Source organism: Nuphar pumila, chromosome 3 (assembly GCF_984573655.1).
Source record: "Nuphar pumila chromosome 3, dmNupPumi1.hap1.1, whole genome shotgun sequence".
NCBI lineage: Eukaryota > Viridiplantae > Streptophyta > Magnoliopsida > Nymphaeales > Nymphaeaceae > Nuphar > Nuphar pumila.
This window is the reverse complement of record NC_143251.1, coordinates 52,124,606-52,185,392: the sequence shown is the minus strand read 5'-3', so window position 1 is coordinate 52,185,392 and position 60,787 is coordinate 52,124,606. Positions and strand designations below refer to the sequence as shown.

Sequence of the window (60,787 nt, the reverse complement as noted above, 5' to 3'; positions counted from 1 at the left end):
CTTACAAACCTTGGTTGGATCCGGTAAAACTTTCTAGACCCAGTTATTATTTGGTTTATATCTCTACTCTGATATTTTTGGATCCATGAATATTGTATTTGCATATGGTTTTATTATATGCATTAATATTATGTTCATGTTAATATCTGGATCCAGTATGATTGATCCATTTTTTAGATCAAGTTTAATTGAAAGATCTATTAAATATAATTGTTTGGGTCAAGATTTGATCTGGTTGGTATTAGATTAGATGTTTGGATCTAGTAAGGTAACATAGACTTAGTTGAATCCAATAAAGCAATATTGGATGGATCTAGATAGTTTAAATTTATTGGGTATAGATCCAATTGAATTAGTTTTGGATCCAGACATTGTTATTGGTTTTTGTTAAACTTGAGCAGATCTAGTATTGGGTTCGGATACCTGGATGCAGGATGTGGATCTAGTTTGATCCAGATTAGATTTGGTTAAGTGATATGCTCAAATATGGGATATGGATCCAGTTTTGTATTTAGATCCGGATGAGGGTTATAACCGAATATGGGATATAGATCCAGTTTAATCCAGTTTTATGATTGGTCTGGATAGGTGTTATGCCCGAATATGGGTATGGATCCATAATTGATATAGACACACACACACACACACACATATATTGTGTCAGATATTTTTTATATGGATCTAGATTTGATCAATGTTGAATCTGGATAGTATCAGGCTAGATATTTGGATCTAATAATGATATATATGGATCCGGGATTCACACGGTTAAATCTAGATAAGTAGAATACAAGATGTGCAATATGGATCTATTGGCATTTGATATATATGGATTTGGATTATAGTCAAATCATGTAAGATTCATGGTTTTAGTTAAACTTGTATGGAGATCCATTTTAATATGGATTGTGTTGTCGGATTCGGATATAGAATCCTTCAAACCAATAAAATTGGATATATATGGATCCGGTAATGGATTTGAACTTAAATGTTCAAACTTGTGGTTTGATTAAAGCCTGGTAATTGGCTTATCATAATTTGGCATATCCAAATGATAATGAGAGAACTCTCATTGGATATGGATCTGGTATATATCTAAATTAGATTTGGATATAGATTCATGATGAAAAATAATCTAGTTTGCGAATAACCTCATGATATGGATATATCATGAAGGAAAAATCCAACTAGTGTATGAAAAATCACATGATGTCATGGCTTAATGCAAATATTGCTTAAATGCAATGCAGTGAGGATATTTACTTGTAATAATGATAAATAATCATAATGCTCCCTATAGTATGATATAAATACATGAAAAAATAACTTTTATGTTTTAAAGTTTTGCATGAAATGTTAAATGATGTTTATCTATTTAAATCTGGATACACTGATCTGAAATGATCAGGCAGTGATCAACATATGTGTTAATGCACATGAAAAGTGAAAGTATTTGCTATGTTTGGCAAATCATGAATTTATAGTACTTCACTAGAGTGCATGCCTATGGTAAAGTCATATAAGAGCAAAAGAACCCCATGACTATGTGAGACCCACATTATGATGTATTCGTGGACTGCATGACTTAATATGCAGTGAATGGTGAATACTTGAAAGTTATGACATGAAAAAATAACCTAGTTTGTGAATAACCACATGATAGGGATATATCATGAAGGAAAAATCCAACTAGCGTATGTAAACCTCATAATGTCATGAGTGTAATACATAGTACACTAGTTATGATAAATATGGATGTTCGCCCCATATGCTCAAGTGAAAGATGTTGGATCCTGGTATAGATTCAGTGTGACCAAATGGGTCTCACATGTAATCTAATGACCCACTTAATGGGCTATTAAGATATACACCACCATGATCATGGTGGGCCCAATCTACATTTGATTCCCAGCACATTTAGAAATTCAATGAGACAGTTAGGCTGAATAACGGCTACTCAAGAGAGATTAAAATCTCCAGTCCTCTGTCTCCGCAAGACAATATGAAGAGGATCAAGGATCTCCCCTCAGGCCGTAAAACACGTCCCCTGAGGCCGTAAATCACTTCCCTAAATCCTCCTCCTCGAGTCCTTCAATGCACACCCCGATCCTAATAAACCTACACCTACCTATGTTGTCGTGCCGCACACTCCTCTTACGACGACCCCAATGCCCCCCGTGTTGTCGTCCTCCCCAGCATTATCTTCGTCACCACCGAGGAGGAGGAGAGACCTGGTGCCCCCAGACTTGATCCTGTCGTGATCGCGTCGTACAAAAAATTCACCTTCTCAGCGATGAAAGACCTGAAAATGGGCGTCATCAATGGTGTCTGCTCCATCTGTTTGTGCGATTATAAGGAGGGGGAGATGGTCAGGATGCTGTCGGACTACAGGCACTTCTTTCGTGTCAGGTGCGTGGACTCGTGGTTGGGGCTCAACGCTTCGTGGGGATCCTGGTGTCTCTGTGGTTTGATGGTATCCATTAATTTTTTTTTCGGTTTTCTGATCCCTTTTTTCATCTTCTTACCCTCTTGATTTCTCGGGTTCTACTTATGCTTCTTGTTTCTTGGTCTATGCCTTCATTGGATTTCTCATCGTGGGGTTGTTAAATTTCTAGGGGGTGAATTGGGCGTGCTTTTGATTGAGTGGAAGGTTTATTATTTTTTTGCGAGTTTCAATGTGCGACCCCTATGTTGTTTTAGGTGGGGAGAGGCCAAGAAAGTTATCGATTCGTTTTTATGACCTATGTTAGTGTTTTTGTGATTTTGTTCGATAGCTTGATCAAATTTTGTGTTTTTAATTGTGTTCTCAAGAGTTTGAATAATTTCTTTTTTGTTGTTTATTACAACAACAACAACTACGCCTTCATCCCAAAACAATTGGGGTCGGCGATATGAACCAACAAAGAAAATCATTATGGGTCTTCCACATGAATCCTTCTCCTCCATTCATTTTTATCCAATGCCATGTCCTCGGTGAGGTTCAAAGCATTCATATCCTTTCTTATCACCTCCATCCATGTCTTCCTAGGCCTACCCCGACCTCTTTTAACTAATATATTTTCTCATTTCTCCATCCTTCTAACTGGAGCATCATTAGGCCTTCGTCGAATATGTCCAAACCACCGTAAACGATTCTCTCTCATCTTATTTTCAATGGGTGCAACGCCTACCTTCTTACGTATCTCCTCGTTCCGAATCTTATCTTTTATTGTATTTCCACACATCCATCTCAGCATACGCAACTCAGCTACACTCATTTTTTGAATATGATGTCTCTTGGCAGCCCAACATTTCGTACTATATAGTAAAGCGGGCCTAATAGTCGCCCTATAAAACTTTCCCTTCAACCACAAAGGCATTCTACGATCGCACAACACTCCAGTTGCACTCTTCCATTTCATCCACACAACCTTTATCCTATGATTTACATCTCCATCAATTTCTCCATACTTTTGAATGATAGATCCCAAATATTTGAAAGAATCATCTACCGATATTTCGTGCTCACCAAGCTTCACTACACTCCCATCACTACTTCGTTGCTTACTAAATCGACATTCCATGTATTCTGTCTTACTCTTACTCAACTTAAAACCTCTTGCTTCCAATGTCTGTCTCCATAATTCTAACTTAGCATTAACCCCAGCTCTAGACTCATCAATCAAAACAATATCATCAACAAACAACATACACCACAACACATTTTCTTGAATTGATCTCGTAAGCTCATCCATCACTATAGCAAATAGGAAAGGGCTTAAAGCAGATCATTGATGTAACCCAACCGTCACATTTTCTGCTGTTTATTGTTGCAGGATATTTTGTTTTTGAGGTTGCAGAGATTTACTGATTTGAGTTCTGAGATGAGCGAAATTTTGGAAAATTTGTAACTTCTTTTGGTGTCTGTAATTCATTTTCTGGCGTTGTGCTTGAAGGGAAAAGGGAGTTTCACTTTGTTTCATGTTGCAGTATGTATTTGGCTTAGTTAATGCATGTTGGGAGGGGGGGCTATTGTGACTGATTTGGATTGATGATTTTGGTCTGTAATTTATGCATTCTTATAGTGTTCATTCTGATGGATTCCTGTACCCTATATGTTAATGATGGTTGTAATGCAAACTGTGTACATATGAGTAATATGATTGATGGGCTCAATAGTTGTTGAACATTAACCTGAAATTCTGGACAGAGGCTCTTACAAGAAGAAAATCTTATGGTTGAGTCATTTTTCACTTCATTGAGGTATATATTTTTCATAGCTCTCAGGGAGACTTTGATGGTGCTCTCTCATTAGAGGGAGGGACAAGTAGACTAATGCACATATCCCACCCTCACCCACACTCCTAGACGTGCATGTGCACACACATGACATATGCACTTTTCACACGTGTTAAAGCTTTGGGGAATAATCACGTTCTCAATTCTCTCAGAACTATGCCACAAGAAGGTGCTCATTGCACCAGTTTTAGCAAGCATATTCAAAAGTAATATGAAAGTGACTAATTAACCACAGTGTGGGCCTACCAGCTAATGAGAAAGATTTGTTCTTCCACATACAAGCCTTACAGTAAATTTGAGCACAATCAGTGAGCCATGGAAGAACTTTGCAGCAGTCCTGAACCAGAGCTTTCATTTTCCACAAGACAGCTCTTCCTGTTCTACTGTTTCAAACATTGTCTTTTTTCTCTTTTTCCTTTTCTTGGATGGAGAGCTTTATTTAAGGTAAGCAAAGCAGAGGTAGGACAAGGTCCATAAACAAAGCAAAAAAAACAGAAATGAATAGAAAAAAAAACATTTCTCTTAAGAACAAATGAAGATAATTCAAGCCGTGTTGGCAACCGCATTCCTTCGCTGTTCAAAAGGTTGATTTGGCTGGATACATGCAATCAATTTTGCAGTCCTCTCTTCTGCTTTTAACCAGAATGAACACCATAAGCCATCTTTAGCTATGGCAGTATGCTCTTGGTTTGTATAGATAATCAGCGGTAGCTATATCTGGCCCCTTTCAGATATCATTAAAATAGGTTTCATTATTAGCCATCTTTAGCTATTTTTTTCAAGAAAAGACTATTTACTTGATTATTTGTGAGATATTTTTTTTTTGGACACAAGTCTGAAGGGCATTAGGAAGTGTTTCTCCTCAGGGTCATTAATGCATTTTGTATGGTCTATTAAACATTGGCAGTATTTTGATAGTGCCTGTGAAGCTCTTTTATTGTTAAGAGTAAAGATGGAGACTAGAAACAAATTTAGTGTTGAAACTATAATGTGAGAACTGTCACATAGGTGCGGGTGCAGGTGAGGATGCGAATGCGGTGATGCAGCACTTTAAAAAAACTTGAGTGTGGGGGTGCGGGGAGTATATATATATATATATAAATTTTTTAACAAATTCTAAGTTAACATTAGGTGTTTTTGTGTGCATTTATGTATATATATATAAAATATAGATAAATGAACTTGATTAAGGTTAATTGAATATACTTTTTGGATAAAAATGGACCTCAGTGACGTTGAGGTCACCTAACATAAAGGAAGCTGTGCCTAAGTGTCGCAGCCACTTGGGTGCGGGTGCGACGAGGGTGCGGTGTCCTGTTAGAAGAGTCCGTGTGACATAGTATGAGAATTAGTGTTGAAAATGAATTAGGTGTGCAAAATTTGTACCTTTTTGAGCATATCTAAAGATGGTGTTTGATGTTGTTCATGGCATTTTATGGTACTCTTTTGAAGGAGCATGTGGGTATCTTCACTTTCTTTCTTTTTTGTGTGAATTTGTTATACTGGCTTAAAAAGAAAAAATTATAATTTTGTATCATGTTTCAATTATGTTGATTTTTTTGGATACCATCCACCGTACTCATCAAGGAAGCGAAAAATGTATGTTTTGGGAACGTGAGTACGTGCCTTTTGAATTTATAAATGCTATATTTGAAAATTAAAGTTGTTATTATGCTTCTGCTTTGAAATGTTATATTTGAAAATCAAAGTTACCATTGTGTTTCTTTGAAGCAACCTTCATTTTTCATGAACGTTCAAAAGGAGAAAATTCAGGATTTTAGACATAATTTTGTAATTGAATCCACATCCAAGCAAAAAACCATAATAAACTTGTTAAAACATTTAAAATGACAGACGGATTGGGTCTTAGGATAAAAGAACAAAGTAATTCAAACTCATTATCCATAATTGTCCAAGTTGTCAGCACATCATCATCAAACAACAGACATTTAGAATATATAATTTAAGTACGGTTCAAACAAATGTTGAACTTGAAACAATTATTGTTCCATCTTTTTTGTTCATTTCCTCAAACCTTGAACAAGCCATCCTCCATACTTTGGAGGAAGCAGATCAAGTCATGCTGAGCGTTTTTGCTCATGCTGACATCGTGGCCATCCCAGTTGCATTTTAAAAAGCTTAAAAGCCAAACAAAACCAAGTGGCACTCATCCAAAATGCAAACAGACGGCCACGATGTCGGCATGAGCAAAAACGCTCATGTTCAGCATGACCTGATCTGCCAGCGGCAGAGGCCAAATAAGCTCTCTGCAGGATGCACGAAATCATCGCCCGCATTTGCGTTGGTGCACGGATGCACGTGGGGCCCACCCTGGGTGTGTTCTGCCAACGGGGATTCAAACGCCCCTCATAGTTTGCCTTATTCAGCGAATGATTTGGAGCTGGTAGTGCAGCTTATGGTGACTTGTCCGGTTGGTCATACGATTCTAAGTTCAACCAATTCTTCTCACCCTTTAAAAAACTAACCCCTTGTTTGGATCACTTTAAATATATAAATTTAAAGAAAAAAAAAAACTATTAAAATCGTGATATATAAAAAAAAATACGATGTTCCCGATAAATTAAAAATACTAGAACGCTTGTGTCGTGTCTCAAGTGACATGGTAGGACACGATGACACGATACATGCATAGGCTGCTTTAATATTTTCAATAGTATTTTATTATTTTAATAAAATATTTTTTTTTACAGTTAAAATACGAAAGTAGTTCTATTGATTAAATAGTTAAGAAAATCCATGCCCTTGCGTCCTATTTCCCGAAAAAAGTTTTGAACTTAAGAGTTGAACTCCAGTCACGTGTCCTCGTATCAACGTTTCTACCCTACCGGAATCGGATAAAGACTCCGAAGTCCGAACCCTACAACACGAATCTGATCCGGGCAGACCCATTTGCCTCATCATAAAACCCCTCCGCTTCCGTTTTTTTTGGCGTCTCTCTCTCTCGCCGGAATCGATGGCCACCGCCACCGCCACCGACGCTTCGCCGGTATGCTTCTCCGACCGGGCGAGGAAGAAGCCGGCGCCAGGCCGCGGCGGCGTCGTTGCGTCGTCGGCCGCGCTGACGGAGGAAGAGGCGCGCGTCCGCGCCATCGCGGAGATCGTGAACGGCATGGTGGAGGGCTGCCGGAGAGGCGAGAGCGTCGACCTCAACGCCCTCAAGTCGTCCGCTTGCCGCCGCTACGGCCTCGCCCGCGCTCCCAAGCTCGTCGAGATGATCGCGGCTCTGCCCGACGCCGAGCGGGAGGCGCTCCTGCCCAAGCTCCGCGCCAAGCCCGTCCGCACTGCCTCCGGCATCGCCGTTGTCGCCGTGATGTCGAAGCCCCACCGCTGCCCGCACATCGCCACCACGGGGAACATCTGCGTCTACTGCCCCGGCGGCCCCGACTCCGACTTCGAGTACAGCACGCAGTCGTACACCGGGTATGAGCCCACCAGCATGAGAGCGATTCGGGCAAGGTGAGGGAAATCTATCCTTCTTTTCGCTGGATTCCTTGAAAATTTCCTTTTCTTTTGAAGGTTTTGCATTACCATCATCATGAATTTCATTCTTTTGCTTCAATGTTTTCTTTTCCTTTTTTTATTTTTCGTCGGTTGGTGATGAAATGGTTGGTAATTTTTTTTTGGGGGGGAGGTCAATTGGTGTGAGCTATATAAGATCTTTTTTTAATGCCAATTTAGTTACTTCTATGATTATGGTTTACGTTATCGTGGAGGTTTATATGGACTTTCTGTAGTAACACAGGTCCAAGGTGATGGTTTTATCTCTTTTTTATTGGTTTGTGTTATGGTGGAGGTTTAATTGAGTTCCAAGTGCCAAGGGAGTATGAACTGGTCTACAATTGACGGTATGCATATCTGTGTTGCGTTAAAAGTAGTTTAAATATTGTCAATCAACATCCTTATAACCACAAAAATATTAAAACAAATTACTTGTGACACATAGACTGCATGCTTTTCAGTAAATTGAGGATCTCGCACATAAGAGAATGATTGTGAGGCTGTGGTTCAATAGGAATAAACGTTGAGCAATATATAAGTAGAGTGTAAATGGAAGAAAAATAGAACATGCAGACACACGCAGCATGTCTGCCAGTAAAGGATAGGGTGCGCACGCTGCTGATGGGCTGTCTGATGGAAAGGGCGTCCACTGTTAAATCAAGTACGTAGACCACATATGTATGATCAAAATTTAAAAGCAAAACAAGAACACCAGAAAAACACACTTAGCACATTTAATTTAGCATATTTCATTAATATATATATATATATATATATATATATATATATATATATATATATATATATATATATATATATATATATATATATACTCACAAAAAATTGCAAGTTATGCAATAAATTCTAATTCATCATTCATTAACAAGTAATAACTAACAATATGATTTAAACTTCAAAGTAACTAGGCAATAATCATACTATAAGGTTCAATCTATAAGCAATAAAATAATTGAATAACAAGAATGTCTTTTCAAATGTATTATAATCAAATAGAACATATTCAAAATGCAGATTCTTCAATCTTCAACTGCAATTTCTTCATTTCCACCATCAGCTTCTCCTTGGCATCCTACATTCAAAGTCTTCCATTTGCTGCTCGTACTTACAAAAACAATTTTCACCTCACAAACCCGCAGTTCACAGGCAGAGCTTCAACCCACTGCAAAATTTTTGATTATAAGTAGCAAAAGGAATGAATATAAACACAATAAACGTCATTAGCAAATATTCACAAAGCCCCATCACCCCAAATGACCAAACCAGAGAGCCTGATGCCAAAATAAAAAAGTTGAAAGCCTAAAAGTAGAAAAAAAAATGAAAACATCTGTTTAATGATTCAATTTCTACCCATTTAAGATTTTGGCAGAGAAAATTAAATGAAAAAAACCCTGAAAGATCCATATAGTGGCTAGGGTTAGTTTCAAAAGTTTAATCTGCCCCCTTTGAGAGAGAGAGAGAGAGAGAGAGAGAGAGAGAGAGAGAGAGAGAGAGAGAGAGAGAGAGAGAGAGAGATGTCCATTGCCAAACTGCTGTCGCTGACTGGAGCTTGCTGTCAACAAATGTGTAGGCATGTAGTGAGAAGTGTTTGCTGTCTCTCTCTCTCTCTCTCCCATGTGTTTGTGCTTTTTGTTTGTTTATGCAGTTTGGATGCCTTTATATGGGGGTTTCTTGAGTGTCTTTGTTCCCATATTTGTTCTATATGTTTGTGTGACTTCATCATTGCAGGTACAATCCATATGTCCAGGCTAGAAGTCGAATAGATCAACTGAAGCGCTTAGGTCATAGTGTGGACAAGGTTAGCTTATAAATTATAACAAGATTCATCTTCTCAATGAGCTCACAATTTGATGCTTGCTTTTCTCGACTGGTTTGTTAATGGCTCAAGAATTGCTCATTCAGGTTGAATTTATATTGATGGGAGGTACTTTCATGTCCTTGCCAAGTGATTATCGTGATTATTTCATAAGAAACCTTCATGATGCATTATCTGGACATACATCCTCAAATGTTGAAGAGGCAGTACATTATTCAGAGCACAGTGCAACAAAATGTATTGGGATGACAATTGAAACGTGAGTCACTTTAGGGATTGCCAATTATTGCTGGTTTGTTAATTTGTTTTTCTTTGGTGAAGATGCAGAAGTGTCTTAATATGATTTCCTTTATCATTTATACTAGTCCCTTGTCATAAGTTATTCACTAAAAGATCATTGCACTCCCTGCTTCCTGATGCCCTTTTTTTATGCCTCAGGAGGCCTGATTATTGTCTTGCTCCACATCTGCGACAAATGCTATCTTATGGTTGTACACGTTTGGAGATCGGAGTTCAAAGCACTTATGAAGATGTTGCTCGTGACACTAACAGAGGTCATACTGTAGCGGCAGTAGCTGACTGTTTCTGCTTGGCGAAAGATGCTGGATTTAAGGTCTGTAAGTAAACTTTGGATTTAATTGACAATGCTTCTACTTGAATATGCTCTCTGATTTGTACTTGAATATTCTCTCTGATTTGTTGATGAGCTATTAATGTTGCACTTGATAGGTTTTCTTTTTTACTCCATTGCATAGGGAGCAGAGAAAAGAAAACATCATCCTTTGACCTTTTCATCCTCTTACATGACTTTTGGATATTCCCATCGAGCATTTTTGCATCATAATTGAATTTTCATCAGAAAATCGTTAGTGTTCCTGTGGTTTCCTATGTTAATTTTGGGTGCCCTTTTTGTAGGTTGTTGCGCATATGATGCCTGATCTCCCTAATGTCGGTGTTGAGCGAGATATGGAGAGTTTCCGGGAGTTCTTTGAGAGTCCGTCATTTAGAGCAGATGGGCTAAAAATTTACCCCACACTCGTTATTCGTGGAACTGGGCTTTATGAGCTCTGGAAAACTGGCAGGTTATTTATGAATTCCAATAAGAAAATTCATATTACCAAGGCTTCTCCCATTTCCTTTTTGGTATCTGCAAAAGATATTTTCATTGAGTAGGATCTTTCTTTTGTACATCAGGGGTGGATGTCATTATATGTTTGACTTAGTTTTCTCTGATCCGTCTTTTAGCCATGGTGAAAAATTATATGGAAATCATGGAATTCACAAAAAAGGGATTACATCAAAGAACTGAATGAACGAACAAAAGAAGTCAAGTGAAAAATGAAAGAGAGGGGAATGTTTTTAAATTAGAGGTGTTAAACATCCCGACTTTCTCGAGGCATGGTTTTCTAATAGGTCAAGACTGGAGACACATTATAGTCACAAAGTGTTTGTATAGGCATAATCTTTTAAGCCTATCAAATAGTCTTCAAATAGTCTAGAATCTCATCTGATCTGCTTAGGTGAAATCCCTAGCAAGCCTTTTGAAACCATTATACTTATTTAATTCATGATGGCATAAATTAGGGTTGATCGTGTGGGCCCAAATGTGGCATAAGTTCAATGCATGAAACCTCTGTCATGCATGGTGGTGGGCTCACTCGATGCACAGTGAGACTCTTTAACATTTGAGTGGGTAGCCTCCTTTTGCAAGTATTTTAGTCAAAATTTGTAAAATTTGCACATTTTCAAAACATACTTCTCCAAAATTAGCAATCTTTTTTATTTTTTATAACAGTTGAAAATTGTAGAGTGTCCTCGTTTCAAGGGGTTGTTCTACCAGAAATTAGCATCTAGACCATTACATGTTTATAAATAGTCCACTGGTGCAAGGGAGTGAAAAATCAAGCAATATATAAGAAAATCTCCTCTTCATCTCTTTATATGTATTTGTTGATCTAAAACAGAAGCGTTACTCTGTCCTAGAGAGTTTTGCAAGTAAAAAGTATCTGCTACTTATGAGAAATTTATTTGTATGAACCTCTCGCTGACAAGAAACTATGTTCCATGATTCTGTTCGGACGTTGAACTCAAGCAGATGTTAGTTCTGTTTATAATCATCTATTTTAAGCATTGAATCTATGAAATATATTTTTTGATCCTTATTGTTACTCATTACATTTTGTAGATATAGGAATTATTCACCAGAGTTACTCGTGGACATAGTCGCAAGGATATTAGCTATGGTACCACCTTGGACACGGGTATATAGAGTGCAAAGGGACATTCCTATGCCTCTTGTTACATCTGGAGTTGAAAAAGGAAATCTTCGTGAGTTAGCCCTGGCTCGGATGGATGACCTAGGCCTGAAATGCCGTGATGTTAGAACTCGGGAAGCTGGAATTCAGGTATAATATGTTGTTCGGTCTTTCTGTTATTGCCTACTACTAGGCTAAAAAGTTAAGCTCACATTTATGACTACCATTTTCAGGATATTCACCACAAAATTAAGCCAGAAGAAGTAGAGCTTGTTCGCCGTGATTATGCAGCTAATGAGGGCTGGGAAACCTTCCTTTCATATGAAGATATAAAGCAGGTTTTATTCTAATCCTTGCTTAGAAATTGTGCATGTATGGTATCTTGTTGCAAGCTCTTTTTTGTGTTTTTTTTTTCTCAGTGGGGAGTTGGGAACTTATTTACTAGCAGTGACAAATAGCGGTGTTTTTTGAAAAAAAAAACATGAGAAAATGCTTTGCCATTTAAAACTGCTATTTCTCGTGTATTTTTCAAAATATCATGTTATTATTGCTTACAAGTAAAAAATGTGATATTCTCACAAGAAATTGAATAAAAAAACACGAGAAATCAGCATAGCGGGTTTTGTCTTGACTGTCACACCCAAACCTAACATTATTTATTACTTTAGAAAAAATAACTAGACATGTGGCTCAATGCTATCAAAGTTTTTTTTTTACATTTACTCTAGCTTATAGGAGGGGATACACAAAAGAAGTTTTATGCTGCATTTATTGCAGTCTGGAATCATTGGACATGTTGCGACCCTTTTGAAATGTGGGCATGATATACATTAATACATTTTTCAAAAAGAAGTTAATGTTTACCATTTTCCAACGTATATTTTCTGAAATATTAAAGATCTGTTGGATTCATATATAAAACCCTATGTCACACAAACTCTTCTAACAAGGCACCGCACCCACGTCGTGTTAAATATGTATATGTAAATGGATATATTTCATGTACTGTATTGTACCACTTGTACAACATACTGTACTGTATTGTACCACTGTACTATATTGTACCACTTGTACAGCATACTGTACTGTATTGTACCACTGTACTGTATTGTACCACTTGTACAACATATAAATATCAATGGAAAGGGGAGAAGATCCCATTGCCGCCCAATATTTTTTCTCTCTTCCCTCTTACCTCTCTCTCTATCTCTTGCTACGATAGTAAGGTGACTCCCATATCTGATTTCTCACATGGTATCAGAGCGAAGGGCGTGGTAATCACGATCATCTGGAAGGCCCCTAAGGACCTTGACGTGCGTTTTTGGGGGTTCTCAAGGAAAGTGTTTTTTTTTTTCCATCTTTTCTCTGTTGTTTCTCCGTTGAATCACTATATTTCGACGTCGTTTCTTCATTTCCTCATATCGTGCATCTTTTCCTTCTTACATATTCTGTTATCCCCAATTTTATCAACCCTAATTTCTGTTTTCAATTTTATCAAACCTAATTTCTGTTTTCCCCAAATTTGGGAACCCTCATTTCTCAAAAGTGCCTCTTTTCTCAAACTTCTTGTGATTTCTTATCTATTTCTTGCAATATAGTTGATAAATCGTACATTCTGCATGATTAACTGAAAAATCGTGATTTCCAAAACTCAAAATTTTTTGTCCGTACGGTTCTGTCCGTACAACCTACGATTTTCTGTCGTACTGTTTGATTCATCCTTGATCTTCTTCCTTATGGATTCTAAAATCAGCCCCGGATTTCTTTCTCAACTTGTTTCTCACAAATTAACTCATGATAACTACTTACTTTGGAAACGCCAAATTCTGCCGTTTATCCGAAGTCATGGTCTTTCCGGGCATCTGGATGGGGGATCACCCGCCCCACCTATGACTATTACGCAAGAGGTAAACTGGTAATGATGGGAAGGTGAGTTGCATTGCTATTCCAAATCCTGCGTATGATGTTTGGTTTCAAAAGGACCAATCTGTGGTTGCCTATTTGACTGCCACGTTATCTGATCGTATATTACAAACTATCTCTGACCATTTTACTGCTGCAGAACTATGGAGACATCTTGCTCACTCTTATTCACAGGTTTCTGAATCACGTGCACTTCAACTGAAATGGCAGTTCCAATCTATGCGAAAGGGAACTAAGACCATTACTGAATTTCTAGGGGATATCAAAATTATCATTGATCAGTTGGCCGCTATTGGATATCCTGTTTCTGACAGAGATGTTGTTCAGCAGGTATTGGGAAGCCTTGGGCCCCAATATCGTATGTTTTGCACTGCATTACAGGTTGCCTCTACACTTCCATGCTTTGAGGATTTACAGGCCAAACTCCTACAGTATGAAGTTAGTTTGACTCAAGATCATCTTATTGATGATCCTCACCCTGTCATGTTTACATCTGGGTCTACCTCATTTCGTCCACCTGCTGCTCATATGGGCCGTGGAGGACTCCTTCCTACTCCTACTGCTCCACCTGCCACTAGAGGTACCCGTGTCCCTACTTGCTTCCATTGCAACAAGCGTGGCCATGTGAAAGCAGATTGTTGGCACAACCCACAGAATCGCAACAAGGCAGGGAGGCCAGGACCAAGAGCTGGACAGATGAATGTTAGACAGTTTCAGGGGCAGCCGCAGGGAAATTTTCGAGCACATCAGGGTACTGATCAGGGACAGAGTGCAGGGTTGCCACATGATGTGCAACAAATTCTGATGACTGCATTTAACAACATGAATTTGCGTCAGAATGATGATGGAGTTTGGTATATTGATTCTGGAGCAGCCGCACATGTTACTTCTGATGTAGGTAAACTTTCCAACATGGTTCCTTATATTGGCACTGGCACTATTGTCACGGGAGATGGTTCCCACCACCCTATTTCTCATACTGGAAATGCATCTCTCTCTTTGTCACAATCTACACTACCATTGAAAAATGTCTTACTCACTCCTGCCATTGAGAAAAACATTTTATCTGTTTCTAAATTGGTTGATGAAACAAATTCATCCATGGAATTTACTCCGTCTTCTGTTTGTCTTAAGGACCTTCGAACCAAGAAGATGCTCGCTAAGGGTGAACGACGCGGAAACATGTACGTCTTCGAAGCAGCCCCCGGGACTTTGAAGACGTCATCTACCGTGACTCCATCTTTTCCTGCTTATTTGAGTCAGTCTTCTTCTGTTATGCAATGTAATAAGCCAGTTTCTTGGCATCGTCGGTTAGGTCATTGTAGTCAAGGGTTCCTTGACAAATTGTCTTCTCAGGGTTTTATTCCCAAAGTCAAATTAGATCATAAGTGTCTTAGTTGTAATGTCTGCAAGAGTCATGTACTTCCTTTTCAAAGTATCAATAAAAGAGCTTCCAAGCCATTTGAAATTATTCACTCTGATGTTTGGGGCCCAGCTCCTGTTTCATCTCTATCTGGCTCTCGTTATTATGTGTTATTTCTTGACTCTTTCACTCGTTACACTTGGATTTACTTTATGAAATCTAAATCTGAAGTGTTCAAACTTTTCAAACAATTCCATGCTCTTGTTCAGAACCTTTTCAATTCAAATATCACTTATTACCAGTGTGATGGTGGTGGAGAATACATATCTCATGATTTTAGTGAATATTTAAAGGACCATGGCATCACACGTAACTCCTCTTGTCTTTACACTCCACAACAGAATGGAGTAGCAGAACGTAAGCATCGACATATTGTTGAAACCGCGTTAAGTATGATGCACAATATTGATATTTCTTTCTCTCTTTGGACTGAGGCCTTTCACACTGCAGTGCATATCATTAACAGGTTGCCTATGGAATTATTAGGAGATCAGTCTCTTTATTATTTGCTTCACGGTTCTCACCCTTCTTATGATGATTTGCATGCTTTCGGATGCATTTGTTATGTCCATGTGGATCATTCTTTACGTAACAAGTTTCAGGACAGAGCAGTTCAGTGCAGATTTTTGGGATATGCCGATGGGTATAAAGGATATAGATGTTATGATCCTATTTTGGGTAAGATTAAGGTGTCTAGAAATGTTGTTTTTGATGATGACCATTTCAGCACTTGTGATACTTCTCAGGTATATGAGCAAACTACTTATGATCCATGGCTTTGTGATACTTTGCTATATGACTCTATCAGAGATCCTGTTGTTGATGAACCAATTCAGTTTGAAGCAGACAACTCCATCATCCTGGATGCACCTTCACGGTTTTCAGGTTTGGTTTATGCCCGTCGAGGAGCCCCTCCAACTCCATCTCACGAGGCTCCCCCTCTTCGACGATCCACACGTGAAAGGCATCCTATCCATCGTTGGGTTAGTTACAACAATTTTTCTCTTGACTTTCAGTTGTTTCTAACCAATGTGGCCAAAGAGAAAGAGCCGTCTACTTTCCATCAGGCAGCCCATTCTCGAGCTTGGGTTGAAGCTATGAACGAAGAAATGACAGCACTTCATGAATGTCATACATGGGATATTGTTCCTCGACCTGTTGATAGAAATGTTGTTGGTTCCAAATGGGTTTACAAGATCAAGCGTAAACCAGATGGTAGCATTGAAAGATATAAAGCTCGCCTTGTTGCACGCGGATTCACACAACAATATGGGCAAGATTATGAGGAAACTTTTAGCCCTGTTGTCAAAATTGGCACCATTCGTGTGATCCTCACTTTGGCACTTCATCATGGTTGGTCTCTTAGCCGGGACTTGAAGGAAGAGGTGTATATGGAGCAACCTCCTGGATATAGTGAACATGATGCGGCTACATGGGTTTGTAAATTGAGAAGGTCTCTTTATGGTTTAAAACAGGCATCTCGGTCTTGGTTTGAGAGTTTCTCCATGGAAATTCAGCAGCATGGCTTTTCTAAGAGTATACTTGATCATTCTTTATTTATGTATAAGAATGATCATGTTACTACTTGGGTTCTTATATATGTTGATGACATCATTATCACTGGGAGTGATGATGCACATATTGCCTTGGTCAAGTCTTTACTCATGGCCAAATTTAAGATGAAGGACTTAGGCCCATTGCGATACTTCTTGGGAGTTGAAGTCGATAGGCAAGATGATCGACTCACTCTAAGTCAACACAAGTATACTCTTGACATTCTTCACACCACTGGTATGATTAATTGTAAACCTCTCAGCACCCCATCTGTCTTAAATCATAAGTTTAGTGCAAAAGAAGGCCAATTATATCATGATTCCACTTTATATCGCCGCATTGTTGGTATGTTGCAATATCTTACATTTACAAGACCTGACATTGCTTATGCTGTAAATCAAGCATCTCAGTTTATGCATGCTCCCACTGATTGTCATATGGAATGTATTAAGCGTATTCTCAGATATCTGAAAGGGACTATTGGAGATGGATTGCTCTATCACAAAGATGAAAGCTTCACTACAGGACACCGTTTACTTACATATTGTGATGCAGATTGGGGTGGGGATCCTGATGAGCGTAGGTCGGTTTCAGGATATTGTGTTTTCATTGGCCCAAATATTGTCACTTGGAGTAGTAAGAAACAAAAGGCCATTGCTAAATCCAGCACTGAGGCAGAGTACAGGGCAATGGCAGCAGGGACAGCTGATGTCACTTGGGTACGACATCTTCTTCAAGAGTTGAATGAACCCATCTCTTCCTCTCTGCTTTTATGTGATAATCAAAGTGCCATTAATATTTCTTTTAACCCTATTCATCATTGTCGCACGAAGCACATTGAGATTGATCAGCATTTTGTTAGACAAAAGATTGAAACAGAAGAAATTGAGGCTTCGTATGTCAGATCAGAAGACCAAGTGGCAGACATCTTCACCAAAGGATTGGTTAGTCATCAATTTTGGTTACTTAAGAGCAAGTTGAGCATGATTGAAGATCATCCTCAACTTGAGGGAGGCTGTTAAATATGTATATGTAAATGGATATATTTCATGTACTGTATTGTACCACTTGTACAACATACTGTACTGTATTGTACCACTGTACTGTATTGTACCACTTGTACATCATATAAATATCAATGGAAAGGGGAGAAGATCCCATTGCCGCCCAACATTTTTTCTCTCTTCCCTCTTACCTCTCTCTCTATCTCTTGCTACGATAGTAAGGTGACTCCCATATCTGATTTTTCACACGTCGCACCCGCACCCAGGCGGGTGCGACACTTGGACACAATTTCCTTTGTGTTAGGTAAAGTCAACCACACTGAAGTCCATTTCTATCCAAAAGTAGATTCAGTTAACCCTAATTAAGTTCATTTTTTATCTATATTATATATATAAATACATAAATGCACACAAATACATGTAGTGTTAACTTAAAACTGTTAAAAATTGTATCTCTATCTCTCTCTATATATACACACTCCCCGCACACCCGCACCCAAATTTTTTTAAAGTGCTGCATCACGGCATCCGCATCCGCATCCGCATCCGCACCCACACCCGCACCTATGTGATATAGATAAAACCAAATGAGAAGCTGAATCAGATCAGATTTGGTTATGCTATAATTTTTACCAGTAAGCAGATTCAGGTCTATCAGATATCCGACCCAAACCTGTACTGTCGATATCCTACTTGAATGGAAAATTTAGTTGTGTAGATATAGCATTTTTATGAATAATTTTATTTACAAAGTTCACGATGGCCCAACAGAAATAGGCTTTCAAAGATTGGTCTAAAGTTCAATGTTTGGTATCTTCCATCTTTAAGAAATAATTAATTTTATTTGATTTTTAATATTGCCAAAATTTGGCCGATAAAAAACTAGATACAAAAATTTTAAAAATTTCACGAGAAATTCACAGCCAATTTTTTTTTGTTTTAAGCATCTGTTACTATGTTTGCTAGTGTCTCTGGTGTCAGATATGAAGGAAATTGTGCAATTCATGAGATCTTTGCATGTAGTTAGTTTTTTCTTACTTATTGTGATGCTCTAGTGTTAGTAAGGTTAGTTTCTCTTCATAAATATTTATGTGGTTGGGTTTGAAGATCAGGGCTTTTGGAACGAACAGATTATTGTTTCTCCAATACAAAAGTTAATTTTTTTTGTTTCCAGATTCTTGCTAGTAATCTGTTTGTGATGTAAACAGTCTGCTTTGAGTGAAAAGTCTACAAAGGCATGGAAAAGGTATAGGGATGAGCCAAGAAGAATTTTGATCACAATAGTGAAGGATCTCAAATGAGGGCCTGATTTGAAATCATGAAAGCCTCCCAACCCCTGGAATTTTGTTCATAGGGATCATTATCTTCAACGAATTCATATCAAAGTAAACCCTAAAATATATTTTATTGATGGAGGCTGACCAATTACCAGGAAGCCATGGCAGTTTAAACTCAAAGAGTATGTTTGATGGACACAAATCACTTAATGAATAACAGAATCATACATGGAGGTATCTGCTCTTCTGTATGTTGGTTGTATTCGTGCTGTTTTATATTCAACAGTCAACTTCCTTGGTTCTCCTGGAATGTTGCTTCCTTTTGGTTGCCATGCCTTTATGGACTAAGATTTTTAGCTACATAAATATATAATCACATCCTTTTTCCTTCAGTTGGAAACATAAGTTCATCGACTTCAAATCATAGCTACCAGAAGTTTCTTGCTATACATGGGGAAGCTCGTTTCCCCAGAACTGTGCTTCGGAAGTAGGAAACTCCTTGCTGCCCCTAAACTAGAGGAAGATACGGGAAGTCCACTTCTGAAATATGGGAGAAATGCACTTCCCTTTAGTGGGAAACACACTTCCTCGCTTCCTTCATGTTTCCCTCTCTCTTCTTGTCACTTCGCCCTCACTTCCTATGTTTTTCATTTAAATGATATATGTTTTATAACAAGCTTGTATATTGATTCTGTTTCACTTCCTGCTTGTTTTCATGTCATTTCCTATTTGCTTTCTCTCCCGCTTCATATTGTTTCTTATTTATTTTCTTCTTCGTTCTCATGCACTTCCATAATCGTTTCACAACCATATCCCGCTTCCTGCTTCATCTATCACTTTTTAATGCTTGTTTTGGCACTTAAGCTTCATGCATCACCTCTCGTACCCATTATGTTTCTTGTAACTATGCTTCAGGTAAAGGATAACATGAAGTCAAAAGATTCCTCATGTCTTTTGATAAACTTTTTAGCTGTATTGATAATGTTTTTCATTTCATTTAAAAATAAAGAAAAAATTGCCTTGGGAGTAATTAGACATGCTGTCCATGTATCAAGCCATTACTAGACCAGGTTACATAAACAATTTCGAGGGCATTTTTCCTATTTGAGAGCAGCTGATTATGTGATACAATGGCAACATCTCATACATACATATGTATGTGCATGTATACACATAGATACATACATCCATATCTCTCTCTCTCTCTCTCTCTCTCTCACACACACACACACATATATATATATATATATACATAGTAGACTGTATCATCAAACACGGTAAGTGTTTGATGATGGTCGGATGACTGTCCGCCGCTGATCTGTGTGATCAGTGGTGGAAAAAATGTCATTTTTTTATCAAAAAAGGTCTTTAGCGATAGGTGGAAGGAATCACTGTTAAAGGCCAATAAATAAATAAATAAATAAAATAAAATAAAATAAAATAAAATAAATAAAATAACCAAAAAATGCAAAATCGGATGCGCAACACGCGTTCGATGATACATGTTTTTGTAATGAAGTATGCGGAAATAAAACCCAAGAATATAAAAGCATTAACAAAGTCTAATAATAGACAATCACGATGGCACATGAGGAATATAAGTAAGAAGTCCACAATAGGACAATACAAAAAGCCTTAAAAGGGCAACATAAGCAAGTAAAAAATAATATCTTTATTGAAGAAGGCTTGAGAACACGTGAGAAATACAAGGGGAGAGGTCCCCTATTTATACACAAAAGAGGAGGGAGTGAGAGACCATTGGGGGCTCTCACATAGAGTCGTTGGCAGCCCTCAACGGTCATATTTATGACCGTTGGGGGGCCCAACGACTCTATGGTGGGACCTCAGTGTAATTTAAATAAAAAATAAAAATAAAAATAAAAATAAAAATAAAAGTTACATTTAATTAAAACAAGAAAAGTCTAACCTAATAAAATAGTTGTTTCTAGAAACAACTATGTGAAAAGACTAAAATACCCCTATCGGGTATTCTAGACAAGCTAGATAAGACATATATATATATATATATTGACGTACATATATTTTAACACCTCCCCTCAAACTTTACGGGGAGATAACCGAAAGTTTGTTAAAGAGAAAAATAAAACGAGTAGAAAGAGCTTTGGTGAAGAAATCCGTCAACTGATACTCTGATGTAACATATGGCAAAGTAATAGTTCCTCTTAGGTATTCGTCACGTACATAGTAACAATTCATCTCAGTATGCTTAGTACGCTCATGAAAGGTGTGGTTGCTTGCAATGTAAATTGCATTTTTATTGTCGCAACACATCTTCGAAGGTGTGGAGATGACTATGCCCATATCACTGAGAAGACTAAGCTTTATGGTCGTAGTGGTCATTGCACGATATTCGACTTTGGTTGAGGATAGAGATACTTTGTGCTGCGTCTTGCATCTCCATGCGATCATAGTCACCTAAAAACACACAGAAACCTATAGTTAAGACTCTATCATTGGGATTTTCACCCCAATCAGCATCAGTATAGGCATATAAATCAAATGAAGAGGATGCAGAAAGAAAACCCCCTTTGGTTATAGTATTCTTGATATATCTGATAATTCTTAAGACAACACTCATGTGCATGATGGTAGGATGACTGAATGAACTGTGTGAGTTATGTTTGGCCGAGTGATGAACAAGTATGTGAGTGACGAAGGTGGTACAAAAAAAGTTGGACTCGGTAATGGGGGCAAATGTTTCTTCGTAGTCAATACCATACTGATGCAATAACTCGATGTGGACTCGGTACACACTGATCCACGATCCAAGATCCAAATGGATCTCGTCAGGCGTAGAAGCTTTTACGAAGATGAGTCCGAACAAGACTCGGGAAAATAGATTTTCAGGACCCGTGCACTTTGTTTAGACAGAGGCGGTCCAAAAAAAGTTGTGCGCGACTCACACAACTTTCCAACGAATTCGAAAACACTGGATTCGGGTCAGCGGTTTCCGTTCTACGAACTCGAAACGGGGACTGACAAACAAGGTTATGACAGACTTCCGAATTCTGCAGACAGTCTGTTCGACATGGTTTTCGACCCTACAAACAATAGAGTTTGCAAAAACTCCGAATTGAGAAGTCAAAGGTCAGATCCAGACCTTTCCAACGAACTAAAGTTCGGAATTTTTTGAGTTTTCTATAAGGCTCTACGAATTTTTGAATTCTGGAAAATGGTGTGAGTTTTTAATAACAGATCTAAATTTTCTGCTATTTGACAACAGAAAAGATTGATATTTTTGAGGTACTTAAACGAAGATTCAATTAAAACTCAAAACATGAAAATTGTAGATCTAAGTTCTAGCTTTCCACATAATCAAACAAATTGGATTTTCATGTAGGGAATCTCCAGATAACGAAAAAATACCGAACACCACTAGGAGTGTTCTGAACCAAACCGGTAACAGTGGGTTTCTGTTAGTCCGAGACTTTGACAACAATTTTCAGGAACTCAGAAGGCCGATTCACGAAATGATTTCAACTACAAAGTTGTAGGAAAATGTTTTAGCTTTTCGGGAAGCTAAAAACGCAAGAATCCGACCAGTATCGAAGCCGATACATGTGATTCTTCAGAGTCGTTCCAAACAACTCAGGATTCGGGAATCCGGTTTTGACAGGAAACCGAGTTATGTAATATCTAAGATAAAACAAGATATTTCTTGTGAGCAACAACACCACTTCGTAACATGAAAGACTTCTATTCATTCATCCGAAAAACCACACATAACCTATTGCAACTCACAAGCAATATACTTTGATAGAAACAACAAAAAAAAAACACATGATAAAATAACGACAATGTAAGAACCAATGAACCCGAAAATATGATATCCGGATGAAGAAGACAATGGATGTCGTTGGGAAACAACAGACATTGGAACGCCGATTCACGAACAGCCACTTGAATCAGCCACCAACTCGAACCACGAACATTTGTATCAACTCGCAAGGTCGATCTTGACAAGATCACCTTCACACCAAAAATGACTTTCGGTTCCACCTTCACCAAAGGAGTTTTTTTTTCCTCAAAACCAGCTACCAAACAATTTTTTTTCCTCCTCTAGAACCAACCACACACCAAAAACGAAAATGAAGAAGCTCTCCCTCCCCCTTGGTCGACCTCCACACATTAAAAGGCTTGGGGCTTGGGAAAGGGCCAAATGGCCTTCCTAAGCCATGCTAAAAAAACAAGCTTGACTAGCCTATTTTTGGCCATGAGCATAAACAATGGCCAATAACTATTTTTGACTTGGAATAGTCAAAACTGAATTTGAACCAGATCCAAATTGGTCCACCCCAAAGTGGCACCAACTAGGGCTCCACTGAGATGGATCGAGATCCACATCCGGATTGTGCATCAATTTGGATCCTGCACCAAAAACACATTAGAAAATGCAAATGCGAAAAATAAAAACTACTCACGTTCCTCATACACCCTCTAGTACCACAAAAAGATCCTACAGGGCACCAGAACCATGGTTGCCAGTTGAGGAAGCGGGAGCGGGAAGCGATACGAGAAGCGGGAGCGGGAAGCGAGGCACTTTTAAAATTTTAGGAAGCGGGGAAGCGTGGGACCACTTAGGACCGATTCGGGAAGTGTCTCGGAAGCGACCTAGGAAGCGTCTTGGAAGCGACCTAGGAAGCGTCTCGGAAGCAAGGGGAAGCGAAAAAAATAAAAATAAAAAATAAAAAATACAAAAAAATTGGAAAAACAGGGGAAGCGAGGGGAAGCGTGATGGGAAACGCGCTTCCCATTAAAGGGAAGCGCGTCCCCCATTAAAGGGAAACACGTCCCCTATTAAAGGGAAGCGCGCTTCCCAAAAAAGGGGGACGCTTCCCCCCACGCTTCGGAAGCGCGACGTTTCGCGCTTCCAAAGCGTGCTTCGGGAAAGCGGGCTTCCCCTTTTAGGTAGGCGCTTCCGGTAACCCTGACCAAAACTATCCGGATCCGTAGAATCCGGCTCCTAAAAAGAAGATTAAAAATAAAAACATATTTAACGCGATTCCTCACATGCCAAGATAGAATCGAATAATAAAAATACAATCTCTGAGAAAGATGCAAAATATCTCAGATATTGTAGCACGATAATAAAAAATGAGTTTGGGTTGGCAGAGATCTAATTGGACCCTGATAGTCCTGCACAATTGGATCTGCCCTGGATCGCATCCTGGATTGGATCTTGGGAATTGGATTTGGATCCAATTGGTCTTCAAAGCTCAGATCTTCAGGATGCTCTGCATCACATACTCTTGAGAATATCCCTTAGCTACTAGTCTAGTTTTGGAACATTCTAAAGACCCATCACTCTTGGTATTAACTTTGAAAACCCATCTCCATCCTATATATTTCTTTCCTATGGGTAACGAGGTTATCTCTCAAGTTTTAGTTTTTTTAAGAGCACTAAGTTTTAAATTCATATCTTCAACACATTGGAGAAGAGTTTTTGCTTCATTATAATGAGATAGATCATGAAATGAATGTAATGCAATTAAACATGACCTGTATTTTGGTGCTAATGTGTCGTAGGGTACAAATCTATTTGGTGGATTGGAAATACGATTGGATCTCCTAAAAGCGGTTTCCTCTAAGTTTGAATTTTGAGAATATTTTTCTAAAGCATTTAGAGGATTTCTTTGATCACGCTGGGTATAAGTTTGCATAGGTCTATCAACAATATCATAATTTATATGTATTTCTTCTTTCATATTTTCATTACCATTTTCATTGACATTTAGGGGAATATCCCCCTTCATCATTCAAATAATTATCACAAGAGATAAACTTTTCTTATGGTAAAAGATCAAATAAAATGTATATTCAACTTCATTATTGTCTTTGGTTTTCTCAAAACTATTTTCATTTTCTAAAAAGGTTACATCTTTAGAAACATATAGTTTGTTGTTTTGGGGATCAAAACATCTATATCCTTTTTGGTTTTCTCCATAACCAAAGAATACACATTCAATAGCTTTTGGAGACAATTTATCTCTTTTATGAAAAAGCACAAATCCGTTACAACAAAAAATTCTTAATCTATTGAAGTTGGGTGTTCTTTCAAATAATTTTTCATAAGAACATATGTTTTGTAAAGATGATGAGATTATTCTATTTATTAAATAAGTTGATGTTAGAGCAGCTTCGGCCCTAAAAACTTTTTGGAATTTCTTTAGAAATAAGTAGTGTCCTGGTGGTTTCCAAGATGCGTTTATATTTCATTTCGGCTAATCCATTTTGTTGGGGAGTTCTAGGACATGATTTTTTATGACAAATTTCATTTGTTTCTAAATAGTTTTGAAACTCATCCGACAAATATTCACCACCCGAATCAGATATAAGGATAGAGATGCTTGAAAATTGATTTTTGACAATCATATGAAATTTTAAAAGAATAAGAAGACATCATATTTAAAATTAAGTATATCCATACATATCCTGTGAAATCATCAATAAACGTCACATAATATGAGTATCCTTGACATGACGGGAGAAGGTCTCCAAGTATCTAAATGCACTAATTCAAAAGGTCTCTTAGAAATGAAAGTTCTATTTGGAAAGGGAGTGGATTTCATTTTTCCAAAGATACAATCCTTACAAGAAAATTTTTTTGTCATTACAAAATTTTTTTCTAAAAGGAAAAAGATACATCTTAGAGAAACTTGGATGTCCAAGTCTTTTATGCCAAGTTTCAATATTTTTATCTTGAACATAATTACAAAAAGAGTTGGTAGAAATATTTAAATAGTTCATGTAGTAGAGATCTCCCTTTCTATGGCCTTGCCCAATCAGCTTCCCGAACTGGAGATCCTGCACGGAGCAACCCTTAGATGAGAAGGAGATTCCACGTCCATGATCGAAAATTTGAGAAACAGAAAGAAGATTTAGATTTAGTTGTGAAACAATTCTAACATTTAATACAAAAAAGGTTTTAGAAGAATTTAAAGTTTCAATACTTTTAATTTGTAAAGATGTTCCATTGGCAGTTGAAACATAAGAGGTTTTTGAATTAGTGCACAATTCAGATAAAACACTCTCAAGAGTCTTAAATGGTATCTAATATATATATATATATATATATATATATATATATATATAGAGAGAGAGAGAGAGAGAGAGAGAGAGAGAGAGAGAGAGAGAGAGAGAGAGAGAGAGTACCCTCTAGGGGTAAATCTGTCTTTTAACATGTAACTCACATATTCACTTTAATATGTATTTTCTTTTTCTTCTCTTTTTTCTTTTTTTATTATTGAATGAGGGGTCCACATAATAGACGTTGGAGGGGCTCCAATGTCTATATGGGAGCCCCTCTTTGGGTCCCATTTTAGTCTATAAATAAGGGGTGTTTTCTCATTGTATCTAATGCTTTTTTTTGAGTGTTTTCTTCCTCAATAAAAGATAACTTTTTTATGCCTTTGTGCATTTGTGCACTTATTCTCTTTATGTTTCTTGTGAGCTAATCAAGTCATCTTTGGATTTGATATTCTTGAAGATATTTTCACATGGTATCAGAGCTTGGTTTATGAGAAGTGAAAGTGTATACTACATCGTGATCGGTGCATCGAAAATTGTGCCTTCTTTTCTTTCTTTTATTTTGGTGTGGAAGGCTCTTGCAAGATTCTTCCCGATTGATGTGCTTTAAGAAATAGCAAAAAGAAGACCCGTTGTGGTAAATATTCTAATTATAAAGACTCTTTTGTTTCCCATAAAAGCTCCTCAATAGCAAAAAAAGACTCATTTTTTCTTCGGATTCAAACTCAATGGGTCAAACTATCATGTTTGTGTAATGAGATATGCAGAAATATAAAGAGTGCTATAAGCACTTGTAATGTCCTACAATGGACAACCAAAAGAGACAATAGCCAAGTCCAGTAAGGGACAACACATACACAAGCCTTGAGAAAGGCAAAATATAAAAGCCTCTTTATTGATAAAGAGAGAGAGAGCTCTCAAGCAAGTTCCAAATACAAAGGGGTTCACCCCTATTTATACAAAAGGAAATGAGAGGAATGGAGGCCACATGGCCTCAAAAGAAGAGCCCAAAAGGGGGCTCCCATGGAGTCGTTGGGAGCCCCCAACGACTCTATGGTGGCCCCCCTTAAGTGGCTAAAAAGAAACAAAAAACAAAAAACAAAAAATAAAAAAATAAAATAAACTAAATAAAAAAGGAAAAACAAGTACCCCTATCGGGTACCTGTAATGAGATATTGCAGAAATATAAAGAGTGCATACAAGCACTTACAACAATGAATAAAAGAGACAATATCACAAGTCCACAAAGGGACAATACAAGCACAAGCCTTTAAGAAGGCAACAATGTAAAAAGCCTCTTATTGAGAAGAGAGAGAGCTCTCAAGAATAAAAAATATATAAGGGGATCACCCCTATTTATACAAAAGGGAGAGGAGAGAAGGGGAGGCAAAATGCCTCAAAAGGAGAGCCCAAAAGGGGGCTCCCATGGAGTCGTTGGGAGCCCCCAACGGTCACATTTGTGATTGTTGGGGGCTCCAACGACTCTATGGTTGGAGCCCCTTTTGTGATATAAAAAATACAAAAAATAAATGAGAAAAATAAAAAAGAAAAAATACATTTTAACAAAATCTGAAAATAGTTGTTTTCTAAAACAACTAGTGAAATTACAAAAATACCCCTATCGGGTATTGATGTAATATATATATATATAAGATACATTTTAACACCCCCCTCAAACTTTACGGGGAAATGACGGAAAGTTTGCCAAGAAGAAACATGAAGCGAGGAGCCGGAAGAGCTTTAGTGAAGAAGTCCGCCAACTGATATTCTGAAGTGACATAGGGAAGAGCAATAGTTCCTCGCAAGAATTCGTCACGAACATAGTGGCAATCCATTTCGATATGTTTTGTACGCTCATGAAAAGTATGATTGCTCGCAATATAGATGGCACTCTTGTTGTCGCAACATAGCTTTGAGGCTTCGGTAATATCAACTCCCATGTCTTTAAGCAAACTGCGAAGCCATACAAGTTCCATTGTCGTGGTTGCCATAGCCCGGTACTCAGCTTTAGTGGATGATAGTGAAACTTTCTGCTGCTTCTTGCATCGCCAGGCAATCAAAGAGTCTCCTAAAAAAACACAAAAACCAGTAGTTGAGACTCGATCATTGGGGTTATCTCCCCAATCTGCATCAGTATAAGCAAGAAGATTCAAGGAAGAAGAGGAGGACAGAAATAGCCCTTTATTGATGGTATTCCGAATGTAACGGATGATTCGGAGAACGACACTGATATGCACAGTTGTAGGAGCATGCTGAAATTGGCTAACAGAGTGAACCGCATGAGTGATATCTAGTCTGGTGATGGTCAAATAGGTAAGAGACCCAATGAGTTGTCTGTAAGGTGTGGGATATTCCAGAAGAACCCCATCCTCCAACCGTAATTTGACATTAATAACCTCGGGAGTCTCTACTTTCTTATCATCAGAAATCCCAGACTTAGAACATATATCTGCAGCAAGCTTCATCTGTGACAAAATATATCCTCTAGGAGAATATGCAACTTCAATTCCAAGAAAATATCTGAGAAATCCTAAGTCAGACATATCAACATTATTTTTTAACATATTTTTAACATCAATAATACTATTTTGATCATTCCCAGTGATAATCATATCATCAACATAAAGCAACAAAATTACGATACTAGAACCTGCATGTTTAACAAAAAGAGCAGTGTCAGTATAACAAGAGTGAAATCCTAACTTTATCATGATATCACTGAAACGATCATACCAAGCCTTAGGCGCTTGTTTAAGGCCATACAATGCCTTCAAAAGCTGAAGAGTTTGACCTTGCTTAATATTTATTCCGGGTGGCGGGTCCATATAAACTTCTTCACTTAAACTTCCATTTAAAAAAACATTTTTTACGTCAAGTTGATAAATAGGCCATTTTTTGGTTGATGCAACAACTATTAAGGTCCTGACACTGGTCATTCGAGCTACGGGAGCGAATGTTTTTTCGTAATCGATGCCATATTCTTGGGAGTATCCCTTAGCAATTAATCTAGCTTTATATCGTTCTAAAGAGCCATCGCTTTTTGTTTTAACTTTGAAGACCCAGCGATAACCAATAGGTTTTTTGTGTGAGGGTAGATTAACTATTTCCCAAGTATTGGCCTTTTTTAATGCATTAAGTTCAACTTGCATTGCTTCAACCCAATGAGGTAGATTTAGCTTGATTATAGTGTGTTGGTTCAAAATAAGAATGTAGGGTTATCAAACATGCCCGATAGTTGGGAGTTAAGGAATCATAGGATACAAACCTATTTGGGGGTATTGATATTCTAGAAGAATGCCTAACTTGTGGTTCCTCAGTGGATTCAGAAATTTGAGAGTATTTTTCGAGGGCACTAATAGGATTTTCTTGATTTCTTCTTGAGTAAACATTTATATTGGTATCACTATCATGAACATTTATATTTAAATCACTATCATTTGAGGGAGTTATGTCAAGAGGGGATACCTCATGAGAATGATCAATGTTTTCAAGAAAATCTTCTTGTATGTCATCAATAAGATCATATAAGAATATATAGTCAATTTCATTTGTTTCTTCTAGTTTATCAAAACCGTTTTCTTCTTCTAGAAATGTTACATCTTTTGAAATATATAGTTTATCATTCTTAAAATCATAACATCTATACCCTTTTTGATTTTCACCATATCCTAAAAAAACACATTCAATTGCTTTTGGAGATAACTTATCCCTTTTATGTAATAGGACAGAACATTTGCAACAAAAAATACGAAGACGATTGAAATCAGGTGAAAATTTAAAGAGTTTTTCATAGGGAGAAACATTTTTTAACTTAGAAGAGGGCATTCTATTGATTAGATAGGTTGAGGTTAGAACGGCTTCGGCCCAAAACTTCTTAAGAATATTTCTAGAAACAAGTAATGTTCTAGCGGTTTCTATAATGTGCCTATGTTTCCTTTCCGCTAGGCCATTTTGTTGGGGAGTCCTAGGACATGACTTTTGATGGCAAATGCCATTTTGGGTTAAATAGTTTTAGAATTCGTGAGATAAGTACTTGCCACCGGAATCGGACCTTAAAATGGATATGTTACTTTGAAATTGATTTTGAACTTTTTTATGAAAATCTTTAAAGAAAGCAAATACTTCCGATTTATGACTAAGAAAATAAATCCAAACATACCGAGTAAAGTCATCAATAAACGTAACATAATATGAATAACCCCCTTTAGACATAACCGGAGAGGGCCCCCACACATCCGAATGCACCAATTCAAAAGGCCTTGATGAAAGAAAAATTCTAGTTGGAAATGGAGTAGACTTCATTTTTCCAAAAATGCAATCTTTGCAATTAATTTCTTTTTCCTTACAAAATTTGTTTCCAAAAGGAAAGAGATACATTTTAGAATAACTTGGATGACCAAGTCTTTTATGCCAAGTTTCCATGTTTTTTTCTTGGACATAAGAACAAAAAAAGTTTGTAGGGAGATCAAGATGGTCCATATAATAGAGGTCTCCCTTTCTATGGCCTTGCCCAATCCGCTTCCCGAACCGGAGATCCTGCACAAAGCAACCATTAGATGAGAAAGATATTTCACATCCATGGTCGGCAATTTGAGAAACCGAAAATAGGTTTAAATTTAGTTTGGGAACAACTCTTACTTTTGGGACACAAAAATTTTGTGAATCTTTAAAAGAGCCAATTCTTGAAATTTTTAAAAAGGTTCCATCGGCCGTAGAGACACAAGAGTTCTTTGAATTGGTGCAAACATCAATAAGTGCATTTTCATGAGGGGTCATATGAAAAGAAGCTCTGGAGTCAAGGATCCAAGAATACGTACCGGGTGAAGATGATGAAGCAATAGCCGCACCCGATGTGGAGGAAGAAACCTTTAGCATTTGTTGGAGAGCCATAGATATTTGTCCAAGAGTTTCTTTGATGTTATTGTTCTTGCCTTCATCTTCTTTGGTGGTGGTTTCCTCAAGAGAAGCCACTTTAGGCTTGAAGGTTCCAATAAGCTTTGGACAAGTGGGTCTAATGTGACCCGACTCATTGCAATAATGGCAAACAATCATTTTTCTTCCTCCATTGTAGTTTCCTTGTTTCCCAAAATGAGGAGACTTATAGGTTATAACATTATTACCCGGTTTTGATACGGTAAGGACTTCATCGACATGCTTACTCATGCCAAGCCTTGTCTCCTCTTGAGTGATTTTGGCAATAGCATCCTCAATAGGAGGAAAAATAGATCTATGGAGAAGTGAAGATCTCACTTGCTCAAATTCGAGACGTAGCCCGAAAAGAAATTGAAACAATCGCTCTTGTTCCATTTGTTTTTGCCTTAAATCAATATCTTCCATAGAAACCCATTTTGGCTCCAAGAGAGCCAATTCATCCCATAGTGGGTTTAAAGCACTATAATAGTCTTGAATGCTAGAATCACCTTGCTTGGTGGTTCTAATCTTTTCTTGCAAGAAATATGCCCTTGCAAGATCCTTTTGGGTATACATACCCTTTATAAAGGACCAAGCCTCATTGGCTCTACGAAATTTAGCTATATTAGCACATACCTTAAGCTCCACATTGTTCATAAACCACGCAAGGATTTTTGCGTGATTGCTTTCCCAATCTTCCACTTCCTTTTGATGACTTTCAATGGCCTTGAGGCGAGCATCTCCTTCAAGATCCTTTTCTTGACCTTCTTCCATCTTTGTGAGCATAAGCTTTGGTTCTGGAACGGTACCCATGACAAAACCCCAAAGCTTCTTTCCTTTGAGATTATTTTCCATTGCCGATGCCCACATCATATAATTCTTCCATTGAGCTTGAAAGATAGGTCAATCTTTGTCTCCATGATGTTGCCAAGAAGTGAGAAGATATCCACTAAATATGAAATACACGAACCACACTTTTCCTTCAAGAATCGAGTGGCTCTGATACCATGTAATGAGATATTGCGGAAATATAAAGAGTGCATACAAGCACTTACAACAATGAATAAAAGAGACAATATCACAAGTCCACAAAGGGACAATACAAGCACAAGCCTTTAAGAAGGCAACAATGTAAAAAGCCTCTTATTGAGAAGAGAGAGAGCTCTCAAGAATAAAAAATATACAAGGGGATCACCCCTATTTATACAAAAGGGAGAGGAGAGAAGGGGAGGCAAAATGCCTCAAAAGGAGAGCCCAAAAGGGGGCTCCCATGGAGTCGTTGGGAGCCCCCAACGGTCACATTTGTGACCGTTGGGGCTCCAACGACTCTATGGTTGGAGCCCCTTTTGTGATATAAAAAATACAAAAAATAAATGAGAAAAATAAAAAAAGAAAAAATACATTTTAACAAAATCTGAAAATAGTTGTTTTCTAAAACAACTAGTGAAATTACAAAAATACCCCTATCGGGTATTGATGTAATATATATATATATATAAGATACATTTTAACAGTACCGTGTGAAATGACCGTAATACCTAAGGGGTATTATGGTACATTAGAAGAAATACATACACACACATATATATATATATATATATATATATATATGTATCGATACATATATTTTAACAGTTTGGGCCAGTAATATGGAAGCTCACATAAAGGGAAAAGGGCTTTGGAGATAGATCAAAGGTACGATTCCGAAATCCGAGCAAAAAATTACTATAGTTGAAAAAGGAGAAATAAAAGTCCTTGATGGAGAAGAAAGAGTAAACGCTTTTGAAGAATATAAAAAAAAAATGAAGAATGGGAGATGAGAAACTACAAAATCCTTTCATGGATTTTTTCTTCGGTTAAGACTAGAATCAATGCCAACATTTTGAAGTTTAAAAAGGCGTCTCAAGTTTATGAATATTTTGAGAGGATGTATACCTCGGGAGACTTATCTCATAAATATTACCTACGAAAAAAGGCATTGACCCTTTAACAAGGCGAAATGACCATTAGAGAATATTTCACCGAATTATCATCTATTTGGGATGAGCTTGCTATTTTTGAACCAAAATGGAGTGGAGAAGCTATTGAGCTACGATACAAACAATTAGAAGAAGATCGATTTTTAATTTATTGAATGGGCTTAGACCCAAATTCGAGTAAATAAGATCTTTTTTATCTTCTTTCACCTTTCTACCTCTTAAAGATGTTCTTACTAAGCTAAGTGGAGAAGAAACTCGCATTGGAATAGGTAAAACCAATCAAAGTGTTTTAGCTATGCCTTCAACTAAAGATGAGAATGAAGGAGCTTATGCTGTCTCTAGGTCGAGAAACGATTTAAAAACATATAAGCCTCCTCATTTCAACAAGTTTCAAAATCAAAATCGAGTAGTAAGGGAAGGAGGCCAAAATCCGGGGCATATTAAGCCGGTTTGTCTAAAGTGGAAGAAGAAGGTGGCTATGTCTACCACGTTCTAACCACACAAGGAAGAGAATCCATTTACTTCCATTCCATCTACTTTCAACAATGGTGCATTATCATTAAGTTAAGTCTTTGGAGGCTCTTCAACCTCTCGTCAAAGGATCCATTTCCGGTGCCGCCGTATCATCCTCTTCTCCTCCCGGTAAGATTCTTTGGCTTTTAGATTCGGGTGTCTCCTTTCATATGACTCAATATTTTTGTACTTTCCGAATATAAAAAAATTGTTTTACCATCTTTTATTTCAATCGCAAATGACGCTTCTCTCGAAATCAAAGGAGTTGAAAACTTTGAAAAACAAAATTTCTTTATTCTCAAAGTTAGATTTATACCAAAATTAAATTTAAATTTGTTTTCGGTCTCTCAACTCTCGTATCATGGATGCGATGTTAAGTTCTCATCAAATAAATGTTGGGTATAGGATCGCCGGTTTGGGAAGTTGATTGTGAAAGACTCTAGAAAAGGAGATCTCTACTGCACGGAGTTTCTACAAATTCTAAAACATTCATTTTGTAATATTGCCCAACATAAAGATATAAATGTTTGACATAAAAGACTTGGGCATCCTAATGTTATTAAGCTTTCTTATTTACATTTTGTTAAAGATCTTTGTAAAAATGACTTCACTTGTAATGATTGTATTCTTGAAAAAATGAGAATCTTGCCTTTTGAACAAAGATTTATGTTTACAACCAAACCATTTGAACTTGTGCATTCGAATGTATGGGGATCATCACCCGTTATATCTAAAGGAGGGTTTGCATATTATATTGTTTTTGTTGATGATTATTCTAGATATTGTTGGATATATTTCCTTAAACATAAACATGGGGTTTTTGCATCATTCGAGGCATATCACATGATGATTAAAAATCAATTTAATGATAATTTAAAGATTCTTAGGACCGACTTCAGAGGTGAATATCTTTCAAATGAATTTAAAAATTATCTTGAAAACTATAAAATTGTTCATCAAAAATCTTATCCCCAAATACCTCAACAAAATGGAAGAAAACATAGGCATATTATTGAAACCACTAGAACTTTGCTTATTTCTCAAAACATTCTGAAAAGATTTTGGGTCGAGGCGACTCTTGCATCCGTTTATCTTATAAATCGTCTTCCCTCAAAAAATTTAAATAAAATCTCACCTTTTGAAATTCTATATAAAAAAAAACCCGACTACAATATGTTGAAAGTCTTTGGATGCAAATGTTTTGTTCTTATTGGATAAAAATGATTAACTCTCACAATGAGCTATTCCTTGTGCATTTCTTAGATATTCCGAAACTCAAAAAGGTTTTAGATGCTATGATAATAAAAATGATAAATTATATGTTTATAGGAATGTAACCTTTTTGGAAAATTTTAGTAGTTTTGAAGAATGTGAACCTCATAAAGAAAACGTGGATTATTTTTTTTTGTTTGAGTTGTTATCTAGAAATGATGATGTTTATAGTGATGATGAACTTGTATATAATGATCTTAGTGATAATGAAAGTATAGAAGAAAATAACTTCTTTCATCAATCTATTGATCACCCTATCACCTATACACATAGAGATATAAACACTTTTAGAAGTGCAATTGAAAAATATAGTGAATCTAGTGAGCTACAAATGATCTAAATCCTCGAAGAACCAAAAGAGCTAGAAGAATTCCTTCTAGGTTTATATTATATGAATCCTTTTCACCTAAATATAGATCATGCCTTAGTGCCATCCAATCATACGTGGAACCTACAAACTTTGAATAAGCCAAGAAAATTGTCGAATGGAGGAAAGCTATAGATAATGAACTTAGAGCTCTTAGAAAAGCTAAAACTTGAGAATTTCAAGATCTTAATGGAAAGAAGACTATAGGGTGTAGATTAGTTTTCAAGGTCAAGATCAAGAATGATGGGACTCTTGAAAGGTATAAAGCTGTATAATTGCCAAAGGGTATAGTCAAGAATATGAAATAGACTACGATGAACTTTTGCCCCTGTTGCACGTATGGTTACTGTTAGGTGTCTTATTACTATTGCTTCAATTAAAAAATGAAACATATATCAAATGAATGTCAAAAATGTCTTTCTGAATGGTGATATACATGGATGTTCTTTCAGGAATGAAAGTTTCTAAAGGTGAAGTTCTTCGCCTATGAAAAGCTCGTTATGGTTTGAAACAAGCTCCCAAGGCTTGGTACGATCTGTTTAATAATTTAATGATAGAAAACGGATTTATTTCATGTTTTACTGACAACCTTGTTTGTCAAGAAATCCAATGCAGGAATTGTGATTTTATTATTATATGTTGATTATATGTTAATTAAAGGTGATGATACTAAAGGGATTAAGAGTATAAAGTCTATACTAAAAGATAAATTTGAAATGTCAGACTTGGGATTTCTGACATATTTTTTAGGCATTGAAGTTGCCTACTCTCATAGGGGTTATTTCTTATTTCAAACTAAACTTGCATTTGAGATTATTGACAGGTCAGGAATTACAAATGATAAAGTTTGTGAAACTGAACAAAGTTAAAAATCAATCCCACTCTTTATAGGCAACTTGTTAGGTCTTAGATGTATATTAGCATCACTGGACTCGATATTTCACACAAGGTTTTAAAACCCGTGACTCAGAATTCGACTCGTTCTTTATTGACTCGTGACTCGGCGGGTCAACTCGATGACTCGGACCGGGTTTTGTTAACTTTTGATTTTAAAAGAAAAACAATATATAATTTGTCTGAAACCATGTTTTTGAGTAAACATAGTCTCCAAATGTCTATAAGAATATAAAAACAACTGCAAAGAGCTATAGAGGTTTGCTTGAATAATTGAATTTGATATCTATACAAGCACTTTGACTAATTCATGACTTGAATTAGAGGTTTTGGTCACCATGAGTTCAGTCTGCTACTACCTAAGGTTCCTAAAATGGCCAATCATATATGCTAGCTTGTTTCAAAAGTTTTAATTCCCTCTCTAACAAATCCATAAATGTAAAACAGGGATATATGTGCATATTGAAAGTTTACAGAATGCCCAATATTAACATAAATAAGCAATTTTCTCATGTATAAAACTATGTAGGAAATGTATTAATGGCACAACTATAAAAAGACTACTAATATTTGAATATGTACAATGCTTGTTCACGTAACAAATGGATGATGAAACCTAAATGTGACTTCCCATAGGCATCCAAAACTCAAAAAACTGTAATTTGAAACTCAAAAAACAAATTTCAAACATCACAAAACTCGCTCGAGTCGGGCCGAGTCAAGCCGAGTCAAGCCCGAGTTTTGGCAAACCGAGTTTGCCTTGCCGGGTTGACTCGCTGGAGGGGCGAGCCGAGTCAACGAGTTGACTCGGCGAGTTTTAAAACACTGATTTCACATGCTGTTCATGTTGCAAGTCAATTCCAACATGCGCCTACATCAGTTCATATGAGTGCAATTTTTCGAATTATCATATATATAAAGGGATCTTTGAATAATAAAGTATTTCTATCTTCATCTTCTGAGTTAAATTTAATTGCTTATATTGACTCTGATTGGGGAGGTGATCCAAATAACCGTCACTCCACCATTGATTTTCGCGTGTTTTTAGGGAAATAATTAATTTTTTAGATATGCAATAAGCAACAAAAGGTGTCTCTGTCATCTATTGAAGCTGAATACCGAGCCATGACAACTATAACCATGAAGATTGTTTGGATTCGCCAGCTATTGGAGGACATGGGGGTTCATGTTGAAGGGCCCACGAAGCTGTATTGTGATAAAAAGATTGTAATCTATATTGCAAAAAATCACACCTTTCATGAGCACACGAAGCATGTCGAGATGGACTGCCATTATGTTAGAGAACAATATTTGAAGAAAGTTATAGATCTTCCTTATGTAACATTAGAATATCAATTGGCTGACTTTTTTACTAAGACACTCTATTCTATTAGATTCAATTTTCTCCTTGGCAAACTTTCGGTCATTACATCGTAAGTTTGAGGGGGGTGTTAAATTGTATCTAATATATATATATATATATATATATATATATTCTTTGTAATACCCTCTAAGGGTAAATCTGTCTTTCACATGTAACTCGCATATTCATTTGAATATGTATTTTTTTTTCTTTTTTTTTTCCTTTTTTATTATTGAATGAGGGGTGCACATAATATACGTTGGAGGGGCTCCAACGGTCATAAATATGACCGTTGGAGGGGCTCTAACATCTATATGGGAGCCCCTCCTTTGGTCCCATTTTAGTCTATAAATAAGGGGTGTTTCCCTATTGTATGTAATGCTTTTTGGCGTGTTTTCTCTCTCAATAAAAGATAACTTTTTTTTATGTTTGTGCACCTATTCTTTTTATGTTTCTTGTGAGCTAATCAAGTCATCTTTGGACTTGATATTCTTGAAGATATTTTCACAAAAATGTCATATTAAAAGAATCCCCCGAATTAAGGATCCAAGAAGACATACCTGGAGGAGAGGAAGAGGCAATGGTGGCACTCGATGTAGATGGAGATTTGAGTAGAATTTGAAGTGCCTCCGATAATTGAGCTAGTGAAAAAGAATCATTTTCTTTGTTTGGTTCTTCCTTCATTAGTGTAGTTTATTCGACGGAAGCAACTTTGTTCTTAGGGGTTTCATATAACTTGGAACAATTAGGCCTTATATGTCTCGGTTCATGGCAATGACGTCAAATGACTTTCCTATAGTTTTTATTATAGTCATTTTTTCTCACAAAGTGGGGAGACTTATAAGTTTTAACATGACTGTCGTTGTTGGATACAACTAATACTTCATCTCCTTTCTTTATTATGCCAAGATGAGTTTCCTCTTGGCATATTTCGGCAACGCCATCCTTTAAGGAAAATGCTTAGATCTATGAAGGAGAAAAAATCTAACTTGTTCATATTAGGGCCTAAGCTCGTGTAAAAATGAAAAAAAATGTTCTTTTTTCATTTGCTCTCTTCTAAGTTCAACATCTTCACTAACAACTCATTTGGGTTCAAGAAGAGATAATTCGTCCTATAAGGGATTAAGTGTGATAAAATAATCACGGACACTTATGTTCCCTTGCTTAATGGTAAAACTTTTTTTTGAAGAAAAAATTGTCTCGCAAAGTCTTTTTGAGTATACATACCTTTCATAAAAAACCATGCCTCGTTTGCTTTGCGGAATTTGGCTATGTTGGCACATATCTTTAGCTCCACATTGTTAATAAACCATGCAAGAATTTTTGCATGTTTACTTTCCCAATCCTCTATCTTAGATTGGTGGTGATCTTCAATGGCTTCAGTGCGAGCATTTCTCTCTAGAGTTTTTTCTTGTCTTTCTTCCATTTTGGTAAGTTTGAGTTGTGGTTTTGGAATGGAGCTCATCACGTATCTCCAAAGCTTTTTGCCCTTAAGGTTGTTCTCCATGGCGGATGCTCGCATCATATAGTTGGTGCCATGTAACTTGAAGGAAAGATCAATCTTATGCTCATTCTCTGTAGAGACTGAGAAAGAGGATGAACAAAAAGTATGGAAGAGATTCCTGAATCACAAACTATCAAAAGATAGCTTTAACAAAATCAAGAGCACCTTGCTCTGATACCATGTAACGAAGTATGCAAAAATATAACCCAAGAATACAAAAGCATTAATAAAGTCCAATAATGAACAAGCACGATGGCACAAGAGGAATTATGAGTAAGAAGTTTACAATGAGACAATACAAAAAGTCTTAAAAAGGCAACATAAGTAATTAAAGAATAATATCTTTATTGAAGAAGGCTTGATAGGAAAGGATATGAATGCTTTGAACCTCACCGACGACATGACTTTGGATAGAAATTATTGGAGGAGAAGGATTCATGTGGAAGACCCAGAATGATTTTCTTATTTGGTTTATATCGCCGACCCCAATTATTTTGGGATGAAGGCGTAGTAGTAGTAGTAGTAGTAGTTGTTGTTGTTATTGTATTGAAGAAGGCTTGAGAACACTTGAGAAATACAAGGGGAGAGGTCCCCTATTTATACACAAAAGAGGAGGGAGTGAGAGACCATTGGGGGCTCCCACATAGGGTCACTGGGAGCCCCCAACGGTCATATTTAATTACAATGGGGGTCCCAACGACTCTATGGTGGGACCCCCATTGTAATTCAAAAAAATAAAAGAAAATAAAAAATAAAAAGTTACATTTAATTAAAATAAGAAAAGTCTAACCTAATAAAATAGTTGTTTTTAGAAACAACTATGTGACAAGACTAGAATACCCTTATCGGGTATTCTAGACAAGACATGTACACATATATATATATATATATATTAATATATATATGTAAGTACATATATTTTAACAGTTTTCCTATATATATCAACTTTTTCTATCTGACACTTTCGTCATTAACATTAACCAAATGATAATAGGTTAACATCTTTTATTGAAGCATAAGCTTAAGGTGTTAGTGCATTCAGTAATAAAATCTTACATGGTAGAACTGTTTCAGTGTTTGAAGTACCTGTATGCTGGAAGCTTGCTTCATAAGATTCATTATCTATAATCTTTTTTATGGTGTGCAGGACATTCTTGTTGGTTTACTGCGTTTACGCAAATGTGGTCGGAATACAACATGCCCTGAACTCATGGGAAGATGCTCTATCGTTCGTGAACTTCATGTCTATGGAACAGCAGTTCCAGTACACGGGCGTGATGCTGATAAATTGCAACATCAGGTGAACTCTTAAACTCTTAAGTGCACTGTGATACTTTAAACAATTCAATCGAAGATGAGATCCATATCTGTTCTAAAGTTCTGCACAATTTCAATGGAAACTTTGATGGCCTGATGCTTTTCTTTGGTGATTATATGTACAAACTACAAAGTCTTACGTACCTGCCTAAGGTATAAAACGATCTTTCTGTCCTCTTTTAACAACTCATATTTGTCATCTTTGGTCTTTTTTGAACAAATCAGCATTGAGGGCATTTCAGTCACTTTGTTTCACTAAACAAATGTCAACTGAGTGATTTTAGGACCAAGTGTGTCTAAAGTCATAAACGTTAAAAAATAGGGGGCTGAATGTAATAGCTGAAGTGCTAGGCTGCTTTTCGTGATACTGATAAATTAAGTAGACTTTTGGAAATTACTCAAACATTTTTATCTGGTGAGCAATGCTGTCAGAATCGTATCGGACCCTGAATTGATTTTCAAAACGATTCAGGGAATCGGTTGATTCAGATTCTAAACCTCATCAAGCTGAATCGGTCAATTTTTAACCAGCAGATGACACATCTGTGAAATAATAAAATAATGTAAAAAATAAACTCTTTTTAAAAATATTTAGAAAGATAAGCTGAATTAGCTTGTTTTGTATTGATTGTGGGCTGATACGATATGAATCTGCGGATTCAGTTCAATTCACAATGATACTGACGACAATGCTGGTGAGTAGGGCTGGTAAACGAGCTGAACGAACCAAACAGAGCATGTTCGGGCTTGGCTCATTTACTAGTGGATTGAGCTCGTGGCTTGGCTTGTGTTCATGTTTAACCAAGCCGAGCTCAAGCTTGGCTCGTCCAGAATGAGACAAGCCGAACACGAGCTGTCTCGTGTAAAAACATTCCATGTTATTTATACATAGTATATACATTTTTATATATTATACTTGAAAATCTGTCACATGGGTGTGGGTGCGGGGGTGCGGCAAATATATATATATATATATATATATATATATATATATATATATATATATATATATATATATATAGTTCAAAAGTTGAACATAAATGACCCTGGGTGCGGTCAATGCACCCAGGGTCAGCTGTCTCATCTCTCTGAGGGCTTTGCTCGTTGGGGGTAGGTGTAAAACCCACAATTTTACAAAAAAAAAAGATCGGACCCGGACCTGAACCGGAACCGAGTCCTGGGGGTTTTCCCTTTAAAAAGCATTTTTAACGCCTGTGCAGCCGCGAGCCTTCATTCCCCCCCCCCCCCTCTGCTGATTCGGGAAACCCCTTTGGGGTTTCCCGATTTGCATCCTCTCGTGCCCTTTAAATCACGCAAGGGTGAGGAGGAAGCCCTCACCCCTGCGCTCCTCCTCCTCTCCTTCTTGATTGTGCACTCTCTCTCGCTCCCGACGTGCGACCGAACCCCGGTGCCGCCGACGATGTTGACTCTCTCTTAGGTACACATCTCCTTCTTCTCCCCTTCTCTTATTCTTCTTTTCTTATTCGTCTCCTTCTGTTTGACGACGATGCCGGCTCTTTCTCAGGTACACATCTCCTTCTTCTCCCCTTCTCTTATTCTTCTTTTCTTCTTCGTCTCCTTCTGTTTGCCGAAGGGTCGGCAGGAGGCCGGCGGCTCCCTGGCGTTGTGAAAATCTCTACAAAAAGAGATTGTGTGTAACACCACAATACAAGAAATATAAAGAGTGCACAAAGGCACAAAGGAGAACACTCACAAGTGCACGAAGGCACGGATACACATGCACAAAAGCATGAAACAAAATGAACTTCAATTCATAAGTTCCCAAGAGGGGCTTTACAAAAGCATTGCTATTGCATATGCACTCACAAAAAAGGATTGTGTTTACAAGGGCCACTAAGGCCTATTTATAATGCAAAAAGAAGCCACAGGTGCAACTCAATATGACTGTTGGAGGTGCACCCAACGATCACATTTGTGACTGTTGGGGCAGCTCCAACAGCTATATGGAGTTGTCCCTTTCACAACAGTCAAAAAGAAAAAAAGTGTAAAAAGCAAAAGTAAATAAAAAAAAGAAAAAGAAAAAATGTTAGCCCATTAGGGTGGCTGATACCTATTGAGTAAAAGGACTGAAATACCCCTGATGGGTATTTCAGTTTACAGTTAAAAGAGACATAATATTTTAACACTCCCCCTCAAACTTAGGGTGTCACGACCGAAAGTTTGCCAAGAAGGAAGTTAAATCTTGGAGAACACAACGCCTTGGTGAAGAAGTCTGCCAGTTGATATTCTGATGTAACATTAGGAAGGTCAATGGTTTTTTTTAAATATTCTTCACGAACATAGTGGCAGTCCATCTCGATATGCTTCGTGCGCTCATGAAATATGTGATTTTTGGCAATGTAGATTGCACTTTTATTATCATAACATAATTTTGTGGGCCCTTGAACTTGAATATTCATATCTTCCAACAAGTTGCGAATCCAAACAATCTCCATGGTAGTAGATGCCATGGCTCTATACTCAGCTTCGGTGGATGAAAGCGATACTTTTTGTTGCTTCTTGCATCTCCAAGAGATTAATGATTCACCTAAAAAAATACAAAAACCAGTGGTGGAGTGGCGATTATTTGTGTCACCTCCCCAATCAGAGTCACCTCCCCAATCAGAGTCAGTATAAGCAATTAAACTTAATTCAGACGTAGAAGATAAAAATACTCCCTTGTTTACTGTACCCTTTATGTATCTGATGATGCAAAGGATGACGCTCATATGGACTGTAGTAGGTGCATGTTGAAATTGACTAGCAACATGTACTGCATGAGAAATATCAGGCCTGGTAATGTTGAGATACGTTAGAGATCCAACCAGTTGCCGGTAAGGTGTGAGATCTTTTAAGAGAATCCCATCATCAATCTTCATCTTCGAACCTACTATTTCAGGAGTTTCGCAGACCTTGTCATCTGTGATTCCTGATCTGTCAAGAATCTCACAAGCAAGTTTAGTTTGAGACAAAAAATAGCCTCTCTGAGAATAGGCAACCTCAATTCCCAAAAAATATGTCAGAAATCCTAAGTCTGACATTTCAAATTTTGAAGTCAAAATAGATTTAATGCTCTTGATTCCTTTAATATCATCACCTGTTATTAACATATCATCAACATATAACAATCCCTACATCAGATTTCTTAACAAACAATGCAGTGTCAGTATAGCATGAAGTGAAACCATTTTCAGTCATTACATTGTTAAACCTATCGTGTCAAGCCTTGGGTGCTTGTTTCAGTCCATAAAGAGCTTTACAAAGACGAAGGACTTTATTTTTAGGGATTTACATACCAGGTGGAGCATCCATGTAAACTTCTTCATTAAAATCTCCATTTAAAAAGGCATTTTTGATATCCATTTGGTAAATATTCCATTTTCGAATTGAAGCAATGATGATAAGACATCTGACAGTAACCATACGAGCTACTGGAGCAAATGTCTCTTCATAGTCAATCTCATATTCTTGACTGTAGCCTTTACCTACAAGACGAGCCTTATACCTTTCAAGAGAACCATCACTCTTAGTCTTGACCTTGAACACCCATCGACATCCTATAGTTTTCTTGTCATTGGGAAGAGATTGAAATTCCCAAGTGTTAGCTTTCTTAAGAGCTTTGAGTTCACTCTCCATGGCTTCTCTCCATTCAGTACATTGTTTGGCTTCTCCAAAATTTTTTGGTTCAAAATAAGAGTGAATGACACTCAAACAAGCTGGATATTTAGGAGAGAAAGAATCAAAAGATACGAATCTAGAGGGAGTCCTTCTAGTTCTTTCAGTTCTCCTAGGATGAGAATCATGAGTGGAAATAGTCTCACTAGGTTCACTATATAGTTCAATAGCACTCCTAAAGGTGCTTCTATCTCTATGCGAATAAGTGATGGGTTCTCTAGATACATTTTCTTCTTGTGGGGTAGAAGGGTTAGAGTTATTGTTGATCACAACCATTTCATTTTCACTATTATATGTTGATTCATCATCACTAGAGATATCATCATCCTTAGATAAAAGGTCAAAAAGAAAGGAGTAATCGGCATTTTCTAAATGAGATTCATTTTTTTCAAAACCACTATCATTTTCCAAAAAAGTTACATTCCTTGAAACATATAATTTATCATTCTTAGAGTCATAACATTGAAATCTTTTTTGAGTTTCCGAATAGCCAAGGAAAGCACAAGGAATGGCTTTTGGTGAGAGTTTATCATTTTTATCGGTAAGAACAAAACACTTACAACCAAAAACTCTCAACCTATTATAATCGGGTTCTTTTTCATATAGAATCTCAAAGGGAGAAATTTTATCTAAATTTTTGGATGGAAGTCGGTTGATAAGATAGACGGAAGCAAGAGCCGCTTCGGCCCAAAAATTTTTAGGAATATTTTGGGAAATGAGAAGGGTTCTAGTGGTTTCAATGATATGCCTATGCTTTCTTTCGGCCAAACCATTTTGTTGTGGGGTCTTAGGACACGATCTTTGATGGACAATGCCAAAATCCTCAAGATATTTCTTAAACTCATTAGAGAGATATTCACCTTCGGAATCGGTCCTAAATATCTTTAAATTACTATTAAATTGTTTTTTAATCATCATATGATATGTTTTAAAACATAAAAAAACTTTATGCTTATGTTTGAGAAAATGTATCCAATAATATCGTGAGAAATCATCCACAAAAATCACATAGTAAGCAAAACCACCTTTGGATATGACAGGTGCCGGTCCCCAAACATCCGAGTGAATAATTTCAAAAGGTTTAGTACTAAACATAGTTCTTGGTTCAAAAGGTATACTTCTCATTTTTCCAAGAATACAATCATTACAAGAGAAAGTATTTTTACAAAGATATTTAACAAAATGTAGATAGGATAACTTGGTAATGTTGGGATGACCAAGTCTCTTGTGCCAAACATTTATGTCTTTATGTTGGGCCACATTACAAAAGGTGTTTTTAGGAATTTGAAGAAAGTCCACATAGTACAAGTCTCCTTTCCTAGAGCCTTCCCCAATCAATCTCCCGGACCGGTGATCTTGTATTAAACATTTATTAGATGAGAATTGAATGTTACACCCAAGGTCCGTGAGTTGAGAAACAGAAAGCAAGTTTAAATTTAATTTTGGTATAAGTCTAATTTTTGGAATAAAGAAGTTTTGGGTTTTAAAATTTCCAATTCCCTTAATTTCGAGAGAAGTACCATCCGCGGTCGAAACAAAAGAAGGTGACACATTTTTAGAATACTCGGAAAGAGATGAAATGTTTGGGGTCATATGAAAGGATGCACCCGAATCTAAGAGCCAGGAAGTTTTACCTAGAGGAGAAGAGGTGGATACGGCGGCACCGGAAATAACTTCCTTTAGAAGAGGTTGAAGAGCCTCCACAATTTGATTGAGAGATAGAGCTTCTTTTGAAGATTCCTCTTTGGATGGTTGAGATGTAGTTGCCATTGCTAGAAGTTTCTTCCATTTTGGGCAAACCGGTTTGATATGACCCGGTTCTTTGCAAAAGTGACACGAGATTTTGCTATAATCTCTTCTTCCTCCTTGATTACATTGATTTTGATTCTTAAAATGAGGAGGTCTATATGTTCTTAAATTGTTACCGGGTCTAGAAACGACATTAACACCATCACATTCTTCTTGATTTGTGGACATTGCAAGCACACTAGGATTTTGCTTGCTAATGCTCATACGGGTTTCCTCTCCACTTAATTTAGTTAAGACATCTTCAAGAGAAAGAGAGGTAAAAGAGGATAGGAGAGAAGATCTTATTTGCTCAAACTCGGGCCTTAGCCCATTCAAAAAATTGAAGAATCGGTCTTCTTCTAATTGCTTATGACGAAGCTCTATGGCTTCTCCACTCCACTTGGGTTCAAGCATGGCAAGCTCATCCCAATTTGAAGAGAGTTCCGCAAAATACTCTCTTATAGACATATCACCTTGAACAAGAGTTAACGCTCTCTTTTGAAGATAATACTTATGGGACAAGTCCCTAGAAGTATACATCTTCTCAAGATACTCCCACGCTTGAGAAGCCTTTTTAAACTTTATAATGTTGGCATTAATCCTTGTCTCAACGGAAGAGAAAATCCAAGACAAGATCTTGAAATTCTTCATTTCTCATTCCTCATGTTTCCTACTATATTCCTCAAGAGCATTAGTTCTTTCATCTCCCTAAAGGATTTTGATTTCTCCTTCTTTAACCAAAGTAATTTTAGGCTCGGGTTCCGGAATCGAGCCTTGAATGTAACCCCAAAGCCCTTTCCCTTTGATGTGAGCTTCCATATTTCCGGCCCACACGTGATAATTTGAGCCATTTAGCTTGAAACCAAGAGAAAAATGAGAGTCTTTCTCACCCATTAGAGAGGAAAGAAGAAAGAAAAGAATACGTACTATAATAAGATTTTAAATCTTTCTTGTTGTAGTAATCTTCTAAAATATTGAATGAAGAAGAGTCTCCACTCCAATCACCAAAAAGTTGAAGGCATGTTTTTCGAGGCACTTGATATTGAGAAGAATCACATCAATTTCTTTCTCCAAACAACCTTGCTCTGATACCATGTGAAAATCTCTACAAAAAGAGATTGTGTGTAACACCACAATACAAGAAATATAAAGAGTGCACAAAGGCACAAAGGAGAACACTCACAAGTGCACGAAGGCACGGATACACATGCACAAAAGCATGAAACAAAATGAACTTCAATTCATAAGTTCCCAAGAGGGGCTTTACAAAAGCATTGTTATTGCATATGCACTCACAAAAAATGATTGTGTTTACAAGGGCCACTAAGGCCTATTTATAATGCAAAAAGAAGCCACAGGTGCAACTCAATATGACTGTTGGAGCTGCACCCAACGGTCACATTTGTGACTGTTGGGTGCAGCTCCAACAACTATATGGACTTGTCCCTTTCACAACAGTTAAAAAGAAAAAAAGTGTAAAAAGCAAAAGTAAATAAAAAAAAGAAAAAGTAAAAATGTTAGCCCATTAGGGTGGCTGACACCTATTGAGTAAAAGGACTGAAATACCCTTGATGGGTATTTCAGTTTACAGTTAAAAGAGACATAATATTTTAACAGTCGTGCCCTCCCCCTTTCTCTCTGCGTTCGTCGGAAGGCTGGCGCCCCCCTGCCGTGTCCTTCCCCCCTCTCTCTCTCTGTGTTCGCTGGAAGAAAAGTTCGGAGCATTTTTTTTGTCCAAAAATTGGACACAAATGACCCTGGGTGCATTGACCGCACCCAGGGTCCTGTTGACTGCACCGAGTGCCGCACCCGCATGCGCACCCACATCGCGTCGACGCGGGTGCGGCACCCAGTTTGCCAAGTCCCTGTGACATAGTTGAAAATATATATAATTTTTTATAAATTACACTTAATAGTTAATATTTTATGTATATAATTTTCATTCATCCTTCTTTTATATATATATATATATATTATGCATTCTTCCTTTTATATATTACACAAAATATATATTATTCATAAAAAAAATATATTTTATCTATACGAGCACTATCGAGCTGAGCCGAGCTGAACACCTTGTGTTCGGGCTCGACTCGTTTAAGCTAAACGAGCTGCTCATGGCTTGGGTCGCCAACTATATGAACCATCACGAACGAGGTGACGAGCTGAACCAAGCCGAGTCACGAGCTGCTCTGTTCGTTTATCAGCCCTACTGGTGAGCATAATTTCTAAATATTCTATGTGTTTACTTTGAAAATTGATCATTTGAACCCTCTTCTTGTTGTAGGGTTTTGGCACACTTTTGATGGAAGAGGCAGAAAGGATTGCTATCAGGGAGCATAGATCAACAAAAATGGCCATAATCTCAGGTGTAGGAACAAGACATTATTATAGGAAACTCGGTTATGAACTAGAAGGGCCTTATATGGTAAAATATCTTGTTTGAACTTGGTGACATCTATAATTTGTGTTTTGAATGTCTCTTTTTCCCATGCCTTCGTTTTATTTGTGCGAAATGGCAATGGGTGTCTTCATAGAATTGTAAGCAAATGTAGTGAAAACTTTTCCAAGCATAAGCTCTTTCAATAGTGGGTTTGGTTGATGATGTTCTATATTGCAATGCTCATGTTCTGTGTATTGTTTAATTTCTTTTAGAAAATTTTCTCTGTTTCAATAAGTTTTGCAGGATGGGAAGTTTACATAACAGCTCATTTTACGAGCTGTAGAAAGGAGGGTCATCCCCAGCTTGGCAGAGAGAGAGAGAGAGAGAGAGAGAGAGAGAGAGAGAGAGAGAGAGAGAGCACCTGATTCGACTAATCCGATGTTGTTGGCTAAACAGATTGAAGGTTAATGTATATATGATTAGAACGTTATGAGATGTCACCAAATTAGATGAAGTGATATTGATGGTTCCATGGCTGCATAATAACCCTCCAGTTGGTAACCTTTTTTTTAAAGGCAAGCTAAGATTAGGCAGACCCCTACCAGTTATACAACTATACCATTGTGTTTTGAACCTGCACTAGCTGCTCCTACCAGACAAGTGGAGCCCCCTTGATCCATTTATTGCTAACCTGTTTGTTATGTTTCCATTTCCCCTGTGCGGAACTGTCTGAGTTGTTTGCGTCATACTTTTTGTTTGTCAAACTCCTTCATTCACATTTAGGTGTTGCAACAGACTAGCCTTTTGAAGGTTTATTTACTTCTGTTGCGCCGAGTAATGCATGATCAACGTAGGCCTTTTTTTCTATTAAGGGTGGGGAAACCAGACCAGAGACCTAGTCGTGCTGGCTAAGCCTGCCGTCTCATGACACACCTTTTGCCCCAGTGGAGTGGCTCAGCTTCGGCTGAGCAAGGGATATGCAAGGGCATACCCCTTGACTTCTATCCCTTACCCTTATTAATGCAAGAGGTTTGGCACTTTATGAAAATGAAATCCTGGCCACCTGTCTAGTGGCCAGGGCCCTTTCCACTGCACCAAACCTCTTGGGGCTCTTTGTTTTTTTACTCAGAGAAACTACTCCAGGCGCAGAGTCCTAGCCATGCTGGCTAAGCTTATCTCTGTCCATTTCGGCATGAACTCTGAGGGCTTATCCATTGACCCCAGGGATTCACCAAACTTTGACTTATGCAGGGGTGACAACCTTGGGATTTGAACCTAGACTGCCCGGTCTAGGCCCCATCCCACTGTGCCAAGCCCCTTGGGTAGCTATTGGGGCTATTTGATTGCCCAAAAATGTCTGGTTTTCAGCAAGCTAAAAAGTGGCAGATCCCTCCTTTTTCTGTTGGAACAACGGGATGGGAATTCTCGTTCAAAGGTGTGATCCCTATAACTGCCACCAACTTACCCGTTCAAAAAACATGTTTTATGTTAGAAAAACATGTTCTAAGGTGTGATCCCTATCTATCTATCTATATATATATCATAGTGATAAACTTTTTTATTGACAATTTCTTGTTTTTCAAAAACTTGTGAGAAATTGAATTTTTTTTATAAATCTCGCTTTTTTTTTGGCAAAATCTTGGCAATAAAAATATAAATAAATAATAAAAAATTTGTTTATTAGAAAATATTAATAAAAATTATTTAAAAATAAAAATACATGATTTTTTTGTGATAAATAGCCATTTAAAATGTAAATATCGTGTTTGAATTGTGGTATTTATGCTTTTTCATAAATCTTGTGATATTTTGAAAATCTTGCGAGAAATTGCCATTTTAAACTTTCATGCAATTTCTTGCGATATTATTGCAAGATTATCATAAATCTCGCGATATTTGTCACTATGATATATATATCTTTTTGGAGCACCTAATTTCACCATATGTGTAAGTTACATCTTGTTAATGAGACCATATATGCATTCAACATAGTTTATTTGATAGGAATCCTGCTTTGGATCATGTTTTTTGGACACAATAATAAGGTTTTTCTTGTCTTGAAATTTTGGTACATTATGGGCATTGATTTTTAAATATCTTGAAAAACCTACGTATAGGTCACATTCACATGATTCAAAACTTGGTTTTTACTAAAAAATGGCATGCAATATGATTGTAATGTACGGGTAATTTGACCTGATTTCTTAAAAACTCTACAATTTTTTATATTCTCTTGATGTTTAAAATCGCAAATATTTGACATTGTTAGGACACATTTACTCTTTTCAATTGCAAATTCAAGCCTTTTTGCGATAAAATTGTACTGCCCTTTGAATATGTCTAATACCCACTTAAATCCAGAATCACAAGTATTTTTATGTGAATTTAGACCTCACAAACTCGCATAAATTTATTTGTGAAATCTCGGTGAAACTAAAATTACCAAAATTGCAAATATCCTACTCTTTGGCATATACGTTAATATTTCACATAAATATATTTGTGAAACACTTACCACTGCTTTCACAAATATCTTACTTTGCATATATTGAACACTCTCACATAAAGTTATTTGTGAATTTTCAGATAACGCAAATATCATACTTAAATATTTATAAAATTATGACAAATATGTGATATTTTTTATTTTTTGCGAATTTCTTGAATCATAGATAAACCCGTTATAGATTTTCACATATAATAACCAAAATAACAGTGAATGTAAGCAAATAAACATTCAGATCATTTAAACATTCAAATGATTTGAAAACATATAAACAATGATGCCATACACAAATCATTCAACACACATTCAAATAATTTAAACATTGGTTTTAGTTTAAGCTTTCAACAATGGTTTCAGTTTTACATTCAAATGAATTAAACATTCAAGAGTGGTTTTAGTTTTACATTTAATCAATGACATTATATACAAATGAATGACAAACAAACAACTTCATATAAAATTTCATTCATAAAAACATTCAAATGACATTATATATAAATCAATGAGTTATAATGTTGATTTTTTAATATATACAAAGAAACAAAAAACAAAAACAATCAAATGAAATTTTATGTTTGAGGATGTTGTGATTGTCGGGATTGTAGTTCCTCGATAACCTTATTTGCATTCTCCAAAAGGTTAGTTTAAGTACGTATCATATCCTCTTGAGTATGTATCATATTCTTCAACATGCAGATTTCTTAAAGTGCAAGAGCCAAATCTCCTTTCGATCTAGTTATGTTTTTTTGTGCTTTTCTCCAACCTTTTCCTTTTTCTGAAAGACCCTCTTTGTCGCTGAATAACATGCAATCTGTTGAGCAGCTACAAAATTATCATTGGTAGCATGTTCTATGGACGATAAGTCAATGCCTTCACTGCCCTTGCACCAATCTTGAAGTTCACAGAGGAATACCATGGGGTAATAATTCGTGGCATGTGATAAAAATTTACTAACTGCATGAGGGCGATTGGTTGGTTACTGAACAAACCCAAACTGTTGAACGACTCGATTGACAATTTGATGCTCATCTTCATTCATGTTGTGCATCTAAATATCTTTCATGGCAATATCCTTCACCCTCACAACCACATCCACATTCACCTCCTCCTCCAACGCGCCTTCATAGAGGCACCAGTTTACCTACATTTTCTTAATGGCTAGGCCTACAAATATGCATTTCTTAAAAAACATATGAAATATCAACAATAATACTTATGTTTGCCCTATTGAGCTTGCAAAGCGATGCAGTGCAGTCGACACATGACATGTGAGGACCCACCAATATTCGATCACGTTCCTCATCGTTGCATGGCTGACTCAACATTGCGGCATATGAAAATTCAAGGGCAACATCACACATCTGTGGTCTTTTAATGGATATGTATTCTCATATCCAAACATGCATAACAATGATTAATAAAGATTAATACACAATATGTATCAAAACATAGTATGTAAGTATAGGAATAACTATAAATTAGAAGTTTATGTAGAATAAAGGAATAAATACTTCCAACAACACTAACATCCCGATAAGGCTTTTTCTTCTGCTCCTCGTGCTACTCAAACTTGCATGCATGTATGTAAGTGTGACTGCACTACATGCGTATTGATTGATGTGATCCAGGTTTCTCAATAGTTTGATGTATGATGCATGGACCGACTTTCTACCAATGTCGATGAATAAACATGAGCCAAAGAAGTATATCAAAAATGCTCTCATTGTTTTGTCCACCCTACCGCTCTTCCTTCCAACACAGAGTAATTTCACCTTCATCTTCCTCGCCTTACTATGGTCATTATTGATCTTACACCATGAAAACTTGACCTTATCAACTTTGAATGCATCATCTCCTTGCAAATAAATATCACATAACTGCTTGAAAATTTTCCGCTGTTGTCCACTAACTGGCTCCACATGATACTTCAATCTGATTATTCGTATCACGTCCTTCAACGTGATGGTTATCTCAAGATCTCCGAACTAGAATGCATTTGTTGCCGAATTCCGAAATTGCACAATGGCCTCTAAGAAAGGGTGACTGATGTTTCATAGTGCGATATCTAGGAATTTGCAAAAAATGCATTCGATCCAACAACTCCTTCGCTTCCTATATTAGTGTTAAAAATCATTGGTGTGCTTGGTTCTAGTCCAGTGCATGTAGGATGTTGGCTCTTTTGAATCAATTAGATGAGAATCCTGCAGTCCAAATTAATTTTACTCAAATCAATCAATTTCAATGAATTTATAGTAGCAATATATATATATATATATATATATATATATATATATATAATCAATGAAATCAATCAATTGCAATGAATTTCTATATTTTGTACACATGCATGACAAACTAATTAATTGCATTTATGTATAGTAGCAATATATATCTTAATTTAATCAATAAAATCATTCAATTGCAATGAATTTTTAGATGTTGCACACGTTAATGAGAAACTAATCAATTGCATTAATGTAATAACAATATATATATATATATATATATATATATATATATATATATATATATATATTACAATTTAACCAATGAAATTAGTCAATTGCAATGAATTTCTACATTTTGCACACATATACGACAAACTAATCAATTTTATTCACATATAGTAGCAATATATATATCTCAATTTAATCAATAAAATCAGTCAATTGCAATAAATTTTTACCTGTCCACGAGCCTCTTCGTCAGAGCATGCACTTTCTCTTGCACATGGAGAGCAACATCAGACTCCTGAGCGTTGTTCACATTCGACCTAGCCACATGACCCTCACTTACATCTCTTTTCTCAGGAGGGTCCATATTAACCCCTGCCTCTTGGTCAGGTACTTCTTCCTCCCTCTCAGCACTGCCACTACAGGTGGCCGCATCTCCAACTTCATTTATCTGGGCACTGAGGTTAGCAACAACCTCATATCCAGTCAATGGGTCACCTTCCTCCTCCTTAGATGCTTTGAGGATGGGAGACAAGTTTGTGCTTACAAATTGCTCAAGATGCGGGTCACTTTGAAACTTATAACTGTTCATTGTACGACAATTCATGTTGTGGATCCAGCTCACTACTTGAACCGGTATGTGATTATTGATGGTGCATTTTTTGTGAAAAATGTCGGAAACCCACATTTTTGGCAATGAATGTTTCTTGCTCTACCCACTTATGCACACCAAGTCGTGCTTCCAAATTACTAGGATGACCCAATTTATAGTTCTTCATTAGCTTTTGTTGTTGTGCTTGAGAAAATTCAGATGATGTGGGTGTGGTCGCCTTCTTCTTATTGGTCATATTGTATTATTAAACATATTCAAATTTTCCTATAATAATAATACATGAAATATTGAACAAGCATTGCAAAAAATAAACAACATATTTGCGTTTCAAAAAGTATTAAAAAAAACAAAGTGAACATTGTTTCATTCAACCATTAAATAAAATTGAATAGTGTTTGATTCAACGGTTAAACAAAAGATCACAATGTGCATACCAGAAAAACACACCATCAATGGTTCAACAATGATGAAATGCCTTTGATGAATAGTTGCCAAAGATATTTGACAAAAATAGTTGCTAGAAGGAAAGAAGATTGGGAACAAAAGACAAAAAAAACCTAGATTATGCGAAAATAATAAGGTTGGGGACCACAACGGGTTTATATATGATTTAAGAAAATATTTTGCAACAAATAAGTAATATTACATGTGTCATGCTTTCACAAATAGTTAAGTACAATATTTATGATATTAAGTGATTTACAAATTACGTTATGTGAAAACAAGTAGTATATGTCAATAAGTAAGATATTTGCGAATTTAGTGAGGTTTCACAAAATAGAACAATGCTATAAATTTATGCAACATTGCATCATATATGTGAATAAGTAAGATATTTATGAATTTGGTAGTAAGTGGTACATGCATTTTTGCATATAAATTTATGTAATTTCGAGAAGTATATACAAAAAAATATGATATTTGTGAATTTAGTGGTAAGTGGTAAGTGAAGTTTCACACATATATTTTTGTGATTTTATGAAATATATGCGAAAGAGTGGGATATTTACAATTTTGATGGTTTTAGTTTCGAGATTTTGCAAATAAATTCATGCGAGTTTGTGAGGCCTAAATTTACATTAAAATATCTGTGATCCTGAATTTAAGTGGGTGTTGGACATATTCGACAAGCGATATAATTTTATCGAAAAAAGTCCTAAATTCACAGTTGCGAAAGGTAAAAGTGTCCTAACAATGTCGAATATTTGCAATTTTAGATGTCAAAAGAATATTAAAAATTATAATATTTTTAGGGAATCGAGTCAAATTACCTGTATAGTATGATCATTTTTTGGTTCATATATGTATGGTTTGATCATCAAAATGCTTCAATAATTTTGAAAAAATAAAGTTTTTTTTAGGTGGGGGTAGGTGCTCTCAGAATACCGTGGCATATATATATATATATATATATATATATATATATATATATATATATATATATATATATATATATATATATATATAAAGAGAGAAAGATAAAGAGAGTGAGAGAGCAATATGTAAATTTCAGACCATCTATTTTTTAAAACCCTTTAAAAAAATATATTTACATGTGTTTTTTACTTAATCTAAATGCATAGATGTAATGTTTATACTTTATTAAGTAGAAAACATGTATTGCTCTAAACATTCTTTGTAATGGCCTGACACATTTCAACCCAAAAATAGCAAGATTTTTTGTTTCAAAGTTAACACATTATTAATTATCATTTTCTTTTCTAATATGTAATAATGCAATGGTCTTACCAACGAACACATTCCAACTGTACTAAGTACTAGACAACCTGCTTGAGCACCATCGCAAACGCGTCTTAGCTTCTTAGTACCACATCTAGTACAAAACCAACGTTAACAAATCTAATTGAACCATTATATAGAAGAAATTATTAATTTAAGTATTTCATCATTGGCATTATCTTAACCAAAATAAGCTCTAAGGAGTTAGCTTGCACACACACTAACATTTAATAGTTTCTTAGAACAAAGTTCGAGAATAAAGTGCTCAAATGACAAAATCCTTAAGTTATTATTTATGTGAGCAAAAACAATAAAAAAATATTGATTTGAAATCAATTTAATATGTTGGATTTTTGTTGAACCTCTCGGATACATTACATTTAAAAACATCGTTATTCATTCACCCATAAGAGAAATTAATTGAATTATGAAATAACCCCATTAATTATTAAACCATTCAAGCCATTGATAAAAAATAAACAAATAAATAATCAATGAATAACGTTAAATAAGAAAAGTAGCTCTTGGGATCTCTAAAACATCAACACTCACAACCCCCTCAAGCATCATGTACTCGCTCCACAGATCACATATTACTTGAAAAATATTTTATTTTGAAAGCATGAGACTTTGAAGAGTCTCACTAAGATTCACACAACTAATGTAAGATATAATACATAATGCTTGCATAATAAACATTAATCACCAAAGAACTAAAACACTTTTACAGGATGTTCATGCATTCATGATTCTAGAAATATATACAAGTATAATATAACAATTTCATGCATATATAACTACATTTAAAAAAAATTTGAGACATTCAATAATATGCATGAATCCACATAATTATATGGACATAAATAAAAGTGCATAAAAGTAAAGTGAGTAAGTATTTTATATTATACTTGATTACCAAAAGTCTATCAGGTATGCGTATGACCAACACGAAACAAAGTAGACTACTCGGGTGTTTATTATGTTATGTATTTTAATTTTTTGAGTAGCTGACTGAGTCGTCTCCCCCAGGAGTGGAGTTAGACTGTAAAAAGCAGTCACATGCTCAAAGAGAATAAACTCGGGGGTGTGGCTTCATGCCATAACGATGATCATAATCACTCACTTCTATAGAAGTCCTAAGGACATGCCTACCTAGGATATAAGAGACAATCCTGGTTCTCCTAAATTCTTTAGGTTGGGGGACCACTGAGGCATTGCCCTTCGCAGCATAATAAGAATAAAAGCCTAGAGAGTTTTATACAACCTACCTTCTCTAAGGTAGACCACCATCAATTCAGGTTCAACATACATCGATAAAGACATACCCGAAAATATAACTCAGAGTTATCTTTATTAATTAGGCTATAGGTAAATGCATCTACCATTTAGGCTAGTGCATTGTCATCTCACTGTTCCCTCTTTGGATCCATAACTTATTATTTTATCAAGCACCCAAGTGCCCATGCAATCATCTTGCATGCATTTTACAACTATTGCATCTCAAAGCATAATATGCATTCGCATAAGCAATGAATCATGTCAACATGCTATTCAATAATTTATTCATACAATATCACATAATTTTAATATTTAAAAATAAGCATACATCATTATCACAAATATGAATCAATCTCTAAACCACAGTTCTATATCGCAGCCAAATTATTTAGGCCTCGTTGCTAGAGTAGCCCAAAACTGCACAACTAAAATATTGTTTGCCAAATCACAATACCACCAACATGTTCATATGATTTGTAAATACAATCATGCTCATGCTTAATTTATCATGGAACTAAACATATTTAAGCTGTCATAAATGAATTTACTCATAAATCTCAAATTCAATTTGTATAGGAGCCTATTTCTTAGAAACAGGGCATCCTTACACCACAACCATAACTTATTAATTGTGATCGAACTCACCTCTATATCTATCATAAATATTCATATCAGATCTGATGTAATTTTAAAATTGCATTTGTGAAAAATTTAAAGAAAATATCAAAACATAATTAAAGCTACAAACTCGACTTTCCCGATAAGATCTCCCATAAACCCTTACCAAGTAAATCGACATTATTCTAATTAATGTATTGATTTTATAGTAACTCAAATCATATCAAACCTGATTAAAATGTCCATAATAATAAATTGAAATCAATGAATCCACTACAACTAACCCATAATAAAACACACATAAGTCAATTTTTCCAATCCAGGCCCCCATTAGCTCAAATTGAAAAGGCTTATATATTTTTAATTATATTCAATTGTAGTCATACTTAATCAATGAAAATACACATAACTTAATTCAGTTCATGCTATACATAACTTGAAAAAATCATATTTCAATAACATATGTATTTGAAAGAATCAAAATCCAAGAAAGAACTTAAAACCCTAAATTGATTTTTGAGAAATCGGGGTTTTGATTCTCTCAAATACAAATCATTAAATCTTTATTAAGTCAAGTATGAATTCAGATATTTAACAAGCTAAACATGTTGAAAACAATCATATAAATAAAAATACTCTCTTTTGGAATCAGCCAAAATAGTTAATTTACAAGACAATCAAGATTTTATAATATCTTTCAATTACAACTTACATAAATTCAAAGTCGAATCTTTATAAATGTTTAGACCTTTGTTTATGATTCAATAGGATATATCAATACTAAAAATATACAGTATATATCAGAAAAATAGTAAAACCACAAGATCCAAACACGTTACTAATTAATCACAAGCACAAGTTGTCAGAAAAATTCGAGTCTTTGATGACCCACTTTTACAAAATCTGTCAAAAATAATAGACCGCATATAAAATTATCATATTTTTACTATGATTGCTTGTACCTATTAGAATACAATCCAACAAAATGATCTAAAAAATAATAATAAATAATTAAAATCTTTTATGAAACCCTATTCTGACAGAATTTCAAACTAGAATCTGTAAATTGCACGATTTTTATCAGGTTAAATATTTTCTTAAAATTTATAAAAAATATTTTTGGTAAAACCCTTTTTACACAGTATGCTATTATATGTTAGTCTCCACTCAAAAGTTTTATAAAATATTCATAGTAGTTTTGCTTGGGCTTTTTTACCTTTTATCAAAAATAGGTCAAAATAGTTATGTAACTAAAGCAAAAAACTGAAGCATTGTTAAAATGAGTGTTTCTTCCTCAATACCAATCTAAATCAGGTAAAACGAGATTCTAAACTCAAGCCCAAGATGAGTAGATTAACCCAGTATTTTTATTTAGATTTTTAGAATTGATATTCGAAGAGATATCGATTTATTTTCGAAACGGGTTGAGAATAACTTATTAGACATCTCAAGCTTAGGTTTCTCAGAAAATATTTTTATTAAAAATATTTTTGAGACCATAAAACCTTTAAAATCTCAATATTTTAAATTTAATCTGATACAATATGGGTTAACTTATAAATATCAATAACAATAATCAAGTTATGACTGAATCTAACATGAACCAACAAAGAAACCTTATTTAGACATGCTTTTCAAAATTAATGAAAAACTCATGATCCATATTTTTCAAATCCAAATAGCACTTTTAAAAAAAAAATATATGTATAACAAATCCTGACATGTAAATATGCTATTGAAAATAAGTATAACTCATATATGCATGCTTAATGTACATAAAAAACATCTAATATGTAAATCTTACCTAAAAAATCAATAAATTCATTAAACCAAAAGGAAAACAGGTTATCAAATGAAGAATGACCTTCGTCTCCTATATTTAGACCTTGGAGGAGCTTCAATGACTGCTGAAAAAGTTTCAAGAAGAAAAAAAAAGGAAGATTAAGATAGAAGAGAGAGAGAGAGAGATTAAAGAACTCTAATGAGAATGAGAGAGAGGGAGAACTAACCTTGTTAATCCTCCTCATAAGGGTCTTTATTTATAAATTGACTTAGACAAGAGTCACATCTCTAATATAAGAGGTTAATATCTATTAAATTTTTTTATTAATAAAACAAAAAAATAAATTATGAGTTTTAACTCATTAGATTTTGAAATTAATTAAGCTACAAAAGAAAGGCTTGGACTTCTTACCCTAACTTTGGTTTCCGTGATATGGTAACCTTCTGGGAGGTCTACAGACACAAAGACTCAATAGACATCAATGTTTAAATAATCGATTTGATAGCCCTCGAAACGTAAATCGTTATGGTGGTCTTAGATTTAATCGTATGCATATATATCAGCAAGAAAATTTAGTCGATGCCGAAAAACATTGATTTTTGACCTATAATTAGGAATGAACTTCAGTCAATGATAAAATGCTCAAATCAACACCAATTTAGGCATATAGATAGTCGAATTTGATGCCCTCAAAACGAGAAACGTAAAAGTTAAATCTTATTTAATAGGTGAGCCACTGATCGACCAAATTTTTTATCAAAACAATAATAATATTGTTCAGAGAGTCCCCACCCCATGGGTCCAATCCAATGAGATTGTATCCAAATATCCTGAATTATATCCAACCCAATCCATCCTTAATTAGATTCAAATGCTATGAATTATATCCAACTTAATTGGGTTGATTCCAAATACTATTAGTTAAATCCACTGTATAATTTAAGGTCCAAATTCATATTAGACTCGAATGCTAAAATTTAGATCAAAGTCCAATATCAATAATGTAAACATATACAAATCATTTACTTTCTTGTTTAGTTCATATATTTTAAATTTTATAATTATTCTTGCAATGTTCTTCGTAACTTGAGACTTAATTTCATAATAATTCAAAATCAAGAAAATAAAAAAAATAAAAAAATCAAGAAAATAAAAAAAATCAAGAAATTGCACTCATGTCATAGGTGCATATAAAGTTTATCATTTATTTATTTTAATTGTCAAAAAAAAAAATCTCAGGTTTTACATTCTGAATGCTTATATGTGTTTTTAGCTTAACAAAAAAAAATCAATGGTTTTTGTTTCACCAAAAATTTTGATTAATTAAAAATCAAGAATTCTTGTTAAATGAATTAAATTAAAAGCATGGTTTTCAGGGAATAAGCAAAAGTACATACATCGTTCGATTTGGATTAAGCATTAAACACATGCAAGTACATTTTTTTAGAGAGATTTGAGATGATCCTATATATATAGTTAAATTGATCAAATTAATAAATTTGCAGTGACAACTAAAAAGAGGCCACGGTCCGCGTGGCACCTTCCGTCCCCAAAATAGTGGTTTCTCTCCGTTGTTAAAAAAAGAAGTGGTGGAAAACTTGTATCCTTAGACAGAGTGTTTCTTTTACAAAAAATATTATTTGAAATATTGTAAATGTTGGTGACGAATTTTCATTAAAGAAGGTAAATCATATACTCTTAAGAATATTCTCAGGA

At 35.9% G+C, this 60,787-nt stretch overlaps 1 protein-coding gene across 1 annotated transcript; it reads left to right on the top strand.

Moving 5' to 3' along the window:
* The first annotated feature begins 7,229 nt into the window (after nucleotides 1–7,229).
* On the top strand, nucleotides 7,230–48,309 carry ELO3 (radical SAM domain-containing protein / GCN5-related N-acetyltransferase (GNAT) family protein). The gene is made up of 9 exons (XM_089999507.1): nucleotides 7,230–7,755; nucleotides 9,544–9,613; nucleotides 9,718–9,890; nucleotides 10,070–10,244; nucleotides 10,547–10,713; nucleotides 11,817–12,036; nucleotides 12,120–12,224; nucleotides 40,065–40,217; nucleotides 47,985–48,309. The coding sequence occupies exons 1-9, from the start codon at nucleotides 7,253–7,255 to the stop codon at nucleotides 48,141–48,143; spliced, it is 1,725 nt and encodes a 574-aa protein (XP_089855633.1). The 5' UTR covers nucleotides 7,230–7,252; the 3' UTR covers nucleotides 48,144–48,309.
* The last annotated feature ends 12,478 nt before the right edge of the window (nucleotides 48,310–60,787 follow it).

Excerpts from the sequence above, each read along its gene's own strand:
- ELO3 (XM_089999507.1), top strand. The coding sequence starts at position 7,253 with ATGGCCACCGCCACCGCCACCGACGCTTCGCCGGTATGCTTCTCCGAC. Across the intron at positions 7,756-9,543 it reads ATGAGAGCGATTCGGGCAAG|GTACAATCCATATGTCCAGG; the intron begins GTGAGGGAAATC and ends TCATCATTGCAG. Across the intron at positions 9,891-10,069 it reads ATTGGGATGACAATTGAAAC|GAGGCCTGATTATTGTCTTG; the intron begins GTGAGTCACTTT and ends TTTATGCCTCAG.